This window comes from Gossypium hirsutum, chromosome A02, assembly GCF_007990345.1.
Source record: "Gossypium hirsutum isolate 1008001.06 chromosome A02, Gossypium_hirsutum_v2.1, whole genome shotgun sequence".
Taxonomy (NCBI): Eukaryota; Viridiplantae; Streptophyta; class Magnoliopsida; order Malvales; family Malvaceae; genus Gossypium; species Gossypium hirsutum.
In genome coordinates this window covers 23,404,237-23,476,325 of record NC_053425.1, presented here as the reverse complement: position 1 = coordinate 23,476,325, position 72,089 = coordinate 23,404,237, and the positions used below count along the sequence as shown (strand labels likewise).

The following is a 72,089-nucleotide window of genomic DNA, read 5'->3' as shown; positions in this document are numbered from 1 at the left end:
CCCTCTATTTTGCTTTTTTAGTTTCAATTCTCCTCTTCAGTTTGTTTCACTGCACTGCTGAATTGCACTCTACTTTATCGTCATTTGGTAAGTGATTTCGGTGTTTGTTGTAACGTGTTATAAGTTACTGAACTAAAGGTGGTGTTGAGCGGTAAATGTGGTTTAACTAAGATTGTAGTGTAATTCAAATATAGGTTTAATGAAAACGTGGCGTGACTTTCGTGTTAGCTGGAGGCCAAGGTTGTTTGGTGCGTCTTCAAGGGACTAAGGGTGCGATTTCAATTGATTTTAGTAAAAGGTTAGGATTGTGATTGATTTAGAAGATCGTTAGGTTCCATTTGAATAATGAGTTAGGTAATTGATTAAATGACATGTAACACCCCGAACCCGAAACCGACACCGGAGTCGAACACGAGGTGTTAACTGACTTTAACCCCTTATAAAGTTTATTTTCCAGACACTGCCCAATCTGTGTACTAGTCGTTTTAAAAATCATATCTTGAGTTTCGTAACTCGAAAATCAGTTTCGTAATTTTTCCCAGAAACTAGACTCATGTGCCCATCTATGTATTTTTTTCTAGAATTTTTGGTTGGGCCAATTAGTACAGTTTATTAGTCAAAGTCTCCCATGTTGCAGGGGTCGACTACACTGACCTTTGCCCATTACGACTTGGATATCTCCCTGCACGGGGCTTCAATACTGATGCCGTTTGTTTCTATGAAACCTAGACTCAGAGAGGAATCTGTACATATATGGTACGACCCCTAATTATCTCTGGTTAATTTATAATGAATTTCCAAAGTCGGAGCAGGGAATCCAGAAACCGTTCTGGCCCTGTCCCACAAAAATCTGATTATCTCTTAATATACTCCCATATGATCTTTTCGTTACTTCCTCATGAAAACAGACTCATCGAGCTTCGATTACATAATTTATTCATCAATTAATTCCACTCCTACTATTTTTAGTGATTTTTCAATCTCATGACACTGCTGCTGCCAGCATCTGTTACGAAAGTAACTAGGTCCATTACATGCCTACCCTTGATCCAACTCAATCGAACATTCGTGCCATTTTCGCATGGCTTAAAGTTTACATGCCAAAGTTCAAACACAATGTAATAGCTTATACATGCCAAAATGTTCTTCTAAGCCAACTAAGAAGAAAGTACCAAAACTTGCTATCCGGTGTGATGACTTCGATGACGGCCTGACCCCGCAAAAATAGATGAGTCCAAGCAACCTATAATGGGTGACAAGGAAACATCGAGTGAGTTTATAACTCAGTAAGTCATAAGCAATGCACTACCATCCATCAATAACATTATCACAAGAGGAAACAAAATGGAACGAGACAATTTACTCCATCCATACCGAACCATACCATAGTTCCTCCAACCTATCGATTCAGTTTCATATCAATTCATGCAATCACATTCCATATACTCATCAATAGGACATTGAAGCATTTTCATAAATCAATTTATTTTCGTTACAATCAAACGACTAAACGGCCTTTCATCCATCCTACGATAAATTTTATGTACGTGACTTCAAGTATATTTGTCACATAGGTTCAAACTTACCGAGCTCAACACCAAGTATAAGCATAGCACCTATTAGCCATGTACTCAAGACACTTACCCGATCCGCTGTCCGCGATCGACTCAATAGTGTCGCACACATAGTGTCCATAATGATTCATGAATGTATATTGAGTCCGCACACTCAGTGCTATATAATCAACTCGCACACTTAGTGCTACGTAATCAAATCACACACTTAGTGCTACATAGTCAAACTCGCACACTTAGTGCCGCATGGTCAATTCGCACACTTAGTGCATCATATTCATTTCGCACACTTAGTGCAACATAGTCAAATCGCACACTTAGTGCTGTACAATTTAATCCCGCGCACTTAGCGCCAATCTCATGGTCATAAATGGTTATACCCGCACGTTTAGTGCCGAGATCAACAACTCAGTACATCTTACCTCTTTTCTTTTCATTCAACAATTTCATCATCACATATGTACATGCATATATATATATATGTATATTTATTCATTCCATTCAGCATCAATACATAAACATTATGACCATTTGAAATAATACCAACTACATGCTTAATGACTTACCTTGTGTTGGGTAAGACGGTTCTAACTCGGCTACTCAGTGATCTTTTCTTTGCCTTTGCTTGATTCTCTTCCTTTAGCTCCTTGAGCTTAATCAATAATTCACTAGTTTAACCATCTTGTTAAACATTCATAATTCAATTACACATGCTTATGTATGTTTGTATATTCGGCAACCATCCTCACTAATTACTCATGTTGATGGCCGAATGGATGTATGTGTGTACAATGTCAACTATAACATCATGTAATTCCACATATGACTACATTTCTTAAGTTCCACATCTTAATGCCCATTATACATAATCAAATTTAACATCATATATATATTTACTCATGTGGCCGAATATACATACTCCCATATAATATCAAGTACTCACTTTAAGTATATTGCCGAATATACTTAATCATACACACACCTAACCAAAATAATTTCTAAAATCTTTATATCATTTATAATACATCTAATTATCCTTTTTCACATTATCAACTCAAATCACATACATTATTTACTATAACATCTTTACATTCGGCATTGGTGTCAACCATAGTAGCCGATTCTTCCTACTTTGTACCCATGCATCTATTAATCCTTAGTTGGTTCAAGCACTTCACACACTAGGATTCATCAAATTTTTAACAAGAAATAAAATCTCTAATCCTCAAACTACCATGGCCGAACCTTCATGGAGTTGCTAAGACTCCTCATTTCTACTTCTCACACACTCTCACATCCAAACCCTTTTATTAAACACCCAAAGTCAACCATCTCCTTACCTCATCGCCAAAGACATCAAAATACCAACCAAGAACGTAACATTCATGGCCGAATGTCATCTCCACCATTTAACAAAGTTTGAACCATGGCTAGGTAGATTTTGAACTTACAACTTAAAATATACATGAATCTCAAAGAATAACATTAAACATACCTCAATCTAGTTACATGCATGGCCAAACTTCCTCCTAATCCTCTTCCTTAGGATTTTCGGTCAAAAGAGGTTGAAAAAGGATGAACAAAACCTTTCTTTTCCTTCCTTTAGCTCACGGCAATGGGGTGTATGCATGAGACCATTATTATTTTTTTTCTTTTTTTTTATCACCCTTCCTTTCATTATTTAATTATCATGCTTATTATTTTATTTTCCTTACCATACATCACTAACACAACATGTTGGTGACATGTTTCCACCCATAGCATGGCCGGCCACTACATATTAGGGAGGGGGAATTTGACATGCAAGTCCCCTTTTTCTTCCACATGCACTAATAGGTCCTCATGCATTGACCTATCACATTTTAAAATTTTCTCATATAAGTCCTATTGACTAAATTCACATGCAATCGGCTAAATCGAAGCTTGAAATTTTCACACATTCATGATTACATATTCTAGACAATAAACATCACATTCAAACCTTTCGGTGACTCGGTTTAGCGGTCCCGAAACCACTTCCCGACTAGGGTCAATTTTGGGCTGTCACATGACATTTTGGTTGAATCTCAGTGTAGGAGTACTTGGAGTGCAATTAACTTCAAATCACATCATGTGTGTGTAATACAACTCTGCAAACTAAACTCAGCATAAAGCTGAAATTGTGAATCGTTGATGCCACACGGGCGTGTGGCTGCCCGTGTGGTAGACCGTGTATTCGAACACGGGTGTGTGATCGACGAGGCAGGCCATGTACAATTCATGAGCTGGTCCGAATTGGGCCGAATGGGCCCCACACGAGGAACCATACTGGCGTGTAGGATTATTCAGTTCAGATTCAGGAATTATTGGTTCATGGGTTCATCCGCCCTAGTGTGTGTCCATGGGGAGCACCAGTTTTTGTTTGTGAAAAAGAATAATGGATCCATGTAACACCCTAAATTTAGGCCTAGAAGTTTTGGGCCTTGAGCATGGGAGCGGTTGATGGCAGCTTATAATATTTTGTTGTGCATGTAAATTTCGTTAATGAAGGCTTGTTTTAGTGGTTAAGTGTGCTGAGAAGTGTTGGAGAAGTCCTAGGCTCAAACCTGGACTGTAGCAAAAATTTTGGTTTAAGGTGAATCAAACCCTGGGTGTAGTAGGTAGGCTTTAAGAATATTGTTGGAGAAATTGTGCCACAAAAAGCCTTGTGGTCTAGTGGCAAAGTAGCGCCATATAAGAGGGAGGAAGGTGGCGTCAAAAAGTTGGCAAGGAGGTCCAGGGTTCGAAACTCATGGCAATCAAAGAGCATTTATTTTGCTAACAGGGGGCGGCAAGAGTTGGTATTGAATTTAAACTGATGATGGAGGGATCCCACATCGGGAAGCTAACATAAGAGTGGATTCGAAGCTGGCTTTAAATAGAGAGAACCATGAGGAGAGTAAAGGTACCTTTCTTGGCTGATCCCTTTTGCTTTATGGTGTGCTCATTTGGGTTGGGCGTCGGCTAAGAGTGCTTGGAGCATGGATTCACTCTAGTCTCCTATCAGGTGTGTTTTTCTCACTACTCTAGCTGTAGGATGGCTACTTCGGGTCGCGATGGGCCGAAAGGGGCCATGTGGGCTCAATGGGCCTACGGGCCCAATTGGATAAGTTGTTTGATTGTGTAGTAAATATTGGACTAGGCTAGGTGAATCTCATATCTGTGGCTAGATTTGGGCTAAAAGGGCCACACAAGCGTGTGGGCCCATTTGGGCCAAAAATAAGCTTTAAGCCCATTCGTATTATTATCCCTATTTAGAATATTTTATTTTACCAAATTACTAAAATACCCTCGACTTGTAAAATTACCAAATTACTCTCGATTTACAGAATTACCGTTTTACCCTTGATTTACAAAATTATTGAAATGCCCCTGTAGGGTAGAATTACTAAAATACCCCTGTAGGGTAGAATTACCAAAATACCCTTGTATGGTAGAAATACCAAAATACCTCTGTAGGTTAGAAATACCAAAATACCCCTATAGGGTAGAATTACCGAGATACCCTAGTGGGGTAAAATTACCATTTTGCCCCTAGGGTGTTAAATGACTATTTTGCTCTTGTGGGCAAGTGACTGACTTAAACTGTGTGGTTGACAGATTTGTTTGTGAATATATGTTGGTGATATGAATGACTTGACTGTGATTGTTTGATTCAAATATGGGCATGACATTCTGCATACATGACATGTTGCATAGTTTGGGATTTGTATGGAGGAAGATCTGATCTGTTAGGATCGCATGGTTGTTTGATGACCGTGGATCCACCGAAGGCTTAAGAGCTGTATATGTGACAGCCCAAAACTGACCCTAGTCGGGAAGTGGTTTCGGGACTGCTAAACCGAGTCTTATAAATAATTAAAAGTTATATTCTGTGTTTATGATGTGAGTAAATGCATGTGTGAAAGTTTCATGCATTAATTTGATCATCTTTATGTGAATTTATTAATATGGACTTATATGAAACTTTGTTGGAAAGTGAGAGGTTAATTTTACAATGGTCTAATAGTACATGCATTGAAAGGAGTGGTTTTGCATGTCAATTTACCCATGATAAACATGGTGGCCGGCCAAGGAAGGAATATGCTCCACTAATTCAAAAATTAAAATAATTTTGTATTAACAAATGATTTAATAATTGAAATTAAAGGAAATAAAATATGAGAAGTGGGAGGAGAAACCAAAGTGTTTCATCTTTACTTCTCCATTGCCGAAACTAGAAGAAAGAAAGAAGAAAAACTCTTGTTGAATTTCGGCTAAGGTGTTTTGATACAAAAAGGTATGTTTTATGCCACTCTTGAAAATGTATGCATAATTTGGAGGATTGGTTTAAATTTTACTTGAATCTTGGATTGAAATTAGGTTATTTATGAGGGTTGAATTGCGGCCTAGGAACTTAAAATTTTTAGTAGAAGTTTTGATGACATTAGATGGATAGTTAGGTTGGATGTGTTAAATTGTTAATTGCATTGTATTTAATGTTTAAAGAATAGGTAGTAGCTAATTAAAGTTAAGAAGGCTAGAATTTCTTTTAAGGGAGGTGTGACCTTAATATGAACAAAATAGAATCAGCCTTAAGCTTGACTAAATGGTTCGGTTATTATTAGCTTAGAAGAAACCTATATGAAATTGTTGTATTAAGTCATAATATATAATTACATATGAAGGCTAAGTTTAAGTAGTAAGGCCGAATAGGTTATAAATTAATTATAGACGGTTCATATACATAGGAGTATGTATGTATTTGTGTGTGCGGCATTGTTGATAAATGGTGAATTGGTAATAGTCTACTTGGGACAGCAGTAGTAAGGTGATTTTCGAAAATGGCCATAATTTGTAGGAGTTGAATTAGAAGCTGAGGGAATTATGTCATTAAAGCTTCAAGGGTCTATTTTCTTACAAAAGAAACTATAGAAACAAAAGAGTTACCGATCTAGAGATATTTGAAGTATTGTGGGGCTGAGTCAAAATGACTGCTGGATTCCCTGTTCTGTTTTTAGAAAATCATTATAAATTGTACAAAAATGGTTATAAGATAAAATTTATATGCTTAGACTCCTTAATGAGTCTAGTTTCAAATGAGATTAAATACAACACATTTGGAATTCTGTAAAGTGAGAAATTGGATTCGTAGTGAAGAGTGGTCAGAATAGTCAAACAGTGAAACAGGGGAAACTTTAAGAAAAATCTGGTATTGATTGGCCAACCCTAAAATTCTGAAAATTTTATGGGTGGAAGATATATGAGTCTACATTCAGGGAAAATTAACGGCAAGTGATTTGGAGTCTAGTAGCTCCAGTTATAAGTAATTTAGTAACTACTGCTCAGGAAAACAGCTCGTAGTGAATATGTGATTTTGTTGTAAACATTAATGAAAGTTTGCCGATGAATTATTTATTGATTAATATAAAGCTTACTATAATCTATGTGTGTGAAAGTCGGATCAATATATATATTATTCTGAAAGTAATACTTGAATAGTCGATTAATGACTATTTTAAATTTTGTTGAACTTAAGCTCAAGAGCAAGGGGGAACTAGATCCGATAAAGGGAAGGAAAAAGTAATTGAATAGCCGTTGAAGTCGTTCGACGACATTTGAGGTAAGTCTTCGAGTAATGACCCTACTTGAATTATATTGAAATGAATAGTCATACTATGACGGATAGTCAAATGTGCTTAGAGACTATCTTATAAAGCCAATTGAAATCATGCTCTTTGTGTGTGGCTACTGAGCCGAAATTTGAAAGGTTTAATAAATGTTTCGTGTTTGAGCCTTAGTAACGAAGAAATGATATGGATGTGTTATGATTATTGATATATGTGTGCGTGAACATTGGATTATATCCGGGCTAAGACCCGAAGGCAATTATGCGAGTTGATATATCCGGGCTAAGACCCGAAGGCAATTATGCGAGTTGACATATCCGGGGTAAGACCCGAAGGCAATTATGCGAGTTGATACATCCGGGCTATGACCCGAAGGCAATAAGTGGAGTATGGCATTAGACCATTTGTGTTTATGTATGTATATATGGTTTCACGATGTGACTATGGTTTGAAATGGAAGTGTTGGGCTAATGATCAGCCATTGGAATGGCTAATTATGATCACATGTGGACCTATGTATGGCAAAACCCTAGTTGGTCCATGGTAACCACAAAATAGGTAAAGTTTACCTTGAAAACAGATGCTGACAGCAACAGTGGTGTAGATTTGAAAAATCACAAAAATTCGTAGGAGTGGAATTAAATAGTGAATAAATTATGTAATCGAACCTTGATGAACCTACTTTCATATGGAAGTAACGAAACAATCATATGAACAGTACAGTAAGAGATATTCGGGTTCTTGTGGAACAGGGCCAGAACAGTTTCTGGATTCTCTGTTCCGCCTTTGGAAATTCACTATAAATTGACCAGAGATAATTAGGGGTCATACCATATATGCATGGTTTCCTCTCTGAGTCTAGTTTCCATAGAAACAAACGGCATCAGTATTGAAGCTCTGTGCAGAGAGATATCCAAGTCGTAATGGGAAGAGGTCAGTGTAGTCGACCCCTGTAACATGGGATACTTTGACTAATAAACTGTACTAATTGGCCCGACCAAAAATTCTAGAAAAAAATACATAGGTGGGGACATGAGTCTAGTTTCAGGGAAAAATCACAAAACTGATTTTCGAGTTGTGAAACTCAAGATATGATTTTTGAAGCGACTAGTACTCAGACTGGGCAGTGTCTGGAAAAATTTTTAAAAGTCTGTCAACACCTCGTATTCGACTCCGGTGACGGTCTCGGGTTCGGGGTGTTATAATTGATTGGTATCAGAGCTACGGTTTAGTCGATTCTAGGACTACCGTAATGTGTTGGGGTCTAGCTATACATGCCATTTTATGTGATTAATTGATAGTGTGGTGATTTCTGACATTTGCAAATGTGTTTATTTATAGTAATGGATCCCAATCCCGACCGAGCGGTAGCTGATGATCTTGAGAGTGTAGCGCCTGCTCCCGCACAAGGGACAGCGCCGGTGGACTCTCAACCTAATGCGAGTAACCCGAATGATGAAGCTAGACAAGCTTTCTATAGCGTGATGAATGATTGGTTCAACCAATACATTCGAACTAACACGGCTGTTCCACAACCTCCATTCCCGACAAACACCACCCCCGCACCTACAATACCTCCGGTAACTGACCAAATAAGGTCAAATAAGCCCCCAGTTGATAGAATCCGAAAACATGGGGCTACTGAATTTAAAGCTACGGATAGCGACGATGCCGAGCAAGCTGAATTTTGGTTGGACAACACTATCCGGGTACTCGATGAGCTATCTTGTACACCCGATGAATGCCTAAAGTGTGCTATCTCCTTGCTACGTGATTCAGCCTACTATTGGTGGAGTACTCTGACTTCTGTCGTGCCCCGGGAGCAAGTAACTTGGGAGTTTTTCCAAACTGAGTTTCGGAAAAAGTATATCAGTCAGAGATTTGTTGATCAAAAACGGAAGGAATTTCTTGAGCTTAAGCAAGGTTCTATGTCAGTTACTGATTACGAGCGAAAATTTGTTAGACTTAGTAGATACGCTCGGGAATGTGTTTCGTCCGAGGCTGTCATGTGTAAACGCTTCGAAGATGGGCTGAATGAAGATATAAAAATGTTCGTTGGCATTCTTGAAATACGAGAGTTCGTAGTACTTGTCGAGCGAGCTTGTAAAGCCGAAGAGCTTAGAAAGGAAAAACAAAAAGTTGATGCGGGAACTGGGGAGTTTCGTAAAAGATCCTCGGGAAAGTCTCTTCGACAGGCATCGAAGAAATTTCGAGATGATGTGGGCCGGTCTAGAGGCACTTCGGGCCTTTTTAGACGAGATCGTGATCGACCCCCTGTGGGTACACGAGGCACTTCGGTTGCCAGTGTTGGGAACGAACGTCGAGGCCGAACGGAATGTCGACATTGCGGTAAATGGCATTTGGGGAGTTGTAGATTCCATGACCGCTCCTGTTACAAGTGCGGATCAGTGGACCACTTCATTAAAGATTGCCCGAGGCTGTCTGAACAGAATGTAAATCAGAGTGGGAAACCGGGTGCTACCACTGCTCGAGGTAGACCATCTAGAAATACGGGCAATGCTAGTGGTGGTCAGAGAGGATCTAGAGATGCTACGACCAGATCCGAGGCTCGTGCACCTGCTAGAGCATATGCTATACGTGCCCGCGAGGATGCTTCTTCGCCTGATGTTATTACCGGTACTTTTACTCTCTTTGATACTAATGTAATTGCTTTGATTGACCCCGGTTCTACTCATTCTTACATATGTGAAACCTTAGCATCCAGTAAGACTTTACCTATTGAGTCTACTGAGTTTGTAATTCGGGTGTCAAATCCCTTGGGTCGTTACGTGCTTGTCGACAAAGTGTGTAAGAAATGTCCCCTAGCAATTTGAGGTTCCTGTTTTCCAGCGGACTTGATGCTTTTGCCGTTTGATGAATTTGATGTTATCCTTGGGTTGGATTGGTTGACCGTGCATGATGCGGTTGTGAATTGCAAAAGCAAGACTATTGATTTGAGGTGTGCAAATAACGAAGTAATCCGAGTTGAGTCTACGGACTTGGATGGGTTGCCAGCTGTAATATCCTCAATGTTGGCCCAGAAATATGTAAGAAAAGGGTGCGAAGCATACCTTGCGTATGTACTGGATGACCAAGAACTAGAAAGGAAACCTGAATCTGTGCCGGTGGTTTGTGAATACCCGGATGTTTTTCCTGAAGAATTGCCGGGTTTACCACCTGTTCGGGAGATAGAGTTTGGTATTGAGCTTGTACCTGGGACTACGCCGATTTCGATAGCTCCGTATCGTATGGCACCAACTGAGTTAAAAGAGTTGAAAGCTCAGCTGCAAGAATTGACGGATAGAGGTTTCGCTCGGCCAAGTTTCTCACCTTGGGGTGCACCAGTATTGTTCGTGAAAAAGAAGGACAGAACCATGAGGTTGTGCATTGACTATCGTCAACTGAATAAAGTGACGATAAAGAATAAATATCCATTACCGCGTATCGATGATTTGTTTGATCAACTAAAGGGGGCCTCAGTGTTCTCAAAAATAGATTTGAGATCGGGTTATTATCAGTTGCGGATTCGAGATTCAGACGTACCCAAAACTGCTTTCAGAACGAGGTACGGTCACTACGAATTCTTAGTGATGCCGTTTGGGCTCACTAATGCCCCGGCAGTATTTATGGATTTGATGAATCGGATCTTCAGACCATATTTGGATCGGTTCGTAGTTGTGTTCATTGATGACATCTTGGTCTATTCAAGAGATGAGACCGAACATGCTGAGCACCTGAGACTAGTGTTGCAAATTTTACGGGATAAGCAGTTATATGCTAAGTTCAGTAAGTGTGAGTTCTGGTTAAGAGAGGTTAGCTTCTTGGGTCATGTGGTATCCGCATCGGGTATTCGAGTTGACCCGAACAAAATTTCAGCCATACTTGACTGGAAACCTCCGAGAAATGTTACTGAAGTTCGGAGCTTTTTGGGGCTCGCCGGTTATTACCGACGATTTGTGAAGGGTTTCTCGATGATAGCCACACCAATGACGAAGCTACTTCAAAAGGATGTTAGGTTCGAGTGGACGGAGAAATGTCAGAAAAGTTTCGACCAACTGAAAACTCATTTGACTGAAGCTCCAATTTTGGTGCAACCCGAATCAGGTAAAGAGTTTGTCATTTATAGTGACGCATCCCTACTTGGGTTGGGTTGCGTATTGATGCAAGAAGGTCGAGTCGTGGCCTATGCGTCGAGACAATTGAAGCCACACGAGAGGAATTATCCGACCCATGATCTCGAACTAGCTGCCATCGTATTTGCTTTAAAAATATGGCGACATTATCTGTTTGGTGAGAAGTGCCATGTATTTTCGGACCACAAAAGTCTCAAATATTTGATGACTCAACGAGACTTGAATCTGCGACAAAGACGTTGGCTTGAGTTGTTGAAAGATTACGAGCTTGTCATTGATTACCACCCGGGAAAGGCTAACGTGGTTGCGGACGCCTTAAGCCGGAAGTCATTGTTTGCTTTGCGAGCGATGAACGTGCATTTGTCTGTTCTACCAGACAATGTGTTAGTAGCTGAATTAAAAGCTAAACCATTATTGACTCACCAAATTCGTGAAGCTCAGAAAGTTGATGATGAATTGGTTGCAAAACGGGCTAAGTGCTTTCCGAACGAGGGATCAGAGTTTCAAATTGATGACGATGATTGTTTGAGGTTCAGAAATCGGTTGTATGTTCCAAGGAATTCGGAACTCATTTCGATGATTCTGAACGAAGCCCATTGTAGCCGAATGTCCATTCACCCGGGGAGTACGAAAATGTACAACGATTTGAAACGTCAATTTTGGTGGCATGGTATGAAACGGGACATCTCCGACTTTGTTTCGAGATGTTTAATATGTCAACAAGTGAAAGCGGAACATCAAGTGCCTTCAGGATTACTCCAGCCGATCATGATACCCGAGTGGAAATGGGATCGAGTCACAATGGACTTTGTGTCCGGACTGCCCTTGTCAGCAAGTAAGAAGGATGCGATATGGGTTGTTGTTGATAGACTGACTAAGTCGGCTCATTTCATCCCCGTACGTACGGATTTTTCATTGGATAAACTAGCTGAATTGTACGTTTATCAAATTGTGAGATTACACGGGGTACCTGTTTCTATCGTGTCGGATAGAGATCCGAGATTCACCTCACGATTTTGGAAGAAATTGCAAGAAGCTCTGGGTACCAAGCTGCATTTTAGCACTGCTTTTCACCCCCAAACCGATGGTCAATCCGAGCGGATAATTCAGATACTTGAGGATATGTTGAGATGTTGCATCCTCGAGTTCAGTAGTTCATGGGAACGGTACTTACCTTTGATTGAATTCGCTTACAACAATAGTTTTCAATCAAGTATTAAGATGGCACCCTACGAGGCTTTGTACGGTCGTAAATGCCGTACACCATTGTTTTGGACCGAGCTCGGTGAAAGTAAAATTTTCAGAGTTGATTTGATTAAAGATGCCGAGCAGAAAGTAAAGGTAATCCGTGAAAGTCTGAAGGTAGCCACAGATCGTCAAAAGTCGTATGCGGATTTGAAAAGAAAAGACATTGAATATCAGGTTGGAGATAAAGTGTTTCTTAAGGTTTCGCCTTGGAAAAAGGTACTCAGATTCGGCCGTAAGGGCAAATTGAGTCCGAGGTTCATTGGGCCGTATGAAATATCCGAAAGAATTGGTCCAGTGGCATATAGATTGATTTTACCCCCTGAACTTGAAAGGATTCACAATGTTTTTCATGTTTCGATGCTTCGACGTTATAGATCCGATCCGTCACATGTGATTAATCCCTCAGAAGTTGAAATTCAATCTGACTTGAGTTATGAAGAAGAACCGATTCGTATCCTAGCTCGTGAAGTGAAAGAGTTGCGAAACAGAAGGGTTCCGTTAGTTAAGGTGTTATGGCTCAAACACGGGATCGAGGAAGCTACTTGGGAAACTGAGAGCTCGATGAAAGAACGATACCCAAACCTATTCACCGGTAAGATTTTCGGGGACGAAAATTTCTTAAGTGGGGGAGAGTTGTGACAGCCCAAAACTGACCCTAGTCGGGAAGTGGTTTCGGGACTGCTAAACCGAGTCTTATAAATAATTAAAAGTTATATTCTGTGTTTATGATGTGAGTAAATGCATGTGTGAAAGTTTCATGCATTAATTTGATCATCTTTATGTGAATTTATTAATATGGACTTATATGAAACTTTGTTGGAAAGTGAGAGGTTAATTTTACAATGGTCTAATAGTACATGCATTGAAAGGAGTGGTTTTGCATGTCAATTTACCCATGATAAACATGGTGGCCGGCCAAGGAAGGAATATGCTCCACTAATTCAAAAATTAAAATAATTTTGTATTAACAAATGATTTAATAATTGAAATTAAAGGAAATAAAATATGAGAAGTGGGAGGAGAAACCAAAGTGTTTCATCTTTACTTCTCCATTGCCGAAACTAGAAGAAAGAAAGAAGAAAAACTCTTGTTGAATTTCGGCTAAGGTGTTTTGATACAAAAAGGTATGTTTTATGCCACTCTTGAAAATGTATGCATAATTTGGAGGATTGGTTTAAATTTTACTTGAATCTTGGATTGAAATTAGGTTATTTATGAGGGTTGAATTGCGGCCTAGGAACTTAAAATTTTTAGTAGAAGTTTTGATGACATTAGATGGATAGTTAGGTTGGATGTGTTAAATTGTTAATTGCATTGTATTTAATGTTTAAAGAATAGGTAGTAGCTAATTAAAGTTAAGAAGGCTAGAATTTCTTTTAAGGGAGGTGTGACCTTAATATGAACAAAATAGAATCAGCCTTAAGCTTGACTAAATGGTTCGGTTATTATTAGCTTAGAAGAAACCTATATGAAATTGTTGTATTAAGTCATAATATATAATTACATATGAAGGCTAAGTTTAAGTAGTAAGGCCGAATAGGTTATAAATTAATTATAGACGGTTCATATACATAGGAGTATGTATGTATTTGTGTGTGCGGCATTGTTGATAAATGGTGAATTGGTAATAGTCTACTTGGGACAGCAGTAGTAAGGTGATTTTCGAAAATCGCCATAATTTGTAGGAGTTGAATTAGAAGCTGAGGGAATTATGTCATTAAAGCTTCAAGGGTCTATTTTCTTACAAAAGAAACTATAGAAACAAAAGAGTTACCGATCTAGAGATATTTGAAGTATTGTGGGGCTGAGTCAAAATGACTGCTGGATTCCCTGTTCTGTTTTTAGAAAATCATTATAAATTGTACAAAAATGGTTATAAGATAAAATTTATATGCTTAGACTCCTTAATGAGTCTAGTTTCAAATGAGATTAAATACAACACATTTGGAATTCTGTAAAGTGAGAAATTGGATTCGTAGTGAAGAGTGGTCAGAATAGTCAAACAGTGAAACAGGGGAAACTTTAAGAAAAATCTGGTATTGATTGGCCAACCCTAAAATTCTGAAAATTTTATGGGTGGAAGATATACGAGTCTACATTCAGGGAAAATTAACGGCAAGTGATTTGGAGTCTAGTAGCTCCAGTTATAAGTAATTTAGTAACTACTGCTCAGGAAAACAGCTCGTAGTGAATATGTGATTTTGTTGTAAACATTAATGAAAGTTTGCCGATGAATTATTTATTGATTAATATAAAGCTTACTATAATCTATGTGTGTGAAAGTCGGATCAATATATATATTATTCTGAAAGTAATACTTGAATAGTCGATTAATGACTATTTTAAATTTTGTTGAACTTAAGCTCAAGAGCAAGGGGGAACTAGATCCGATAAAGGGAAGGAAAAAGTAATTGAATAGCCGTTGAAGTCGTTCGACGACATTTGAGGTAAGTCTTCGAGTAATGACCCTACTTGAATTATATTGAAATGAATAGTCATACTATGACGGATAGTCAAATGTGCTTAGAGACTATCTTATAAAGCCAATTGAAATCATGCTCTTTGTGTGTGGCTACTGAGCCGAAATTTGAAAGGTTTAATAAATGTTTCGTGTTTGAGCCTTAGTAACGAAGAAATGATATGGATGTGTTATGATTATTGATATATGTGTGCGTGAACATTGGATTATATCCGGGCTAAGACCCGAAGGCAATTATGCGAGTTGATATATCCGGGCTAAGACCCGAAGGCAATTATGCGAGTTGACATATCCGGGGTAAGACCCGAAGGCAATTATGCGAGTTGATACATCCGGGCTATGACCCGAAGGCAATTATGCGGGATGATATATCCGGGCTAAGACCCGAAGGCAATTATGCGAGTTGATATGTCCGGGTTAAGACCCGAAGGCAAATGTGTTTGCGGCTGTATTCGGTTAGATACCGAAGAAACTTGGGTTTGAATGTGAGCGTTTTGTGCTGTAACTAATTTAATAAATATGCTCGACCAACCCGAACGATACGGTATGTTTGCATGTGCATTGGAAAAGTCGATTCGTTTTAAATAGTATTCGTGTGATCGGCTAACGAATTTTTCGGCTTTTAGAAAGGTTGATACCTTGTGTAAATATGTTGATGAAGTGTGAAGTAAGTATGATTATGAGAATGTGTGTTAATAAAGTGACTTAGTTAGCTATGTGAATGTAATACTGTAGTCAAAGCCGATTTCATTACTTGAGACTTACTAAGCTTAAAATGCTTACCCGGTTGCTTTGGCTCTCTGTTTTATAGATTTTGTTCGTCAGCTATCGGATTCGGGATCAGCGAAGTCGAAGTCATCTACACTATCAAAGCTCTTTTGGTACTCTTTTAGTTGAACTCTGGATATGGCATGTATAGGACTACCCCCTGTTGTTTAAGTTCTTATTGTGATGTATGTGTGTAAAGCCATGCGAAAATGGCTCGTAGAAGTGGAGTATGGCATTAGACCATTTGTGTTTATGTATGTATATATGGTTTCACGATGTGACTATGGTTTGAAATGGAAGTGTTGGGCTAATGATCAGCCATTGGAATGGCTAATTATGATCACATGTGGACCTATGTATGGCAAAACCCTAGTTGGTCCATGGTAACCACAAAATAGGTAAAGTTTACCTTGAAAACAGATGCTGACAGCAACAGTGGTGTAGATTTGAAAAATCACAAAAATTCGTAGGAGTGGAATTAAATAGTGAATAAATTATGTAATCGAACCTTGATGAACCTACTTTCATATGGAAGTAACGAAACAATCATATGAACAGTACAGTAAGAGATATTCGGGTTCTTGTGGAACGGGGCCAGAACAGTTTCTGGATTCTCTGTTCCGCCTTTGGAAATTCACTATAAATTGACCAGAGATAATTAGGGGTCATACCATATATGCATGGTTTCCTCTCTGAGTCTAGTTTCCATAGAAACAAACGGCATCGGTATTGAAGCTCTGTGCAGAGAGATATCCAAGTCGTAATGGGAAGAGGTCAGTGTAGTCGACCCCTGTAACATGGGAGACTTTGACTAATAAACTGTACTAATTGGCCCGACCAAAAATTCTAGAAAAAAATACATAGGTGGGGATATGAGTCTAGTTTCAGGGAAAAATCACAAAACTGATTTTCGAGTTGTGAAACTCAAGATATGATTTTTGAAGCGACTAGTACTCAGACTGGGCAGTGTCTGGAAAAATTTTTAAAAGTCTGTCAACACCTCGTATTCGACTCCGGTGACGGTCTCGGGTTCGGGGTGTTATAGTATATTCATATTGATTTGATAAGGTCGCATGGGTCGCTCGAGACAACTGTGGATCGATCGATGGCTGAGTGTCGATCATGTTACCGAAGGCTGTATGCCGTTATTGTGGGCTTCGTGCCGATTATAGACCCGTTATTGATGGCTTTGTGCCACGTATTCTGTTAAGTGGCTTTGCCACATTATCTGATTCTAGCGGCTCTGCCACAATATTATGTTATTAGCAGCTTTGCTGCATATTGGTGTGTGGGCTGGGTGGGTTGAGTTATTCCCCACATGGTGTGATGGGCTGGTACGGGTGGTGTGATGGCTGGATTGGGTTGGGATTGCATTCACATTCTGATTCTAATTCTGTTACCTGATACTTATTCTGATTCTGTCACCTAATTCTGATTTTGTCACCTGATTCTGATTCTAATTCTCATGTTGATTCTAGTTCTGATAATGTTTCTTATTTTGTAATGGGCTAAGGCCCATCTGGTACTGTCTGTTATAATGGGCTAAGGCCCAATTGATACTGAAACTGTAAGTAGGGTTGGGGCCAGACTTTTAATTCTTTTATATGACTGACTATTCCTTTTATATAGTATGGGATTTCACACTGTGTTTTCATAAAATCACCCTGTTTATTAACCTTTCAGGTAATTTTCAGCCTTAGATGGATAAGAGCTGCGAGGGGCTCGGAGGAAGCCACACACACTGTTTATGTTACAATTTTGATTATTACTTTTAAATGTTTTTATGTGGGTTGTAGTAAAGCTGTTGTAATTTTTTGGATTTCAAATTTGGAATTTTATTTATTGTTCTTATACTTGCTAGTATTAGAACACAGTTTTCCAAAGCAACTACTGTTGTTCAAAATATCAAGTATCCAAAATTGTTTTTAAATTAAGCTTCCGCAACTGCCAAGATTTTTACAAAGTTGTTAAGAATGTTATTCAGCTGAGGTTTTCTAACATGGTTTTAAAAGGGTATAAGTTTTTAATTATTAAGAAGGGTTTTTAATGGAAACATGGTTTTCGAAAAACACTTCAATGTGACACACCAGATTCGAACCAAACTTTCAGGTCGGGTTTGGGGTGTTACAATCCATGTGTATGAGCATCGATTACCGGCAATTGAATAAATTGACCATTAAGAATAAGTACCCTCTACCGAGGATAGATGACATGTTTGACCAATTCTGAGGAGCTTCGATTTTTTCTAAGATTGATCTCCGATATGGGTACCATCAACTGAGGGTCAAAGAGACTTATATATATAAGACGGCGTTTAGGACTCGTTATGGTCATTACGAGTTTCTAGTAATGCCATTTGGACTAACGAATGCACTAGCGGCTTTTATGGATCTGATGAACCGAGTGTTCCAGCCCTATTTGGACCGGTTCATAGTGGTTTTTATTAATGACATTCTGGTGTATTCGAGAACTGAAGATGATCATGATGAACATCTCTGAGTGGTTCTGTAGATTCTGAGGAAGAAACAACTATACACCAAGTTCAGTAAATGTGAGTTCTGGTTACAAGAGGTAACATTTCTGGGCCATGTGGTATCTACTGAAGGGATTAGAGTTGATCCTTAGAAGATTGAGGCTGTTTTGGATTGGAAGCTGCCTAAGACTATATCTGAGATCTGCACTTTTCTGGGACTGGCAAGGTATTATCGATGATTTGTAGAGGGGTTTTTACTGATTGCAGCACCTTTGACTAAGTTGTTACGTAAGGGTGTGCCATTCAACTGGACTGATGCGCAGTAGGAGAGCTTCGAGAAGCTCAAGAAGGTTCTGACTGAGGTCCCTGTCTTGATACAGCCAGAGTTTAGGAAAAATTTCACTGTTTACAGCGATGCATCACATGACAGTTTAGGATGTGTGTTGATGCAAGAGGGTAAAGTGGTAGCGTACGCGTCTCGTCAGCTTAAGACTCATGAGACGAATTATCCAATGCATGACTTTAAGTTGGCGGATTTGGTTTTCGTACTGAAATTTGGAGGCATTACCTGAACGGTGAGAAGTGAATCATCTACATTGATCACAAGAGCCTCAAGTATCTCCTCACTCAGAAGAAGCTAAACCTTAGGCAGCATAGATGGATTGAGCTGCTTAAAGACTATGACTATACGATCGAATACCATTCTGGTAAGGCCAATGTGGTGGCCGACTACTGATCCGTAGGGCTATGATTGATCTGAGGGCGATGTTTTCTCGTCTCCGTTTATTTGATGATGGTAGTCTGTTGGCCTAACTTCAGGTTAAACCGATGTAGATGGACCAGATTAAGGGTAAACATATGGAAGACGAGTCATTGGGTCTTCGTTTCTGATAGGTTGAGAGTGGGGATACTGTGGATCTCAGACTAAATAGAGAAGGGTGCTCTGTTTCAGTGGGATAATCTGTGTGCCAAAGGATACTAGTTTGAGGCAGTCTATACTGCGAGAGGCGCATGGTAGCCCTTATGCTATGCATACTGGCTGGAATAAGATGTACCGAGACCTTCGTGAGTTATATTGGTGGCCAGGACTTAAGCGGGAGGTTACCGATTTGGTGGGTAAATGTTTGACTTGTCAGCAGGTTAAGGCTAAGCATCAGTTACCTTCGGGTTTGTTACAGCCAGTTAAGATTCCACTTTGGAAGTGGGAGAGAGTGACTATGGACTTCGTTAGTGGGTTTCCCCTAATGCCTACTAAGAAGGATTCATATGGGTCATCGTGGATCGATTGACCAAATCCGTCTATTTTATACCAGTTTGTACTGGCTACTTTTTACAGAAGCTGGCTAAACTGTATGTGTCTGAGATAGTGAGACTGCATAGGGTATCAGTTTCAATAATATCTGATAGGGATCCTCATTTGACTTCTCGATTCTGGAAGAAGTTACATGAAGCTCTAGGTACAAGGTTGGACTTCAGTATTGCATTTCATCTTCTAACAGACGGTCAGTCAGAAAGGGTGATACAGATACTGGAGGATATGTTAAGGAGTTGCGTGATTGATTTCTGAGGCAGTTAGGAGTATTACTTGCCGCTAGCAGAGTTTGCTTATAATAATAGTTATCAGTCTAGCATACAACTAGCATATAGATGGCACCTTACGAGGCATTATATGATGGTAGGTGTCGCACTCCTTCATGTTGGACTGAGTTGGGCGAGCGGCGTGTTCTGGGCCCTGAACTAGGTTCTAGTACTGAGGATAAAGTTAGATTGATTCAGGAGCGACTGAAAGCGGCATCAGATAGAAAAAAGTCGTATACAAATCTGAAACGTCGAGAGATAGACTATTTTATGGGAGACTTCATTTTTCTCAAGGTCTCGCCATGGAAGAAGGTACTGAGGTTTGGACGAAAGGGCAAGTTGAGCCCTAGGTTTATTAGGCCTTACTGCATACTGAAGCAAGTGGGACTGGTTGCCTATCAGTTGGAGTTACCTTCAGAGTTAGATCGGATTCACGATGTGTTCCATGTCTCTATGTTGAGGCGCTACTGCTCTGATCCCACGCATATTATTTCGGTTGAGGAGATTGAGGTTAGGCCAAATGTGACTTTTGAGGAAGAGCCGGTTCAGATATTAGATCGTGATGTAAAGGTTTTAAGGAGGAAGTCTACCCCACTGATTAAGGTTCTTTGGCATAATCACAACTCTGAGGAGGCCACGTTGGAGCCTGAGGATGCGATGTGACAATAGTATCCTCATCTGTTCTAATCAGGTAAAATTTCGAGGCCAAAATTTTCTTAGGGTAGAGTTATAACACCCCAAAAATCTTTAATATTTATTTATTTATTTATGTTCTGACACAAGTGTCTATCTGCTTCAGTGGTTAAGTGTTTTGGGAGTGTTTGAGAAGTCTTGGGTTCAACCCTTGACTTGTGCAAAATTTTTGTTTTAAATGAATAAACCCTTGTCTTTAGTCAGTAGGTTTATAAATAAATATGGGTATATCATGAGAGAAATGGCCTAGTGGTTTAGTGGTTAAGTGGAGTGCAAATGAGTAGGAGGTCAGTTCGAGTACTGATGCAAACATAGAATTTTTTTTTCTGCTTGATAAACCGTAAATTATACATATTTTTACCCCATGATTAATGCATTTTATAGATGATTTCTCATTAGAATTGGTGAATTCGATGCTCCTAATGCTTTAATTTCATGTTTTGTACTTAGGAGAGCACCAAGAGTCAAAAGGAGCCAAAAACAAGCCAAAAACAAGCCAAAAAGGGACAAAACGGACCAAATCGAGAAGATGACATGGCTTAAGCCTTGCCGTATGGGCAGCTCACACGCCCGTGTCTTTCGAGGGTGTCGACCAAAGCTTTCATGATTCACATAGCCTGGCCACTGACCCACATGGCCGTGGCAATTTAACGGATCGAGCACGGCCTGGCAATCACGTCACACGGCCATGTCACACGTGCGTGTCCTTGCTGAGCCCAAGTTAAGTCCAATTCGGAAAAGGCCACTTTGAAGGGTTTCTAGGCATTCCAAAAACTATAAATACGCACTAGAGAAGGAGAAAAAGAGAGACGGAGAATAGGGGTAAGAAATTACCCCAAGGAAGCCGATTGATCCATCTCAGAAGCCGGATTCATCATCAAGACTGAAGATCTCTCCTCAATTCCCCTTCAGGAGTTTTGGGTTTTCTTTATGTTTTGTATTATTTATTCTTCTGAGATGTTTTCTTATTTAGTTATGAACTAAATCCCCTAAATACCTAAGGGGAATGAAACGTAAGATGAATGAAACTTAAGATGAATTTTGTTATTATTTTCTAAATTGTATGATAAATATTTAACTTGTTCTTAATTATGTGTTCTTAATTCTTATTTTGATATCCCAGGACACTGATTCAAGACATGCTCTTATTCAAAGGAGGAATAGACTTGTCTAAGAGTACATTTGTCATAATTAAGCGGAGTTGATTGCGCGCCTAGAAATAGGGTGACAAGATTTTTCCGGATTAGGGTGAAACCTAATAAAGGGATCCATAGATCGAGTTAATGCAACCCTAGAGTGTTCATTAGAGAAAACTCTCGGTTATTCAATCTAGGGATTAGACGTTATTAGTTTTGAATAGAGGTAATAACATAACTTAGGGATCTCTACTGAACAGGTTGAATGAATAAATCGTCCGATTCGGAGTCAGAATAACAAGTAAAGTCTAGGTGGATTTTTCCTTAGGTATTGTCTCAAGTCAATCGATTTTCCCAAAAGCAATTCCCCAATTCTTTTCTCTATGCGTTCTTAGTTTAAATAACTAGTTAATTAAAACAAACCCTTTTATTGTTAGGCTAGATAATAAAAAGATAGTTATTACTAGTACTTTTGGTTCCCTTGGGTACGATATCCCGATCTTCCCATTACTATAATATTGTTCGATAGGTGCGCTTGTTTTTTCGTCGTGATAATAGTTAGTCTAGGTTTGATCTTCATTATAAATATTTATTACTTGTTACGAATCACGCGATTAAGTTTTTGGCCCCGTTGCCGGGGAACTGAAATATTAGGAACACTAAATTTTTATTACTTTAGCCATTTATTTTTCTTGCAATTTTATTTTATTTTATTATTTATTAATTTACTTTTTCTCTCTCTTGGCAGGTTTTTATAGTTTATGACTAGAATAAACCCGTCAAGACCATTACTTTTTCAGGAAGAAATCGATCGTACAATTCGCAAAAATAGAAGAGAAATAAGGCATAGTTTACGATACACAGAGAACGAGTGAGAAGACGATACTCAAACACCAACTGACGAGATGGCTGAAAACCAAGGCAATCAGCTACCTTCTGCAATTGCGGCTAATCAAAATCCTACTCCACGTACTACGTATGATTATGCTAAACCTTCTTTAACAAGAACTGAATCTAGCATAGTTAGACCTGCTGTAGCTGCAAATACTTTTGAATTAAAACCTGACACTATTCAAATGATACAACAGTTTGTTCAGTTTGATGGTTTGCAGGATGAAGATCCCAACGCTCACTTAGCAAATTTCCTGGAATTTTGCGATACATTCAAAATCAATAGCGTTTTTGATGATGCCATTCATCTTTGATTATTTCACTTTTCACTGAGAAACAAAGCTAAACGGTGGTTGAACTCATTACCACAAGGGTCTATCACTACTTGGGAACAAATGACCGAGAAATTTTTACTAAAATATTTTCCACTGGCTAAAATAGCTAAATTACGTAATGATATCTCTTCTTTTGTGTAGATGGATTTAGAAACACTTTACGATGCATGGGAGAGATATAAGGATTTACTAAGAAGGTGCCCTCACCATGGGTTTCCACTTTGGCTTCAAGTACAAACATTCCACAATGGTCTGAATCCCTCGACTCGGAAAATGGTTAACGCAGCTGCTGGCGGAACCATCAACAACAAAACACCTGAAGAGGCTTATGAACTCATTGAAAAAATGTCACTGAATAACTATTAGTGGCAAGTCATGAGGACTAAGCCAACAAAAACAGCCGACGTTTATAACGTCGACTCAGTTACTATGCTGTCAAATCAGGTAGAACTTCTCAATAAAAAGTTTGATAGTTTTCTTGGTTCTACGCAGGTACATCTAGTAATGAGGTGTGACTCAAGCGGAGGAGGTGTGCATACAGAATATCAATCCTTCAATCCCACAACCGAAGAGGAACAAGTCAACTATATGGGTAATAATAGCTTTAGATCTCAAAATAACCCATACAGTAATACTTATAATGTAGGTTGGAGGAACCACACAAATTTCTCCTAGGGTGGTCAAGGAAATCAAAAGCCACAAAATCCTCAGGGTTTTCAACAGCCACCTTATCAACAAGAGAAGAAACCAAACCTTGAGGAGATGCTCTCAAAATTTATATCAATGTCAGAAACCATTTCCGAGACAGCACTTAAGAATCAACAAGCATCGATCCAAGGACTAGAAACTCAGATAAGCCAGCTTTCTAAACTAATCTAGGAAAGACCACTAGAAAATTTATTTAGTAATACCAAATCCAGAGAGCATGTCAAAGCAGTTACAATAAGAAGTGGGAAAATGTTGGCAGAATCTAAAAAAAAGTTAGCACAAGAAGCCGTGGAAAGCGAAAGGAGGGAAGAAAAACCCAGAAATAGTGACAAACTAGTATTGGAGGAATATTCACCACCCGTTCCATATCCAGCAAAATTAAAAAAAGATCACATTAATGCACAATTCGGTAAGTTTCTTGAACTTTTTAAGCAATTACATATCAACTTACTTTTTGTTGAAGCTATCTCACAGATGCCTACATACGCAAAATTTTTAAAGGAGCTTTTAACAAATAAAAGAAGTTTGAGGACTTATCTACAGTAGAACTCAATGAGGAGTGCTCCGCCATACTCTAAAATAAGCTCCCAACCAAACTAAAAGATCCAGAAAGTTTTACTATCCCTTGCTTAATTGGTAATCTGAATATTGAAAAAGCACTAGCTGATTTAGGCGCTAGTATTAATTTGATGCCCTATAAAATGTTCAAATAGCTTGGTCTTGGGGAACCTAAACCCACTAGGATGAGTATTCAATTAGCCGATAGATCTGTTAAATATCCCAAGGGTATTATAGAAGACGTACTCGTAAAAGTAGATAAATTTATATTCCCTGTTGATTTTGTTGTGCTTGACATAGATGAAGATGTGAAAATACCCTTAATTTTAGGGCGCCCATTCCTAGCCACTGCTAGAGCCGTGATTGACGTGGGTGACGATAAATTGGTACTTAGAGTAGGTGACGAGGAAATGATCCTTAAAATTTATGATGCTATGAGATTCTTTAGGCAACAAGTTGATTCATGTTATTTCATTGACTCTATTGATCATATTACTCAAGACTCTTTTCAGGAAATTGTACAGGAGGAGACAACAGAGCCGTGTCTAGCTCATGACGAGGAGATAGGTGAGGAACCTAATAACCATCCGTTAAGACAAGTAGAATATGAGGGTATTAAGATCAACGATAAACTTAAGCAAAAGCCCTCGATTGAGAAGCCTCCCAAACTGGAACTTAAAGAATTACCAAACCGTTTAGAATATGCATTCCTTGGAAATAATTCTACATTACCAGTTATTATTACTTCTAATTTACAACCCAAGGAGAAAGAGGAATTAATCCAACTATTAAAAGAACATAAGAAGGCCATAGCATTGAAAATTTCTGACATTAAAGGAATCAGTCCTTCTTTTTGCACCCACAAAATTTTAATGGAAGATGAATACAAACCATGTGTACAAGCTCAAAGACGTCTGAACCCCAACATGAAAGAATTTGTAAAAGCCGAGGTAATTAAACTTCTAGATGCTGGAATTATTTATCCTATTTCTAACAGTTCTTGGGTAAGTCCAGTGTAGGTTGTCCTTAAGAAAGGAGGCATGATGGTTGTGACCAATGAGAAGAATGAGCTAATCCCAACAAGAACGGTTATAGGATGGAGAGTTTGCATAGACTACAGGAAACTAAATGATGCCACAAGAAAAGATAACTTCCCCTTACCATTTATTGACCAAATGTTAGAAAGATTATCAGGACACATATATTACGGCTTCCTAGACGGACTCTCTAGTTACTTGCAAATCCCAATAGCTCTTGAAGATAAAGAAAATACGACATTCACATGCCCATATGGTACGTTCGCTTATTGTAGAATGCCTTTTGGATTATGTAATGCCCTTGCTACTTTTCAGCGCTGTATGATAGCTATATTCGATGAACTCGTAGAAGATATCATGGAAGTCTTCATGGATGATTTTTCGGTATTCGGTAACTCTTTCCATCTCTGCCTTAAAAATTTAAAACGAGTTTTAATAAGATGTGAAGAAACAAACCTTGTGCTTAACTGGGAGAAATGTCACTTCATGGTTCAAGAAGGTATTGTATTGGGGCATAAAATTTCTAGTAAAGGGATTGAGGTGGATAAATCTAAAGTAGAAACAATCGAGAAATTACCACCTCCTAGTCCAGTTAAGGCTATTAGGAGCTTTTTAGGACATGTTGGTTTTTATAGAAGATTCATTAAGAATTTTTCTAAAATAGCTAAGCCTTTAACTAAATTGCTAGAAAAAGATATACCTTTTAACTTCGATCAAGAATGTTTAGAAGCGTTTAATACTTTCAAGGATAAATTAATTAATGCTCCAATTATAAGTGCACCTGATTAGAACTTGCCATTTGAACTAATGTGTGATGCGAGTGATTTTGCAGTAGGTACAGTACTGGGACAACGAAGAGACAAGCATTTTCAACCTATCTATTATGCCAGCAAAACCTTAACGGCTGCACAAGAAAACTATACTACTACGGAAAAAGAGTTGCTAGCTATGGTTTTTGCTTTTGATAAACTTCGATCATATCTCATATAGTCTAAAGTTGTTGTTTACACTGACCATTCTGCCCTTCGCTATCTTTTAACTAAAACCAATGCAAAACCTCGACTCATCCGATGGATTCTCTTTTTGCAGGAATTTGACTTGGAAATTCAGGACAAGAAAGGAGCTAAAAATCTAGCGGCTGATCATCTGTCCGGGCTCGATAAAACCAATACCAGAGAACTAGATGACGTGGAAATAAATGATTCGTTCCTTGAAGAACAATTTTTCACTATATCTAACTCCAAGGTACCTTGGTTTGCAGACATCGCGAATTTATTAGCTGCTAACATTATCCCAAAAGGTTTAACACACCAGCAAAAGAAGCGATTCTTTAATGATGTAAAAAACTACTTTTGGGACGATCCATTTCTATTTCGCAGATGTGCAGATCAAGTCATTAGAAGATGCGATACAGGATCAGAAATATCAAAAATATTGGAACACTGCCACTCAGGGCCAACCGGAGGACACTATAGTGGAACAAAGACCGCACACAAAATACTTGAATCAGGTTTTTATTGGCCTTCGTTATTCAAAGACGCTATCAGGTATGTTACTTTATGTGACAAATGCCAACAGACAGGTAACATATCTAAAAGTGATGAAATGCCTCAAAACTAAATACTTTCTTGTGAAATATTTGATGTGTGGGGTATCGATTTCATGGGCCCATTCCCCAGTTCATTTGGAAATAAATATATCTTAGTAGCAGTTGACTACATGTCCAAATGGGTAGAAGCTTAAGCTCTACCTACTAATGATGCTAGAGTGGTAGTACGTTTCCTTAAAAAACTCTTTTCGAGATTCGAAACACCTAGAGCAATTATCAGCTACAGGGGCAATCATTTTTGTAATACCCAATTTGAAAAAACCCTTAAGAAATACGGAGTTCATCATAGAACGGCCACCCCATACCATCCTCAAACTAATGGACAAGCTGAAGTAGCAAACCGAGAACTCAAACGGATCCTTGAAAAAATGGTATAATTAAACAGAAAAGACTGGACAACAAAAATAGACGATGTCTTTAGGCTTACATGTAACACCCCTAACCCATATCCAATCGCCAGATTAAGGTTAAGAGGTATTACCGAACTAAACATTTAATTATCACATTCATATAGTCATTAAACACAATCCAAAATCAAGCTGAAAACTATACAAACATTCAAGGTCATATGCCATATTCGTATGGCTAAATATTTACATTACAAAATTTCGTTCTCAACAGTCTAACCTATACATGCCACATCAACTCCAAAATATAATAGTACCAAAATGATCGATAGTGTGATGAACTGCTGACAATCCTCGAGTCGGTGGCCAAAATCAACAATCTATAAAACAGAGAAATAAAGAACAGAGTAAGCTTTCAAAGCTTAGTAAGTTTTAAGCAATTCAAACAATTAAAACTTGTCATTTAAAATGAGCATTTAGTATCACAAAACGAATATTCTAATTACAAATCACTTGGCTGAATATACACAAGTACACCAATTAAAAAGCCTATTGGCCGAATATATATGTATATAAATATATAAATACACAAAGAAATTTCAGCACATACTCTACTTTACTTTATAGCTCATACAATTAATTTAAGTCACATACTTTCATGTAATGACAGACATCGACCGAATAGGTCATGCTCTTATTCATAGATATAATAATCATTCACACACATATGTCATTCTTTGGTACTAATAATTCACTTTAAAAAAATCATTTCACATACGAGTACCTAATACGTACATGAATATCATAATGTACCATACATAATCAATAGTAGTCTACCTCGAGCTGTAGAATCCATAATCTTACTCGAATCACTGGCGTTAAGCCTGCTAGGTTTAAAACCCGAATCTAGTCACCAGCACAAAACCTGCGGGACTTTAAGCTTAGATATAATACCAGCACTAGGCCTACGGGATTTAACCCAGATATAATACCAGCACGAAGCCTGCGGGATTTAACCCGGATATATTACCAGCACGAAGCCTGCGGGATTTAACCAAGATATAATAACAACATATAGCCTGCGGGTCTTTAAGCCTGGATACACATCAAATATCATGCATATTTAACCATATATTAACACATCTCTTTCAACATATCACATTAGTAGTCATTTGCTACAATCGGATATAAGCTCCATATGAACACCATCATTTACATTTCGGTTCAAAAGTCATACATAAATATTACATATCCATTTCATCATTCAAGCATAACCAATAGTGACCATTCGACTATAAATCATATACATAAATTATTTATCACACAACTTAATTCAAGTAGAACCAAAAGGTCACAATTCATCTAATATATATACATATCAAAGCATCATCAATTATATACTAAAGGTGACTACTCAAAACTTACCTCGGATATACTTGAATGGTTGCGGAAAGGCTACTCAATTACTTTCTCTTTTCCCCTATCCAACTTTGATCCTCTTTGCTCTTGAGCTTAAATTCAAAAATTTTAAACTAGTCATTATTCGACTATTCAAGCATTACTTCAGGAATATAATATATATATTTGACTTTCACACATATAGATCATAGTAAGTTTATAAGAAAACATTAAGCAACTCATTAACATTTTTTTTTATCAATGTTTACCACAAATTCACAAATTCACAATAAGCTATCTTCCTGAACTACAGTCACTAAATTATTTATAACTGGAGCTAAAAAACTCCAAATCAATTGCAGTAAAATTTCCATGAAAATAGACTCATATATCTTTTATCCATAAAATTTTCAGAATTTTTTGTTTGGCCAATCAATACCAGAATTTTCTTAAAATTTCCCTTGTTTCACTGTTTGACTAATTTGACCACCTTTTACTACGAATCAAATTTCTAATTGTACAGAAGTCAAAATATGTTCTCGTTGATTTTGATTTGAAACTAGACTCATTAAGCTTTAATTACATAATTTATTCAGCTTCTAACTCCACTCCCACAATTTATGGTGATTTTTCCAAATTCACGTTACAGCTGCTGTCCTGAGCAGATTTACTACAATTTACTCTTTCACAACTCTTTGCATTCATATTATTTAAACATGTATATCACCAATCAATTTCATCACATATATCTATAATTTCACTTAAGCATAATCTCAATACAACACATCATGCTCAAATCATTATTCAAGTTCACATTCAGCATTTTCACAAATACACATGCCGATTTCATGCACTCATCTCTAATGTTAATTAAGAAATGCCGAAAGCACATACTTAACTAAAACTCAAAATTTAACTTTTTCACTTCAATAAACCACTACTTATTCATCAAGACATCAAATATAAAATGCATAATACTTAAACATTTATACCGAATTTGCTAGCACATAAGACCTTTGGCCGAATGTCCTTAAACTCTAGCCACATAATTTTATTCCTCAAGACACATCCAAAACCACATTCAGCACCTCCCAAAAACAATTTAGAAATTCTCAAATTCACTCACAAGTACAATTATATAACATATAAAGCATTAAACATTTTTCATCATGAATCTATAGCATGACCGAATACTTAATTTCTTTTCTCCTTAAATTTAAATTCGGCAATCCTATAAACAAATACTAACCTTAACTTTCAAGCTAAAACAACTAACAACTCAACATATCCAACATAATTATCCATACTAATGACATCAAAGCATCAACTAAGAATTTCAAGTTCCTTGGCCGAATTTCAACCCTCCAAAATAACCTAAATTCAAACCAAGAAATAGGTAGAATTCAAACTAATCATCCAAATTATGCATACATTTCCAAGAGTGGCATTATACATACCTTCTTCTAGCAATCACCTTAGCCGAAATTTAAAGAAGAATTTTCTTCTTTCTCCCTTCTAGTTTCGGCAATGGAGGAGCAAAGATGAACCACTTTGGTTTCTCCTCCCACTACCCATTATTTTATTTCCCTTAATTCTTTAATTCATTTAGTTGAAAATAATATTAATATAAAATACATATAATATGTATAAAACAACACCATGGCCGGCCACTATAAAAAAATGGACAATTTGGCGTGCAAGTCCACTTTTTTTATAACATGCATTAATAGACCATTTTAAATTAACCTATCACATTTCAAAAATGTCTCACATAAGTCCTATTTAATAATTCTCACATACAAATGACAAAATCAAAGCATGAAACTTTCACACATGCATTTACACATATTATAAGCATAGAATATAATGGTTAATTATTTTTGTGACTCGATTTTGTGGTCCCGAAACCACTTTCCGACTAGGGTCAAATTAAGGCTGTCACAACTCTCCCCTCCATAGAAATTTGCGTCCCTGAAAATTCTTACCGGTGAATAAGTTAGGATATCGTTCTTTCATAGAGCCCTCAAGCTCCCAAGTAGCTTCTTCTACTCCTTGTTTGAGCCACAATACTTTCACTAAAGAAATTTTCTTATTTCGTAGTTCTTTTATTTCTCGAGCGAAAATACGAACTGGTTCTTCTTCGTAACTCAAATCAGATTGAATCTCAACCTCTGATGGATTAATTATATGCGATGGATCGGATCTATAACGTCGAAGCATCGAAACATGAAAAATGTTATGAATCTTTTCAAGTTCAGGGGGTAAAATCAATCTGTATTCGACTGGCCCAACTCGTTCAGATATTACATACGGCCAGATGAACCTCGAACTCAATTTGCCCTTACAGCCATATCTGAGCACCTTTTTCCAAGGTGAAACTTTAAGAAACACTTTGTCTCCGACCTGATACTCAATGTCTTGTCGTTTTAAATCCGCATATGACTTCTGACTATCTGAAGTTTCTTTCAGACTTTCACGGATCACTTTTACTTTCTGTTCAACATCTTTAATCAAATCAACCCCGAAGATTTTACTTTCACTAAGCTCGGTCCAAAACAACAGTGTACGGCATTTACGACCGTACAAAGCCTCGTAAGGTGTCATCTTAATGCTTGATTGAAAACTATTGTTGTAAGCGTATTCAATCAAAGGAAAATATCATTCCCATGAACTACTAAACTCAAGGATGCAACATCTCAACATATCCTCGAGTATCTGAATTACTCGTTCTGATTGACCGTCCGTCTGAGGATGAAACACGGTGCTAAAATGTAGTTTGGTACCAAGAGAATCTTGTAATTTCTTCCAAAACCTTGATGTAAATCTTGGGTCTCTATTTGACACAATTGAAATAGGTACCCCGTGTAATCTGACAATCTGAGAGACATACAACTCGGCTAAGTTATCAAGTGAGAAATCCGTACGTACGGGAATGAAATAAGCTGATTTAGTCAATCTATCCACAACAACCCATGTCGCATCTTTCTTGCTCGGTGACAAAGGTAACCCAGACACAAAATCCATCGTGACTCGATCCCACTTCCACTCGGGTATCATGATCGGCTGAAGTAAACCCGAAGGCACTTGATGTTCCGCTTTCACTTGTTGACATATCAAACATTTCGAGACAAAGTCAGAAATGTCTCGTTTCATACCATGCCACCAATACTGACGTTTCAGATCGTTGTACATTTTCGTACTACCCGGGTGAACTGACATTCGGCTACTATGAGCCTTGCTCAAAATCATCAAAATAAGTTCCAAATTTCTTGGAACACACAATCGACTTCTGAACCTTAAACAATCATTATTGTCAATTTGAAACTCTGAATCCACATTCAAAACACATTCAGCTCGTTTAGCAACCAATTCATCATCGACTTTCTGAGTTTCACATATTTGATGAATCAATAACGGTTTGGATTTTAATTCTAATACTAACACATTATCGAATGAAACGGACAAGTGTACATTCATCACTCGCAAAGCAAACAGTGACTTGCGACTTAAAGCATCGGCAACCACATTAGCCTTTCCCGGGTGATAGTCAATGACAAACTCGTAATCTTTCAACAATTCAAGCCAATGTCTTTGTCTCAGATTCAAATCTCTTTGAGTGATCAAATATTTGAGGCTTTTGTGATCCGAATATATATGACACCTCTCTCCAAATAAGTAGTGTCGCCATATTTTCAAAGCAAATATGATGGCAGCTAATTCGAGATCATGGGTCAGATAGTTTTTCTCATGTGGCTTCAATTGCCTCGAAGCATAAGCTACAACTCGACCTTCTTACATCAATACACAACCCAGCCCATGTAAGGACGCATCACTGTAAATGACAAACTCTTTACCGGATTCAGGTTGCACTAACACTGGAGCTTCAGTCAAATAGGTTTTCAGTTGGTTGAAACTTTTCTGGCACTTTTCTTACCATTCGAATTTAACATCTTTCTGAAGTAGCTTCGTCATTGGTGTGGCTATCATTGAGAAACCCTTTACAAACTGTCTGTAGTAACCAGCAAGTCCCAAAAAGCTCCGAACTTCAATAACATTTCTAGGAGGCTTCCAATCAAGTATGGCTGATATTTTACTCAGATCAACACGAATACCCGATGCAGATACCACATGCCCCAAAAAGCTAACTTCTCTCAACCAGAACTCACATTTACTGAACTTAGCATATAACTGCTTGCCACGTAAAATCTGCAACACTAATCTCAGGTGCTCGGCATGTTCGGTTTCATCTTGCGAATAGATCGAAATGTTGTCTATAAACACAACTACAAACTGGTCCAAATACTGTCTGAAGATCCGATTCATCAAGTCCATAAATACCGTAGGGGCATTAGTGAGCCCAAACGGCATCACTAAGAACTCGTAGTGACCGTATCTCGTTCTGAAAGCAGTTTTAGGCACATCTGAGTCTCGAACTCGCAACTGATAATAACCCGATCTCAAATCTATCTTCGAAAGCACTGAGGCTCCTTTTAGCTGATCAAACAAATCATCAATACACGGTAACGGATATTTGTTTTTTATTGTCATTTTATTTAATTGACGATAGTCGATGCACATTCTCATAGTTCCTTCTTTCTTTTTCACAAACAATACTGGTGCACCCCAAGGTGAGAAACTCGGTCGAGCGAAACCTCTATTCGTCAACTCTTGCAACTGAGCTTTCAATTTCTTTAATTCGGTTGGTGCCATACGATATGAAGCTATTGAAATTGGTGTAGTCCCAGGTACAAGTTCAATGCCAAACTCTACCTCTCGAACAGGTGGTAATCCCGGTAACTCCTCAGGAAAAACATCCGAATATTCACAAACCACTGGCACTGATTCAAGTTTCTTTTCTGACTCTTTACTATTAAGTATGTACGCAAGATATGCTTCACACCCTTTTTTTTTACATATTTCTGAGCCAACATCGAGGATATTACTGCTGGTAACCCGTTCAAATCAGTAGACTCAACTCGGATTATCTCATCATTTGCACATCTCAAATCAATAGTTTTTCTTTTGCACTTCACAACTGCGTCATGTACGATCAACCAATCCATACCGACAATAACATCAAATTCATCAAACGGTAAAAGCATCAAGTCGGCTGGAAAACAGGAACCTCGGATTATCAAGGGGCATTTCCTGCACACTTTGTCGACTAGTACATATCGACCCAAGGGATTCGACACTCGAATCACGAACTCAGTAGACTCAACAGGTAGAGTCTTACTGGATGCTAAAGTCTCACATACATATGAATGAGTAGAACCAGGGTCAATCAATGCAATCACATCAGTATCAAAGAGAGTGAAAGTACCGGTAATAACATCAGGCGAAGAAGCATCCTCGCGTGCACGTATAACGTAAGCTCTAGCAGGGGTACGAGCCTCGGATCTGGTCGTAGCATCTCTAGATCCTCTTTGACCGCCGCTAGCATTTATTGTATTTCTAGGTGGTCTACCTCGTGCTGTAGTAGTACTCGGTTTCGCACTCTGATTCATATTCTGCTCAGACAATCTCGGGCAGTCCTTGATAAAGTGGTCAGTTGATCCACACTTATAACAGGAGCGGTCATGAAATCTACAACTCCCCGAATGCCATTTTCCACAAAACTTGCACTCGGTCCTATCCCGACGATCGTCTCCAACACTGGCAATTGAAGTGGCTCGCATACTCACAAGGGGTCTATCACAGTCTCGTCTAGAGAAGCCCGAAGTGTTTTTAGATCGGCCTGAATCATCTCAGAATTTCTTCAGTGACTGCTGAAAGGGCTTTCCAGAAGATCTTTTACGGAACTCTCTAGCTCCATCTTTAGCTTTTCGTTTCTCTTTACTGAGCTCTTCGGCTTTGCAAGCTCGCTCGACAAGTACTAAAAACTCTCTGATTTCAAGAATGCCAACAAATAGTTTTATATCTTCATTCAATCCATCTTCAAAATGTTTACACATAATAGCTTCTAAAGAAACACATTCTCGGGCATACCGGCTAAGTCTCACAAATTTTCATTCATAATCAGTAACTGACATAGAACCCTGTTTAGGTTCAAGAAATTCTTTTCATTTCTAATCGATGAATCTCTGGCTGATATACTTTTTCTGGAACTCGGTTTGGAAGAACTCCAAAGTCACTCGCTCACTGGGCACAACAGAAACCAATGTATTCCACCAATAGTAGGTAGAATCACGTAGCAAAGATATAGCACATTTTAGGCATTCATCGGGTGTGTAAGACAGTTCATCGAACACTCGGATAGTATTGTCCAACCAAAATTTAGCTTGCTCAGCATCATCACTATCTGTAGCTTTAAATTCAGTAGCCTCATGCTTTCGAATTTTGTCAACCGAGGGCTTATTCAACCTCATCTGATCAATTACCGGAGGTATCGTAGGTGCAGGGAGTGTATTATTCGGGCGTGGGGGTTGTGGAGTAGCTGTATTAGTTCGAATGTATTGGTTGAACCAATCATTCATCATATTATAAAAGGCTTGTCTAGCCTCGTCATTTTGATTGCTCGCAATAGGTTGAGAGTCCACCGGCGCTGTCCCGTGGGCGGGAGCAGGCGCTACACTCTCGATATCATCAGCTATCGCTCGATCGGGATCGAGATCCATTACTATACGAAAACACATTTTTAACTGTCAGAAATCCTCACACCATCGTATTATCACATAATGGCATGTATGGCTAGACTCATATACGCTACGTTAGTCCTAGAATCGACTAAATCATAGCTCTGATACCAATAAAATGTAACACCCCTAACTCATATCCAATCACCGGATTAAGGTTAAGAGGTATTATCGAACTAAACATTTAATTATCACATTCATATAGTCATTGAACACAATCCAAAATCAAACTGAAAACTATACAAACATTCAAGATCATATGCCATATTCATATGGCTAAATATTTACATTTACAAAATATCGTTCTCAACAGTCTAACTTATACATGCCACATCAACTCCAAAATATAATATTACCAAAATGATCAATAGTGTGATGAACTGCTGACGATCCCCGAGTCGGTGGCCAAAATCAACAATCAATAAAACAAAGAAATAAAGAACAGAGTAAGCTTTCAAAGCTTAGTAAGTTTTAAGCAATTCAAACAATTAAAACTTGTCATTTAAAACGAGCATTTAGTATCACAAAACGAATATTCTAATTACAAATCACTTGGCCGAATATACACAAGTACACCAATTAAAAAGCCTATTGGCCGAATATATATGTATATAAATATATAAATACACAAAGAAATTTCTGCACATACTTTACTTTACTTTATCGCTCATACAATTAATTTAAGTCACATACTTTCATGTAATGGCAGACATCGACCGAATAGGTCATGCTCTTATTTGTAGATATAATAATCATTCACACACATATGTCATTCTTTGATACTAATAATTCACTTTAAAAAAATCAATTCACATACGAGTACCTAATACGTACCTGAATATCATAATGTATCTTACATAATCAATAGTAGTCTACCTCGAGCTGTCGAATCCATAATCTTACTCGAATCACTGGCGTTAAGCCTGCTAGGTTTAAAACCCGAATCTAGTCACCAGCACAAAACCTGCGGGACTTTAATCTCAGATATAATACCAGTACTAGGCCTGCGGGATTTAACCCGGATATAATACCAGCACGAAGCCTGTGGGATTTAACCCAGATATATTACTAGCACGAAGCTTGCGAGATTTAACCCTGATATAATTCCAGCATATAGCCTGCGGGTCTTTAAGCCCAGATACACATCAAATATCATGCATATTTAATCATATATTAACACATCTCATTCAACATATCACATTAGTAGTCATTTGCTACATTCGGATATAAGCTCCATATGAACACCATCATTTACATTTCGGTTCAAAATTCATACATAAATATTACATATCCATTTCATCATTCAAGCTTAACCCATAGTGACTATTCGACTATAAGTCATATACATAAATTATTTATCATACAACTTAATTCAAGTAGAACCAAAAGGTCACAATTCATCTAATATATATACATATCAAAGCATCATCAATTATATACTAAAGGTTACTACTCAAAAATTACCTCGGATATACTTGAATGGTTGCGGAAAGGCTACTCAATTACTTTCTCTTTTCCCCTATCCAACTTTGATCCCCTTTGCTCTTGAGCTTAAATTCAAAAATTTTAAACTAGTCATTATTCGACTATTCAAGCATTACTTCAGGAATATAATATATATATTCGACTTTCACATGTATAGATCATAGTAAGTTTATAAGAAAACATTAAGCAACTCATTAACAAATTTTTTTTATCAATGTTTACCACAAAATCACAAATTCACAATAAGTTGTCTTCCTGAGCAACAGTCACTAAATAATTTATAACTGGAGCTACGAAACTCCAAATCAATTGCTGTAAAATTTAAATGAAAATAGACTCATATATCTTTTATCCATAAAAGTTTCAGAATTTTTAGTTAGGCCAATAAATACCAGATTTTTCTTAAAGTTTCCCCAGTTTCACTGTTTGACTAATTTGACCACCTTTTACTACGAATCAAATTTCTAATTGTACAGAAGTTAAAATATGTTCTCATTGATTTCATTTGAAACTAGACTCATTAAGCTTTAATTAAATAGTTTATTCAGCTTCTAACTCCACTCCCACAATTTATGGTGATTTTTCCAAATTCACGTTACAGCTGCTGTCCCGAGCAGATTTACTACAATTTACTTTTTCACAACTCTTTGCATTCATATTATTTAAACATGTATATCACCAATCAATTTCATCACATATATCTATAATTTCACTTAAGCATAATCTCAATATAACACATCGTGCTCAAATCATTACTCAAGTTCACATTCAGCATTTTTACAAATACACATGCCGATTTCATGCACTCATCTCTAATGTTAATTAAGAAATGCCGAATGCACATACTTAACTAAAACTCAAAATTTAACTTTTTCACTTCAATAAACCACTACTTATTCATCAAGACATCAAATATAAAATGCATAATACTTAAACATTTATACCGAATTTGCTATCACATAAGAACTTTGGCCGAATGTCCTTAAACTCTAGCCACATAATTTTATTCCTTAAGACACATCCAAAACCACATTCGGCACCTCCAAACAACAGTTTAGAAATTCTCAAATTCACTCACAAGTACAATTATATAACATATAAAGCATTAAACATTTTTCATCATGAATCTATAGCATGACCGAATACTTAATTTCTTTTCACCTTAAATTTAAATTCGGCAATCCTATAAACAAATACTAACCTTAACTTTCAAGCTAAAACAACTAACAACTCAACATATCCAACATAATTATCCATACTAATGACATCAAAGCATCAACTAAGAATTTCAAGTTCCTTGGCCGAATTTCAACCCTCCAAAATAACCTAAATTCAAACCAAGAAATTGGAAGAATTCAAACTAATCATCCAAATTATGCATACATTTCCAAGAGTGGCATTATACATACCTTCTTCTAGCAATCACCTTAGCCGAAATTTAATGGAGAATTTTCTTCTTTCTCCCTTCTAGTTTCGGCAATGGAGGAGCAAAGATGAACCACTTTGGTTTCTCCTCCCACTGCCCATTATTTTATTTCCCTTAATTCTTTAATTCATTTAGTTGAAAATAATATTAATATAAAATACATATAATATGGATAAAACAACATCATGACCGGCCACTATAAAAAAAAGGACAATTTGACATTCAAGTTCACTTTTTTTTATAACATGCATTAATAGACCATTTTAAATTAACCTATCACATTTAAAAAATGTCTCATATAAGTCCTATTTAATAAATTTGACATACAAATGAAAAAATCAAAGCATGAAACTTTCACACATGCATTTACACATATTATAAGCATAGAATATAATGGTTAATTATTTTTGTGACTTGGTTTTGTGGTCCCAAAACCACTTTTCGACTAGGGTCAAATTAGGGCTGTGACATTATAGAACCGCTTTTAAGACTCCTATAGGGACATCACCTTACAGACTTGTTTATGGAAAAAGTTGTCATCTCCCATCCGAACTAGAGCATAAAACTTTTTGGGCTATTAAATTTCTAAACCTTGATCCTGAACTTGTAGGAAAAAACTGGTTGATGCAGCTGAACGAGCTCGATGAATGGTGAGCCAATGCATATGAAAATTCATGCCTATACAAGGAAGTAACAAAGCGGCGCCATGATATTCGTTTAAAGCAACGGAAACAATTTGAAGTTGGAGATCTTGTCTTACTATACAACTCAAGACTCAAATTGTTTCCCGGGAAACTAAAATCATGATGGTCATGACCCTTCGTAATTCAATCTGTTCATCCATATGGTACGATAGAGGTAAGTCACCCATTATATCGTACTTTCAAAGTAAACGGACAACGTTTCAAACTTTATAATGGTGAGGATTTTAAAGTCGATGGAGTGGAGCTACGACTCCACAAACTGCCCTGAGTATACTAACAAGGTAACAGTCAAGCTTAGACTATAAACAAGTGCTTCTCGAGAGGCAACCCGAGTACTAACCATTTTAAATTATTTTAAATTCAAGCTTTAAACATTTAAGTCACTAACAGAGTATTTGAAGCACAAGTTCCCAGCACCACACGGCCGTGCTTAAAGCCGTGTCCTCAACACGAAGGGAAACACAGCTGTGCGATACGGCCGTGCGAAAATAGGGTAAATGATTTCCTCAAAACACGGGATGCGATAAATCCCCACGGCCGTGCGACATGGCCGTGGGTGAACTTGATACGTACACGAGCGTGGGAATGGAAACCCACGGGCGTGCCAGGGACAAGGCTCAATTCTATTTCTTCAACACGGGCGTGAGACATGCCCGTGCCGTTAAGCCGTGGATAACAATACACGGGCGTGGTACCTTAACATGGGCGGGAGAGAAGCAAACAACGCTAGGTACGACCATGTGATATAGCCGTGTAACACACACGCCCAAGACACATGGGTGTGGGAGAATAGCCAATCACGACCTAAAATTGCAAAATTCGAAACACACGGGCTCACCATCATAAGTACACGAGCGTGGCCCTAGGCCGTGTGGGCCTCCCCTATATAAGCAAATCACTGTTCATTTTCTTCTTCCTTTCAAAAGCCCTAGCTGGAATCTCCCCTTCCCCACTCCCTGATCCCTATTCTTAGCTACCACTACCCTCTCATCCAGTTCATGTGGCAGCTTCATATGCTAACATCTCTGAGCACCTCACCCGATTCAAGCTTCAGTGTTTTCAACAATTTGACAACATTGATGCTACTCTACAGCAGAGTTGTCAGCACCTTCCCATCTCATCGCCAGTCCCGCCTCGCGAACCATCCAGCGATGAAGATGTTAAGAAATATTTATTTATTATTTTCTGTTTTTACTTATTATTGAAACTATTTCTATTATTTTTATTAGATTTTAGAATTTTATTTCTATTCTTTATTTCGGTTATTTCTTTTCGAATCCTTATACTTCCTAATATCTCTTAAAACGTTCCTGATTTTATCACAGTTATATAAGACTCCTAAACTCATCACCACATAGGAACTACAACTCCACCGGGGAAGGTTCTCCACGACTGCCATGTCCTGCTCGACCACGACCATAGCTACAACTAGATATAATATTATTTTGGTACAGGACTTATGGCCTAATGAACCTCTACGACTGCCGAAGTATCCTCCTCCACTCTCAAACCGATCACTCTCCAAAACTCTAAGTTCTAGGAATTCATCATACAGGAAGTTTCACTTCTCTCCCTATCTTATTTTTATTCTCTAACATCTATCATTGTACATTTAACATCTTAAGTGTGGGGGGTATTTACTTCACTATCCGAAAAAGATCCCTGAATAACTTGTTCTCATGAAAAACTCGCATATCATATTTAGGATAAATTTTAATTGATTTATGATTTTGATTGATATATTTTGGATTAAAACATAGGGATTTATGCATTGATTATTTAAACTTTAAGACATTAGAGAATCAAGCATGATAAGTTGATTTTTAAGAAATTAAATTATAGGTTGTTTCCCCAAGTCTAGGTATTACTTTGGATTAGAATTCACAGTCTAAACATCAAAAAGCCATAATTTTTTTGTTAGATTTTTGAGCCTTTTGAGCATATATTCATCCTTTCATGCTCACTTTTATTATTTCTTTGAGTGCGTTAGTATTGAACTGTTATTCTAGAACTTGCTCGATTATGCATGTCGAGACCACACCATTTGATTTGATATATCAAAATGATTAAGGCACTTAGGATTAACCCACTCATGCCATGAAAAGCCTACCTCCACGATTAACCCCTAGTAAACCCCCTTGAGCCCAACAAACCAATTCTTGTATTACCCTTAATGTTAACCTTTAACCCATTATTGTTGAAATCCCCTAAATTAATCCCTATTTTTTTGAGATTTGAGTTGAATGGATTGCCTAGCTATGTTTTTTTCTTAATATTTAGTCTATATTATTTAACTTGTTCTTAAAAAAAAACACAATTATGTATGCATATTTGTAATTTCATATTCTGAGAGAAGCTCTGTTGTACGCAAGTGATATTAACTCTTTTTCTAGTTAGGCAACTTTTCAATTCAATCTCGATTCTAACCCTTTCTTTCAGCTTGTGACCACACCCCTTAACCAAGCCTCATTACAACCCTCTAAAGACCTTTTGATTGATGTATCATCTTAAAACACTTATGGTAATGACTTTCCATTGTTAACTATTGAGTGCTTCCTTTATTGTCCATAAAACACCTCAAGTGATTTGGGTGAATCTTTAGTGAGGATGTAAAACTCTGTGATATTCTGAATTAAAGGTAATTACTTAGATGAGGGAAGACACTTATATTTTCGGGATAAAATGCTCAACTTGGAATGATTGAAACTTTTATGTTCTTTTAGTTAAATTCTCAATGTATGATTACATATGGATTAATTTGAGATATTATTTATAGAAATTATAAGTTGAGAAGGATTTATTCTAATTATGAGATGAGAATTTTGCTTGAGGACAAGCAAATGCTTAAGTGTGGGGGTATTTGATAAACCGTAAATTATACATATTTTTACCTCATGATTAATGCATTTTATGGATGATTTCTCATTAGAATTGGTGAATTCGATGCTCCTAATGCTTTAATTTCATGTTTTGTACTCAGGAGAGCACCAAGAGTCAAAATAAGCCAAAAACGAGCCAAAAAGGGGACAAAACGGACCAAATCGAGAAGATAACACACTTTAGCCTTGCTACACGGGCAACTCACACGCCCGTGTCTTTCAAGGGTGTCGACCAAGGCTTTCATGATTCACACGGCCTGGCCATTGACCCACACGACCTTTTTCAATTTAACAGACTGAACACGGCCTGGCAATCACGTCACACGACCGTGTCACACGGGCATGTCCCTACTGAGCCCAAGTTAAGTCCAATTTGGAAAAGGCCAGTTTGGAGGGTTTCTAGGCATTCCAAAGCCTATAAATACACACTAGAGGATGAGAAAAGGGGAGACGGAGAAGAGGGGTAAGGAATTACCCCAAGGGAGCCGATTGATCCATCTCAGAAGCTAGATTCATCATCAATATTGAAGATCTCTCCACAATTCCCCTTCAGGAGTTTTGGGTTTTCTTTATGTTTTGTATTCTTTATTCTTCTGAGATGTTTCCTTATTTAGTTATGAACTAAATCCCCTAAATACCTAAGGGAATGAAACCTAAGACGAATCTTGTTATTATTTTCTTAATCGTATGACAAATATTTAACTTGTTCTTAATTATGTGTTCTTAATTCTTGTTTTGATATCCCCGGATATTGATTCAAGACATGCTCTTATTCAGAGTAGGAATAGACCCTGTCTAAGAGTACATTTTCCATAATTAAGCGAAGCTGATTGTGCGCCTAGAAATAGGGTGACAAGATTTTGTAGGATTAGGGTGAAACCCAATAAGGGGATCCATAGATCGAGTTAATACAACCCTAGAGTGTTAATTAGAGAAAAGTCTCGGTTATTCAATCTAGGGATTAGACGTTATTAGTCTTGAATAGGGATAATAACATAACTTAGGGATCTCTATGGAACAAGTTAAATGAATAAATCGTCCGATTCAGAGTTAGAATAACAAGTAAAGTCTAGGTGGATTTTTCCTTAGGTATTGTCTTAAGTCAGTCGATTTTCCCAAAAGCAATTCCCCAATTCTTTTCTCTGTGCGTTCTTAGTTTAAATAATTAGTTAATTAAAACAAACCCTTTTATTATTAGGCTAGATAATAAAAAGATAGTTATTACTAGTACTTTTGGTTCCCTTGGGTACGATATCCCGGTCTTGCCATTACTATACTATTTTTCAATAGGTGTGCTTGCCTTTTCATCGTGATAATAGTTAGTCTAGGTTTGATCTTCATTATAAATATTTATTACTTGTTACGAATCAGGCGATCACTGCTGGTGTTGTGGGAGTATTGTGGTTTGACCAAAATTCTGTAGAGTTTGGGTGGGATTTGAATTCGCTAGTTGAGGGGATAGTGTTGGAGTGATATGGGAAGAAAAATGTGGAGGGAGGAGTTGTGATAGAACAGAATTAGGTAGAGGAAAATTCGGCCACTCTTCCTCTTTTTCCAAATTTTCTCTCCTGTTGAATTTTTCCTCTTCTCTATTTCTTTGCTGAATTGGTTTTTGCTGCCTAAACTCTTTCAGTGGCTGCCGAGTTATTTTTTTTGGCTGTTCTCTTCTTTTCTTTTATCTTTCTTCCATTTTTTTCCAGAGATTTCGGTTCCCCTTTCTTCCCTCAAATTGTTTTGACTCTAAGTTCTCTTTTCCTCTAGCAGGATGTGCATCATCGTGCATGTTTCTTTGGCCGAACGTTGCTAGGTAATTCTTTGCTTTATTTTCTGTCCCCTTTTGATTTTTCTTTTTCCTTGGCATCTTTTTCATTTCCTTTTCCTCTTCTTATCGTTTCCCCCTCTATTTTGCTTTTTTAGCTTCAATTCTCCTCTTCGGTTTGTTTCACTGCATTACTAAATTACACTTTGCTCTGTCGTCATTTGGCAAGTGATTTAGGTGTTTGTTGTAATGTGTTATAAGTTATTGAATAAAAGGTGGTCTTGAGTGGTAAGTGTGGTTTAATTGAGATTGTAGTGTAATTCAAATATAAGTTTAATGAAAACATTGGGTGACTTTCATGTTAGGTGGAGGCCATTGTTGTTTGGTGTGTTTTCAAGGGACTAAGGGTGCGATTTCAATTGATTTCGGTAAGGATGTTGCGATTGTGATTGATTTTTAACTTCATTAGGTTCCATTTGAATAATGAGTTAGGTAATTGATTAAATGACATTTTGGTTAAATCTAGGTGTAGGAGTACTTGAAGTGCGATTAAGTTCAAATCACATCAAATGTGTGTAATACAACTTTGCAAACTGAGCCCAGCATAAAGCCAAAAATTTGAATCGTCGACGCCACATAGGTGTGCAGTTGCCCGTGTGGTAGACCATGTGTTTGAACACGGGCGTGTGATCAACAAGGAAGGCCATATTCGATTCATGAGCCGAGCCGAATTGAGCTGAGTGGGCCCCACACTAGTGAACCACACGGGCATGTAGGATTATTGGGCCAAGCCGTGCGATCCACACGACTAAGGCCATTTTTGGGCCTTATGGGCCATACGGGCTTGTGGGCCCACCTGGGCAAACGACATGGGCTTATGGGCTCATTTTCATTGTTAAATTGCTAAGGTTGTATAGGTCGCCCGAGACGACTGTGAACCTACTGTTGGGTCGTTAAGTGTATTTAGACCTCTGTTTGACTGAAATGACAATTATACCCTTGTATGATATAAATATCTGTATGGCTGTATATGAGGCATGATGCTAGAACTTTACAGAATGCATCTATAATACTATGATTTGGCATGACATGTTGTATATTGTATTGCATTGTGTTAGGGATTATATTATTTGGAGGAAGTGCACTAAAAGGCCTTGAGCCTAATTCCCTGGCAGCTCAGCTGCATATTACTATTTAGTGCCGCATTCGGTACTACTTGAAGCGTAGGGTTGGGTGGGTTGATTATAACCCCACATGGAGTGTAGGGTTGGACGGAGATTGTGTGTAGAGGCTGGTTGGGTAGGAATCTTGTGATTACATACATGTGACTGTTACTGTACTGAGATGGGTTAAGGCCTAAACTGGACTGACACTGTTACTGAAAAAGGGCCTATGCCCAGATTGTGTTTATCTGTACGCTATCTGTTTTTTGTGCATGGGGATTACAAACTGATTTTTCCTAAACTCACCCCTTTTGTTTCAATGCGCATGTAATCCTTAGTCATTGTTGGATCGGTGCAGCGAGGGACTCAAAGGTGGCCACACAACCGCTTATATTTTCGTATCTGATTATGATTATAAGTCTTATTATTTGGGGTTATTTTTACTATGATAAGACCTTTATGGATTTTTACCTTAATTTTGGGATTTGTTTCCATTGCTTATGATTTATAATTGCTAGTGGTTGGAAAACATGGGTTTTCAAAAGTTACAAATGTTTTCTTTCAAAACACTCACCGCTACATAAATCATTTTAAGAACTCCCGCTATTTATAACGACTTGTAAATCAATGGATAAGGTTTTGAAAACAAATAACTTGATTTAGAGATAATAAAAGATAACAAAAATGGCTTATCAACGACTTAGATTTCGAAAGCACTTTCATGTGACATCGTCAGATTCGGCCATAATGTCTGGGCCGAGTTTGGGGTGTTACACTTTGCTTACGTAGTTGGTTTTCCTTACTTTTCAAATTATCAGAAGCTCGATCGGGTTGGAAACTAGTCAGAGATCCATCACACTATCCAATGATCATATCAATAGATTTTGATGTCTTGGTTAAGGTTATAATGGCATGTCTAGGTGAACTTATGGATGATGATTAGTTGAATGTTAGATGATATGTTTGGCATGTATATGTCATTTTGGGTGATGTAGCCTTGGTACATTTGGTGCCCTATTGATATGTGTTAATTTAATAATGTTTTAAACATGTTTGAATGGCCAAAGTGATATATGATGAATTGACCTCAAATGGTCAAGATATTGTATGCTTTGGAAATGTTTTGAACTAAATATGGCAGGAATCTAATATGGTGTGGTGATTATGTAGCAATTATGTTATGTTTTGGCATGGAAACAAGTTAATTGATAATTGGATAAATATGCACTTATATAGGTGTTTTTGATTGATGTTATAGCCATTATGTTTTGGCTTGTGAATTTGGTATTTTGAATGATTTAAATGGTTGATATGTGGATATATGTATGTGGCCTTTTGATGGATGACTTTATAGTCTTTATGATGCTTAGATAATGGAAGTTGAACATGGTTATTTTGGTATTAAAAATGTAGTTGGTATTTGTGGCTTATGATGCTAAATGTTAAATGGTAACTTAGGTACATATGAGTGTGGATTTGATATGTGTACAAAATGGTAAGTTTTGGCTAAACTAAGCATTTAGTTATACATGTTTATTTGTTGTGATTGAGGTGCCTTTTAGGCATATTGGTTGTACGAATTTGTACCTACTTGGATAGCTTGTTATTGTATGGTTTGGTGTACTTTGGGATGCTTGATTACATGTGGTAAACTGGTTATAGGTGTGTGCATGAATTGGTGAGAAAAATGGCTTGGAAATAGCCTATTTTTCGTCCACACGGTTAGAAACACGAGCGTATGTCTCATCCGTGTGTGACACACGGGGCTAGGTGACACGGTCGTGTGTCCCCTCTAGGTTTTTAAAGGTTGCATTTCGAAAGTTACACAGCCTGGCACATCGGCATGTGGCTTGGTTGTTTGACTCCTACAGTTACGTGAGGTTGGTTTTCTAGGGCATATTTGATCAGCATCTGGTATTCGAGTCGATCCGATTAAGATTTCTGCAATAAAGCATTGGAAGCCTCCAAGAAATATTTCTGAAGTCTGTAGTTTTTAGGACTCGTTGGCTATTACCGACAGTTTGTAAAAGGTTTTTCGATGATTGTGACTCTGTTGACGAGATTGCTTTAGAAAAATGTAAAGTCTGAATGGCCCGAGAAATATCAAAAAAGTTTTGATCAGCTAAAAGCTCTTTTGGCTGAAGCTCCAATATTAGTACAACCAGGATTGGGTAAAGAATTTGTGATCTATAGTTATGCATCATTGAATGGCCTGGGTTGTGTTTTGATGCAGGAAGGTAAAGTTATAACTTATGCCTCGAGACAGTTGAAGCCACATGAAAAGAATTACCCAACGCATTGTTTAGAATTAGAAGTTATTGTGTTCGTATTGAAAATTTGGCGTCATTATCTGTTTGGTGAGAAATGCCATGTTTATTTAGATCACAAGAGTTTGAAATATTTAATAATTCAGAAAGATTTGAATTTATGACAACGGAGATGGCTAGAATTGTTAAAAGATTACGAGCTAGTGATTGACTATCATCTGGGAAAAGCCAAATGTTGTTGCCGATGCATTAAGCCAAAAATCTTTGTTTTCTCTAGTGCAATGAATACTCAGTTGGATCTACGTGCAATGAAACCGTTGTTTGTTCAGCAGATTTATGAAGCTCAAAAAGTTGATAATGAAATGTTATTTAAACGAGCTCAATGTGATTCAAACACTGATTCAGAGTTTAAAGTTGATTCAGAGGCTGAATATGTGTTCCAAGAAATTTTGAGTTGATTCAGATGATTTTGAATGAAGCTCATAGTAGTCATTTACCTGTTTATCCAGAAAGCATGAAAATGTATAACGATTTGAATCAGCTCTATTGGTGGCATGGTATGAAATGTGACATTTTAGAGTTCATGTCTAAATGTTTAATTTGTCAGCAAGTTAAAGATGAGCATCAGGTATCGTTTAGTTTATTACAGCCGATTATGATTCCCAAGTGGAAATGGGATAGAGTGACTATGGATTTTGTTTCGGGTTTACTCCTATCTCTGAGTAAGAAAGATACAATCTGGGTTGTTGTTGACAAATTGAAAAAGACATCTCAGTTCATTCTTGTACGTACAGGTTTCTACCTTGATAAGTTAGTTGAGTTATATATCTTCGAGGTTGTGAGATTACACGGGGTATCTATTTCAATTATATCAGATCGAGATCCAAAATTCACTTCACCATTTTGGAAGAAACTACAAGATGCATTGGGTACAAAATTACAATTTAGTACCGCATTTCAGCCGTAGACGGATGGTCAATCTGAACGAATTATTTAGATACTTGAAGATATGCTGAGATGTTGCATTCTTGAGTTCGAAGGTACGTGGGAAAAGTATTTTTTGTTGATTGAATTTGCGTATGACAATAGTTTTCAATCGAGTATTAAAATGACATTGTACGAAGCTTTATACGGTCAGAAATGTTGAACACCTTTGTACTGGACTGAACTTAGCGAGCATAAGATTCATGGTATTGATCTAATTAGAGAGATTGAAGAAAAAGTGAAAGTGATCCATGATAGTTTAAAAGCAGCATCGGATCGACAGAAATCTTATGTAAACTTGAAACAGAAAGATACTGAGTTTCAGATCGAGGATAGAATATTTTTGAAAGTTTCACCGTGGAAGAAAATACTTCGATTCCGAGATTCATCGGATCGTATCAGATTATCGAACGAGTCAGGCCAGTGGCTTATTGGCTACCATTGTCGTCTGTGTTAGAAAAGATTCATGACATGTTTCATGTATCAATGCTACAAAGGTATAGATCCGATCCTTCACATGTTATTTCCCTGACCGAAGTGGAGATTCAGTCAGATTTATCGTATAGTGAAGAACAGATCCGAATTCTAGCTCGTGAGATCAAATAGCTCAGAAATAGAAGAATAGCGTTAGTAAAACTGTTATGGCATTGACATGGGGTAGAAAAATCTACATGGGAACCCGAGGATGCTATGAGAAAGCAATATCCAATCCTATTCGCTGGTAAGATTTTCGGGGACGAAAATCCCTAAAGGGGGAGAGTTGTAATAGCCCGGATTTAGCTAAATCGAAACAGTGGTTTTTGAACCAAAAATTTGAGGTCGTAAAATTATTTTAATATTTTTTTGGTGTTTACAGTATGTGATTATATATGTGTGAAAATTTCATGAGCTAATTTTATCGTTTAATACCTCAATTTGAGAAAAAGGACGTAATCGCGTAAAATGCAAAAGTGGCATGCTATAAGTTAAAAGTGTTTATTAGCTATGGTTTGTTAAATATGAGGCCCTTATGATGTTATTATGCCGTTGATAAGGTTAATGGACACTAATAGCCTGAAATTAGGTGATTTATTAATGTTTTAACAAAGGTTATTTTTGTAATTTATGTATTAAAGCTTAAATAATTAAAACAAAAACATTATCATCTTTATTTTCATCATCCATAACCGAAAATAAAGAAAATAAAGAAAGCTTGAAGCTCATTTAGGGTTCGACACTTGTGTGGCTTAATTGAGATCAAGAACGAAAGAAAACAGAATTAGATCGGGGAAAATCGAAAGTTGACGAATAGTCGATTCCGTCCGTTTATTCCAAATGAAGGTAAGTTCATTTTCAAATAAATGTTTTTGAATTGAATTATATATGTTTTATTATCATTGAATTGCTACGAATGTCAAACGAGCCAGTACAAACATGAATCGACAAAGTTACGACATTTGGAAGCTCGTATGAACCCTAGGAATAGTATAGAATACAAATGTCATGACATTAGGTTATCGAGATGTGATTACATGTATGACCATGTCTAGAACATTGGCATTGTATTGAGATTACGTGTAAGACCATGTCTGGGACATTGTCATCATTAATCAATGTTGTGTAAAACCCTGTCTGGGACAGTGGAATCGATATGTGATAACATGTAAGACCATATCTGGGATATGGCATTGTATGAGCTTATTTGATTTCTTTGTATCCTTAATGATTCTGAACAGTTCAACAGGCAAAGTCAAGTTGAGAAAGAATATGTGAATGAACTAAGCGATTCAGATACGTACGAAATTCATACGAGTATTGAAAAGGGGAAATATTTGATGAACTTGATTAAGACATTGAATATATGTGTTCAATGGGAAAGGTTTGTGAATTTGAATGAAATTAGCTATGTTAAACATATTTGAATTGAAATGCAAATGTTCATGTGATAGCTTTATTTGTATATGGCTTACTAAGCTTTTAAAGCTTACTCAGTGTGCTATTTCCATATTTTATATATTATCGAAGCTAGCTCGGACTCAGAGATCGTCGAGAAATATCATCGCACTATTGATCATCGCGTTGGTACTTTTGAGGCTTTGTATATATGGTATATGGCATGTATTGTAACAGCCCATTTTCAGGGTTAATCAGAACAGTGGTTTCGGGGCCACCAAATCCGACGAGTAGGTTTGTAAATATTATATTTAATATTTACGAGTTAAGTGTGATTTTAAAACTATTTTTGATATTGTGATTTTTATTTTATAAGCAATTTATTAAGTTTAAGTGGTATGACCCTAAGGTCAAGTGGATTTAGAAAATGAGGTATCGGGACCTTGTTTTAATAAACCTAGTCGTAAATATTTTTATAAATATTTACGGAGTGGAAATAAGATGGTATTAAAGTTTTGTTGAAAAATTTTATCGTTTCAATAGTTAATTAAGCAAAAAGGACTAAATCGCATAAAGTGCAAAAGTTGTGTTCTATAAGCTAAAGGTATTAAATAGCTATAGAACTCTAAAGTGGAAGTCCTTATTTGGTAATTAGCCCATTAAAGAGATAGTGGGAGATGATGGCTTGGCATTTGGTGTAATAAATAAAGTGTATAAAGGTTAATATTGTAAATTGGTTAAAAATAATAATAAAATGAATAAAATAAAAGAATCAAGGTGTCATCTTTTTCATTCTCTTTTTTACCAGCCGAATATGAAGGCTTGAGAAGCCATGGGATAAGCTTCCAACTTTCGACTAATGCATGATCAAGATCGGGTGGAAAATCGAGGAAAATGGGAAAATTACCAAAATGCCCCTGAACTTTGGTATATCTACAATTTAGCCAGGTAAGTTTGTATGCAAGAAGCATTGTTAAATTTATGCTTCTAATGCTTTAATATCATATAAATTGTATATATGTGAATATTTTAATGTCTGACGATATATCGACTAAATGTGGCACTTAGTGTGCGGGGCAATCAAATATGGCACTCAGTGTACGAAATACTGAAAATGGAACTTAGTGTACGAGATATTGAGAACGACACTTACTGTGTGAAATATCGAATGATTCAAAAGGCAATTATAAATTGTGATTGAATGATTAAATCCTGCAAAGTGAACAGGTATACATGCTGTATTACATGAATTATTTATGAGACGATAATAGTGATATTCAGGCTTTGAGGCTAGCAAGCCTTGTGCTGGTGAATTAAATCGGGCTTATGCCTAGCAACCTTATTGCCGGTGTATAAAATTAGACTTTGAGTCTAGTAGGCCTTGTGCCGGTGTGAGATACAAGCTTTATGCCGGTGAATTATTATAAGTTTATGCCTAAAAGATTTATTGCTGATATGGTAGTTGAATACGTTAAACGAGCTAAAACGATCAGGTACGTGATAATGGATTACCTATTAGAAAATAAGGTATGTATATGTGCAAAGAATGTATTGTGATGTATGTGGAAATGAAATATGATTATGTGCCAATAAAACATAAATGAATGAATAATATGTGATTTGTAAAGTTGCATATGTGAAATTTGTCAGATGCTATGTGAATGAAAAGTGAATTTGATTATAAATGATCATACGAGATTCATATGAGAAAGATATATGATTAAATGTGTCATTTCCCATAATGTGTTCATTTGGCTATATGAAAGTGTGAAAGGGTTCATGTATGAAAATTTAATTGAATAAGCTTGTGAAAGTTAAAGTTGGTTAAGTGAGTAAGTATAATATTGAATGATGATAATTTGATAAGAGAACATGTTATGAAAGTTAGAAAGGTTGTGCGAGATAGCATATTATGTTTACGACATTGTAATGAAAGTATTTGTTATGTTAAGTTTATTAAGATACGAGCTTACTAAGCTTAAAAGCTTACTCTGTGTTTTATTTTTCTTATGTTTATAGATTTTTGGAGATTTGCTCGGGTTGGAAGTCAATAGAGACGACATCACACTATCCGGTTATCATTTCAGTAAATAATTTTTTGAGACTCGGTTTTTTAGCATGTATAGGCTAGTCTTGGAGTTAATTATTTTGAATTAGTATGTATTTAAAGCCATGCGAAAATGACTTGCTTATTATGCTTAAGTTTGGTTTTACATGTTCTTAATTAAAAATGTTTAATGAGTTTGCTTTTGGTAGTCGTTTGAATAGTTAGCTCATTTTGGAAATATGAAATGTGGTATAATTAGAGTGATGGATGATAGTATATTAACTTAACAGGTTCGGTTACTAAGTGGTAAGTAATGAATATGTTTTATGATTGTTTTGGTTGATTGTATTGGTATGGGTTCAAATGGTTAATGATGGTAATGATTAAGTATGTTTTGGGTTAGTTAATGGGATAAAAATATGAAGTTTAGGTATATTAATGAAGATATGAATTTGATGCACGCTGGAGTGTTATTTGTGTTCAAGTGTTAAGTACGGCTTTTATTTTTAGGATGAATTGTGCACTTGTATATTAATGCATCATTAGTATGTTTGGCCATGTTATAATGTATTTAAGTTTCATATGTGATTGAATAATAATTCATGTAATATGATTCAATTGGTTTTATTATGAACTTGTACAGAAGTTATCAAATGATATGTTTGATATACAATTAATGAGAAAGAAATTGGCATATATTCAAAGTATGAAGTGTAATGATATACAATGGAATATGATTTTAATTATGAATATGGCATTAATACGATGAATATAAGGAACTGAATATTGGAAGTATTAAATATGTGAACATGTCTTTGATATATACAAGTTTTGTTCGAATTTAGTAATTATGGAACATAATCAGTTGGGTTTTGATATATGTTCGTACTGAATTAGTTGGAATTTTTGAAATGTGCTTGTTTGCGATATATGTTCAGTAAGGTATGATTATTTCTGAATTGGAATTATGACCCGTGTATTCGAATTTATAATAAGTGAATTGTGGATATTTGAAATTGATAAGTTTTAAATGGTTATTAATTCTTGGTGTATGAAAGGTGAGTAATGAGTGTGCTGAACTGTGTTTCATATAGTAATGCCTCATAACCCTAATCTGGTAGCAGATACGGGTTAGGGGTGTTACATGTATAGGCTAGTGTCATTTTGGTATGTTTTGAGTTGTGATTATAGCCATGAGATTTGGCTTGTAAATGTTGGAATATGGCCATTTATATTAGCTTTGTTATATGTTGATAGGTGATATGTATGTTATGTACATAATGCCTTATATGTTGGCTTATTTTGGTATGTTTGCCATAGTTGTTGATATAGCCAAATAGTTGTTATTTGGTTTTTTAGTAAATGATGTATTAATGCTTGGAAGATTAGCATATTGTAGTTTGATTTTGAGATAGGGATATGGTGCAATTTGTGTCATGAAATAGAGGATAAGTTGATGAGTAAATGCATTTGGAAATTAGATAAGTTCTGATGATTTTGGCATAATAATTTGGTATGTTTGAATATGGAATTGAGTTGTTGAAATGGTTGATGAATGATGGAATGTTATGTGATTGAATTAGCATATTTTGGTTGCCTATATATGTGTTGAAATGATACCATTTTAATGGCTAGGTGTGCATGAGAAAAGGGTGGCAAATTGTCTTTGCAAATGGCCTATTTCTGTCCGCAGGGGCAGAGGCACGGGCGTGTGCCTCAGCCGTGTGCGACACACGATTATGTTGTACGGCCGTGTGTCCCCTGGGGTAACCTTCAAGTTAAAGTCAGTATACCCTACAGTTTTGACTCGGCTTAGACACACGGGCATGTCTACTGGTCATGGGTGGGACACAGGCTGGCACATGGGCGTATGGTCGGCTGTGTAACCCAAGGCAGTAACCCCCTTAGATTTCATACGGCCCAGCACATGGGCGTGTCCTTTGCCGTGTGGTGCAAGTCAGTATGTATGCCTATTTTCACATGGTCTATGACACGGGTGTGTCTGGTAGTCGTGTGAGGCACACGGGCTATTCACATGGGCGTATGACCCTTAAATGTTGGAAAATTTTCTATGTTTCCTAAAGTTTGCAAATGTTACCAGTTTAGTTTCGAACCACTTCTAAACATGATTTAAGGTGTCCTAAGACTTTATAAGGGATAATGTGATTCATTTGAATGGATTTTGATTATAATTGCATAAATGTTTGTGAATGAGGTGTGTTATCCAGTAATGCCTTGTAACCCTATTTTAGCATCAAGTACGGGTTAGGGGTGTTACATGTATAATTATTCGCCAAGAATAAAAAACGTATTCTCCAAAGTCTGAAAGGAGGTCTTAAATTTTTAAGTCGAGGAATCCAACATCATCATTTAAAGGTAAAACTAGTTGAGGTTCACTAAGTTCCATTGAACTTATGGATGTTGTTTTGAAATGCATGTTTTTAAGTTTGCACCAGTTCGCTAGAGGGGACCAAGCCAATGTGGATGATCATAGAGGGATATTATGTATACAGGGGTTCACTTCGAAAATAATTTTTTGAAATGGAAAATAGATCTATGCGCCACAATTGAGTCTCTTTTTTTTTTAAAGTTTTAAGTGATATTTTCTTACACTATTATTGAGAATCAGTTGTAATCGAACAAATAGTTATCTTCAAAATATTTTACTAAGAATAAAAATTAAATAGTAAAGTACCACGTTCAATAAAGCCTTTGCCCATCTTAAATTTTTGTTAAGTGTTTGAGTCTGGTTACATCCTAAATTCAAATCAAGTAAATCGAGTCAGGTATAGGTCAAAACTGCTAAAAAACATAAACTCATCCTTCCTATAATTTTTAAGTAATTCATACAGAATTTCAAATGAATCATCTCTATTTCCATTTCCATTTTGGAAAGCTACATTCATTTCCAAATGATTCCATTTTTCCTTTCCAGAAAATACCATAACAATTCTTGAATGTTTCCTATTTCTCTTTTCCTATTAATTCCGTTCACTTCTATTCAAACACGTAATTCAATTTTAGTTTCAACGAGCTAGTAGAGGGACCAATTGGACATATGTAATTAGTGCTCAAATGATTTACAATTAAGTTCTAGCTTTTCATCTATTAATTATAAACTCATTTAGTCACGAAGTCATTTCACTACAGTATCATGACTGAATTCTCCCTAATGACATACAATTAAAAAAGCAACTACCCAGTACTCATCCAATGACATTGTCATAAGTGTGTTACCCTCATAGGATATTCTTGATCTCTTCGGGATAATATATGTTCTCCTGATATGATTCTATTTTATCTCATGGTAGCTATTACATCTTTCTTCATGAAAAGTTAATTACTATCGATAGTAATTAAGTCATTCATCATAAAGACGAAAGACCCATGGCCATGTTTACTTTTCATCAACCAGGTAATGCTAATGAAAGGATATCATTTACCCATGTCTTGGGCCATGAATTCTACTATTTTGAATGACACTACGTACTACAGAAGTCGTACACCCAACGCACCAGCTTTCAGTTTCTTATATAATCAAACTCAGACTTTTACTTACATCAAAGTGTACGAGTCTCGCATACATAGTCCGCCATGCACTCAGGATTTAAGTATGCCAAACTATGAATGTCAGAGGCAAATTTAGGATCTATTCTATTTGGTTCAAATCCAATGTATTGTCAGTCTAGATAGTCATGTAACACCCCTAACCCATATCCGTCGCCATATTAGTGTTACATAGCATTATTGTACCATTTCAACATTAAATCATGCATTTCATACATTGATATAACATGATATAAAACACTCATTCACACATATATTGTCCCTTAATCGAGCCCATGAGGCTCTAAAAATACTTTAGAAACAATCTAGGACTAAATTGGAAACATCTAGAAAGTTTAGGAAAAAGTTAGAAAATTTTAACTGTAGGGGTCACACGGCTGAGACACACGCCCGTGTAACTTTCAAAATAGGGATACGCAGCTGTGTCCTAGCCTATAACCTCACTCGTGTAACTCTCTAAGTTGGGCCACAAGGCCAAGCCACATGCCCGTGTACCAGGCCGTGTAACTCTCGAAATGGCTCCACACACCCGTGTCTCATGCCGTGTAACAACCTGACTTGCATGCATTAAAACCTAAAAGGGACACACGGCTGTGTCGCCTGGCTGTATGTCACACATGGCTGAGCCACATGCTCATGTCTCAGGCTGGTGGAAATGAAATTGTCCAAAATCAAGCCATTTCCATCACCAAATCAAGCATGTACCTAAAAGCATTTTGAGCACATAATCAAAGCATTAAGACCATACCAAAACATACATATAATGACCAATTCAATAGTCCTAAACCAATCAACCAATATGCCATTCAAGGAACCTCAATTGTAAACATTCAAACTTACCTAAACATGTATACTTTACCATACTTCAACCATACACATCTAGTTCTATACCATCTCAAAACATACCATATCTTGACCATATTGAAACCAGTTCATCACATATCATTTTAGTCATTCAAACATGCATCAAAACTTAATCATATGAACACATACGAATAAGGCATCAAAAGTACCAAGCCAAGTAACTTATACAAACCAAAGTATCAAACAAACATTCAACTCGAAATCATTATAAGTCCACCTATATATGCCATTATAGCCGTTAGCCAAAAATGCTTAAAAACTACCGAATTAACTGCTAGATAGTGTGATAGGTAACTGACGAGCTTCCAACCAAAATCGAACCTTCCGATGATCTATAGGAAAAGAAAACAACTAATGCAAGCAATAATGCTTAGTAAGTTCATAAAAAGGAAACTTAACTGTTGACATATTAGAATAAACAACTAAGAATAATTTTTATCATAATTTAAGCTAACTTTCGTTCTCTATTCACTACACCTCTCAAGGGTAATTGGTGTAACATTGCATATACATGTATATATATATTTCCTTAAAGCATTTCATATATCCATTTTACTTAAATGTTTCTTAGTACCAAAACACTTACAAGTTTAATATATAATCATTCTGTAAATCATCATCTATTTCAAACTTTCCTATAAACATATCATACCGGAGTCACTTACTTTCACTAAACAAGGCGAAAGCTAAATAAATAAATTAATCATACCTATTATTCATTTAAGAAGCACTTATAGGATTAGTATTGAAAATGATCCATCGTATGCTTCCTGTATTATAATAATTCAATCCAAACTCATGCATATATGTGTATAAACATATATCTTTAACTGAATAATCATCAATATAACTTTGTAAATTACATTGAACATTTAACATTTACTAATATCTTGACTATAAATTAGCCTTTAACATTAATATAATTTTGTAAATTACATTCACATTTAGCCCGATGAACTAGTAATTTGACTCGGATACTCGGTAACTACATTACACCAGAGACATCATAGATGCATAACAGGGGCACCGAATTGCAGATAGGGCACAAATGTGCGAACAGGGGCACCGTAGAGCAAATAGAATCACCGAAGTGTATACAGGGGCACTGAAGTGAAAATAAGGGCACCAAAGTGCACATCCTATACAAGCGCGCATTCTAACCCTATTGCCATGCCAATAGATCCTAATCTTTTACTATGTCTAAACGAGTATTTTAACAAAATTATAACTATCATAAATTAGATGCACCTCCATATTTCTCAATACACATGTTGTAACAATTCATAATCAATCCGAAATTACATATATTGTATTCCATAAATATTCAATTGTTCTTTAATAAATCCTTTCTCACCTTATATTCAGTTATAATATTTTGATTTCCAAGTCACAATTTAAACATCATATATATATTCATAAGTCAGCTGTAACATTATATATATAGGTATGCACAATTCTATACCTATGAACTTACCTGGCTAAATTGCAGAAATGACTAAGTATAAGGGCTATTTGGTAATTCATTAATTCAGACAGTAAAGCCAATTCATTTTATGCAATTTAGTCCTTTTTGATATTTTTAAAACATTACTCTGAACTTTTCATTTTTATTCAATTTAGCCTCTATATCCTAATCATGCAAATAAACCAATTTTATTGAAAACCCATACCACCCGAATGTTATTAGCTTCCAATACAACCCACATTGGTAACAATTTCACATCAAGTCCTTGAATTATTCTTACTTTAGTAATTTAATCATTAAAAATTACTCAACAAAATACTTATAAATAACAACTAATACTTCAAATTAATCATTTAACATCTAAAATCACAAAGATTCATCAATGACAACATTCAAAATCTTTAACAATTTAAAAAACGAAGGTACAAGCTTATTACACCTAGTTGCAACGATATCAAAAACATAAAATTTACGAGAAACAAGTTCATAACGAACTTACATTCATGAACTATAGGATGACCAAAGCTTCAAGCTCCCAACCAAGGCTTTCGGTTGAAGAAAAAGAAACTAATTTAGGAAGAAAACTTTTGTTTCTTTTTTTTTAACTTTTTCTTTGTTTTAATAATAAAATTAACATATAAAACTTATAAAGTTTAAAGAAATTAAAGATCAAACCATCCCACCGTCTTAAAAGGGGTAATTTATCCATTAAGGTCATCCAATTATGTTTCTTTAATAAATTAACACCTTTAAACTAATAGCGATTGACTTTGTCAACTATTATGATTTAGTCCTTTTTGCTTAATTAACCATTTAAACATTAAAATTTCTTAAGGAAACTTTAATACAACCTTAATAACACTCCATAAATATTTAATAACATATTTATTACTCGATTTATAGAAATGAGGTCCCAATACCTCATTTTTTAAAACCACTTGACTTTAACGTCTTACCATTTGAATGATATTTGACTCGTCTATTAAATAATAATATTTATGAACTCGCTCATCAAATTTATGACCCTGAAATCACTGTTTCCGATACCATTAAAAAATAGGTTGTTACAAGTCACATCTATGTTTCTATCTTCTAGGAGTCATCTGCTCCGATGCTCAAGACAAAGCATCTCTACAATTGGACTTGATAAACGGCATATTAGTCTTTAAATTGGTTTGCTCATTTCTGATTAGACTAAGGACATTTTTAGGTTTGTCTACTAATACAAGCTTTCTTTCTGTTTTACGATCCGACCACATAATTCCGTTTAATATTAGTTAAACATTAGACAACCAGTGAATAATATTTGCTTCCATTTTTCTTTTTCTTTGAGTGCGAAAACCATGTGAAGACAATATACAAAGTATTAATGTAATTCATGAATAGTTTTATTAACTAATGTGGTCGAAAAAATTACAAGTGTACTTACACGAATATACTACAGTTAGGGCACCAGATCCAACAATGAATGAATCAAGGTGAGATTCCACCCTTGAGGAAAAGATAATTGAAAAACCTCTAGTAGTGATCCTCAGTTTGTATATTAGTGTGCACAATTATCTCTAAAGAGTCAAACCAAAGATGATAAAAAGTGGGATTTTATATGAAATAGAACAGAGTAAAGTACCAAATGAAATCATTATTTGGTAGAGCACATTTACAACTAAACTAGAGGGTAGGTTCACAAATGGTGGGAATTAGAAAAGGCAAGGTGTTGACCTCGTTAGAGGATCTATGGGATTCCAAGTGATACACAGTGGGTTTAAATTTTGTGGCTTTATTCTTATTTCATGAAAATATAGAATATTTGTGATACATTGTTGCGTAGAATCTCACTAAGTTCATTTTGAACTTATAAATTTGATGCTCATATATAGGATTAAGGGTTGTTAGAATTTTGTGGGAAGAGACCAAGCCAAACATCGCCAGATTTACGTATCAAGCATTGATGTTGTTTCATGTGTATAGAGTGACACCCCTATAGGCCACGCCTTAGGGATTACTTTAGCATATCTGTAGAAAGCCTTCAGCATTAATAATTATTATAATATTCTACGTGTTTAAATGGTGGAATGGTTGTAAGAACTTAGTACTGTATAGCATTGAATATAGTTGAAACTTAAGTTTCAAAATCTGCTATTATCCATGAATTTATGTAAGGTTTGTTCAGTAGCAAAGGATAAATAATCAATATAGGTTAAGTTTGTAACTAACCAGATAGATATATTGTTGAATAATTCGGGTTAATTATGTCTAAGATAAAATCAAGAGCCTAAAAATCAATCACAATACCACCTCCTTTTCTTGTAAGATTGGCGAAAGATATAAAAGAAAGAGGAGAAGAAGATCCTCAAAACATTCAAGAAAGTTGAGGTAAATATACTACAATAGCCCGTTTTTAGTCAAATCAGAATAGTGGTTTCAGGACCACGAATCTGAGATGAAAATATTTATTTTATTATTATTTTGATATTTATAGCATGATATTATGTTTATGTAAAAATTTCGTTAAGAAATTTTATCATTTGGTTGGTCAATTTGATAAAAAAAGGACTAAATCGCGTAAAGTAAAAAATTGGAGTTCTATTAGATAAAAGTATCTAATGGCTATGAAATTAAATAGTTAAAGTCCTTAAGTGATAATTATACCATTATTAAAATAATTGGACAATTATGGACAACCATTAAGTGATTTTTATGTTTTAATAATAAGGTTAATTTAGTAATTTATGTGTTAATGTTAATAAAACAAAAGAAATAAACCAATTTGATGCTATCATCTTCTTCCCTAGCCGAATATTGAAGAATAGTAAATCTAAAATTTATGTTTTCATTTGGCCATGCTTGGATAGCTAATTAAGGTACGATTTTTGTCTCATTTTTAATGATTTCTATGTTTTTGTGATCGATACATCTAGTACTAGCTACCCCAGGGGCTATTTTGCAAAATGTTAAAGATTTTGAATGACGCCATTGATGAATACATGTGTATTTTGAAGTTTCTTAATAGATTGTGAATGCTTGTTGATAGATATACAAGTTTTGTTAAGTGATTTTTAGTGAAAATGTAAAATATGGACTGAATTGAGAAATATTGAAAATTTGTCTTTGAAATGTGAAATAAATGAAAAATATGGGCTGCTAGGGGTATAATGGTAATTCGACTAAGCATAGGTGTTTTGAAATTTGCATGAATTTGTGATTTTGTGAAATAAGGACTAAATTGTGAAATATGTGGTGCAAAAGTGTAAATGTGTTTTAAAGTGTGTTTTGGACTAAATTGAATAAATAGAGGAATAAATAAGCTGATTTTGATTACTTATAGATCAACCAAAGAGGAATTCGGACTTAGATCGAGGAAAAAGCAAAGTAATTGAATAGTCGGTTCATCTATCATTCCGTACACGAGATAAGTTCGTATAATTCAATTTAAATATGTATTTATTTAATTGATGGATGAAATTGAGATTGCATTTATCCTATTAGTTAATTTGGAGATCTTAAATTAAATTACGGTTAAATAAGATGAGTTGTTGAATAAGACCATAACTGGGCTATGGCAATCAAAAAATAAGACCATAACCGAGTTATTGCATGTGAGTGCAAGACCATGGCAGGGCCATGGAAATGTATGTGTAAGACCATAGTTGGATCATAAGCATTTATAAGCCCGAAGTGATTTGGTAGGAGAAATTGGTGAGAAATAGATACATATAGATACAGGTATGTAAGGAAAACTTTTTAAGTAACGAGATAAAAGAATTTGAGAACTTATAAGTTATTATATGTTTAAACTTTTAGTTAAAACATTAAATGATATTTGAAATGCAAATTATGTTATCTATTTTGAAATGCTAATGAATGACGGGATTATTTCAGAATTAAATACGACCTTACTAAGCTCTATAGCTTACTTTGTTTATTTTTCTATGTTTTATAGTATTTTGAAGCTAGCTTGGATTCGAGGATCGTCAAAGGCTTCATCGTACTATCAGACATCTATTTTGGTACTTTTAGGTTGTGTACATATGGTATACAGCATTTATAGGCTTTCGTCATTTTGGTTTGTTTGATGGCAATGTATTTTGGCAATTAAAGGTAGCTTATGAAATTATGTAGTTTGTTATAAATATTGTCATGTGATGTGGTTGATGTTGAATTATGATACTCAAATGTTATTATGATATGAGGTATTTATTTGGTTGAGTTATGTTTAGTAAAACAAGTTGAGTTGATAGGTATTTGAATAGGTAAATGGCATTAAATTGAGTATTAAAATGGTTGAAATAGATATAGTATGATTTGTATATTGGTTGATGACTTTTGGTAGCATATTTGTGTTTTGAAATGGTGCCATTTGAGTTATGTAGGTACATGCAAATTTGGGTGACAAATTGGCTTACTAAATAGCCTATTTTTGTATACACGGGCATGTGTATCAGCCGTTTGTGACACACAGTCATGTTACAAGGCCATGTGTCTGCTGGTGTTGAATTTGAAATCAAGTCACTAAGCTCCACATGACCTCACACACGGGCATGTGACTTGGCCATGTGGCATAAGTCAATATACCCTACAAGTTTGGCATGGCCTAGCACACAGCCTGACACACGGGCGTGCCAAAATAGGGCATACATGCTGACTTGTCCACAGGGCCACAAGACACACCCGTGTGCCAAGCCATGTGAAAATTAGGGAGGCTACTGACTTGGGTCACACAGCCAGTCACACGCCCGTGTGTCTAGCCCGTGGTCAAAACTGACTTGGCCACACGGCCTAGCACACGCCCGTGTGTGAAACCGTGTGGTCTGCCCAGGCTCATTTCGAAATGGCCCTCGAGCAACATGGCTGAGGCACACACTCGTCTGGGAAAAAATAGGCCATTTACAGGACCAATTTGCCACCCATTAAGGTTCCGCCTTACAAGCAACAAATAAGCTTCAAATGCATACCAATTGTTCAACCATTTCACAACCAATACATACACCAATTAAGCCATAACATTACCAACCAATTTGATGCCAAAACTTATGACAAAATCATAGGTAAACATTTGTTTCATAACCTCATTTTACTTTATTCAATCACATGCTATAAACTTACCAATTTCTTAAATATACACATACCAAAACTTACCAAAATTGACCATTTCATTTGATCATTCATAAACACATCACATATGCATATTTTGCATCACATGTCATATACCAAAATCAAACCATATGTTCAACCATAATTAAGCCATATCACCTAGCTAAATATATACTACACAAAACATATTCAACTGCCCTAGCCTATACATGCCGTACTTTAATATTCACATTTTCAAAAGGTACCAAAAAGAAGTTTGATAGTCTGGTGACGATCCTCGACGATCCCCGAGCTTCTGGTACCTTTGATATCTATAACACAGTTGAAAAACACATAAGCTTTCAAAACCTTAGTAAGCCATAGACAAATAAACTTAATAAATAACATCAATTCATTCATATAACTTAAGGCAAAATACATTCACATAGCCATATATCTTTTATATTTCATTTGAACATAATTCACATATACATTTCACAACTCATTCTCATAGCAACTCATACTTATATTATATATTCACCAAGGTACATATACTTACGTTTCATTCTCAAACATGGTATGCAATTCAAACGTACTTGAGTCGGATACAAATTCACATAGTCATCTATTTTCTCGAAATGCCCGTTGAACGGTTCGAAATCATAGGGATACACGAATATCTTGAAAAAGCTCGTACAATGCCAACGTCCTAGACTTACATGTAATCAAATATCGATGCGACTATCCCAAACAGGGTCTTACACAAAATCAAATATGATGCCAATGTCCCAGACGTGGTCTTACATGATAACACATATCGGATCCTATGTCATGACATATGTATCCTAACTATTCCTAGGATTTGTATGGGGCTTTTTGGATGTCGAAACTTTCTCGATACTTTCTCTGTAACACCACTTAACCGTGGCCATCACCAGGGTCGAATACGAGGTGTTATCGGGCTTAATTCATCATTTATACAGCTCAAACAATTTATTTTAAAACTCCCAGACAAGCTGTCAATCTGCGTTATAGTCACTTAAAAATTCGTATCTTGAGTTCCGAAACTCAAAATCAAATTTCGTAATTTTTTCATGAAACTAGGCTCATATATATATCTATTAAAATTTTTTTAGAATTTTTGGTTGGGCCAATTAGTACAGTTTATTTGTTAAAGTATCCCCTGTTTTAGGGTTTGACTACTCTGACCTTTGAGCATTATGACTTATATATCTCCCTACACAGGGCTTCAATGCCTATGCCTCTTCTCTCTAATGAAACTAGACTCAATAATGAATCTGTAAATATAAAGAATGACTTCTAATTATCTTTACCAAATTTATGGTGAATTTCCAAAGTCAGAACAGGGGATCCAGAAATCACTCTGGCCCTATTTCACAAAAATTTAAACATCTCATAAAATATAGCTTATATGGTCGTTTCGTTTCTTCCATATGAAAGTAGACTCATCCAGATTCGATTAAATAATTTATTCATTATTTAATTCCATTTCTACTATTTTTAGTGATTTTTCAATTTCACATCACTACTGCTGTCTGCATCTATTATTAGAGTAAATTTTACCTATTAGAGTAATTTAACATACATATCACCAAGAATGATCATGACTAGCCATACCAAAGGCTAATCATTACCAAGCATTTCCTTACTACTCAATAACCATATCATGAGTGTAACACCAGAAATGATTAGCCATGACAAACGGCATAATAATCAAATAGACTTTAACTATTACTTATAACTAAGTATCATAAGACCAAATCCAACTTAACATTTATGCCATTCTCGCATGGCTAAAAGTATACATACCAAAGTTCAAACAAAACATAATAGTCTATACATGCCGAAATGTTCTCTTAGACCAACTAGGAAGAAGATGCCGAAAAGTTGCAAGCTGGTGTGATGACTTCGACGATGGTCCCGAGCACACAAAAATGGATCAAAGGAACCTAAATAAGTGACAAATAAACACACCAAATGAGTATATAACTCAGTAAGTCATAAGCATTACACTGCCGTCCATTTATAAAGTATCATAAAAGAAAACAAACAATGCAAGATTAGGTACTCCATCCATACCGACTATGCTATAATTTCACGCACATTTATCATTACATGCTCTCAACTAGCCAAGCCTCCATTGACATCTCGTATGATATTCGATATGATATTTGATGCATTTCCACACATCATTTTATTTTCGTTTAGATTATACTAATAATAGCATTTCATCTATTCCACAATAATCTTATGTTCCTAACTTCAAATATAATCACCACATAGGTTCAAGACTTACCAAGCTCAGTTCCAAATATAAACATAACGTCTATTCCTCATGAACTCAAAGTATCTACTCATTCCGCTGTCCATGAACTACTCGATAAAGTCGCACACTTAACGTTAATAATTATTCGAAAATATATAGTAAGTCCGCACACTTAGTGCTTGATAATCAAACTCGCACACTTAGTTCTATACAATTAAACTCGCACACGTAGTGCCAATCTCATTATCGTAAATGTTTATACCCGCACACTTAGTGCCGAAATCAACAACTCAATACATCTCACTTCTTTTTACACTCGATAATTTTGTCACTACATGCATTTATATATCATTCCATTCGGCATAAGTACATAGGTATTATGATTATTTAAATCAATACAAAATATATGCTTAATAACTTACCTTGTGTTGGGTAAAACGGTTCCAACTCGGCTACTCGATGTTCTTTCCTTTGCCTTTGCTTGATTCTCCTCCTTTAACTTCTTGAGCTTAATCAATAAATTAACTAGTTTAACCGTCTTGCTAAATATTTATATCAAAATATTAATGATTTCATATCATAGGAGATACATGACTAATTCTTATCTTCCTACCATATGTTTTTGAGCTATTCGGCTAATAACCATATGCTATCACCCTACTATCAATAATCCAATCACACATGCATATATATATATAATTGGACATTCGGCAACCACCCTTGCTAATTACTCATTTTTAGTCGATTATATATATAATCCAAAAGTAATATCACGAATGGGCATACATTTATATATATATATAGCCGAATCTGCAAAACTTAGACTCAACATCACCTATGCTCTTAATTTGATGGCCGAATATGCATATATATATGATATCATCTATACTATCATCTTTAATTCATCTAAACACAAAATTCCATCTCATGAACACTTGACCGAATTTTTCCTAATCTAGCATGGCTTCGCATCTATTTGTAACATCCTATAAATCCACATATACCACATTTCTACATAAATTTTCTTTCACTTTTCCACTACTTCCATTCACAACATCAAAAGCACCATACTCTTAGCATTTACCTCTTCCTAACCATATGCCATCTAAGTACCCCTTTAGGTAGAAAATTAACATATGGGTTGTAATAAGACATTGGCTACTAACTAGATTTTCACAAGAATTTAGTAAAAGTAACATAAATCCTACCTTAATCAACCCCTTTTGAGTTGGCCGAATGTCTAGAGCATTTCTTCCTTCCTTCTCCTAACTCACGGCAATTGCAAAAAAAAGAAAGAAGATGAATACTCCCTCTTCCTTCCTTATTTTATTCATCTTTTCTTTTTAATTCCTTTCTTTAATTTATTTTAATTGTTAACTAATAAAAGAATTGCATTGAAATTCAACCTAGTGGATGGGGCATCATGGCTTGGCCGGCCACTACTTGGATTTTTGGGCAATTTGACATGCAAACCCAAGTTTCCTCACTTTGTTATTATTTGATCCTTACATATTCCCCTATCATATTTTCTTAAGTTCTCAACTAAGTCAATCACATGAAATTCACATTCATAAGTCTAAATTAAAACATCAAATTTTCACACATGCACTAATACACATAGAGGATATGCAACCAAATTTTAAATAAATTTTGGGACTCGGTCTTGTGGCCCCGAAACCACATTTCGACTAGGGTCGAATTAGGACTGTCACAACTCTCCCTCACTCAAAAATTTTCGTCCCCGAAAATCTTACCAGCGAATAAATTTGGATAACGTTCTTTCACTGAATCCTCGAGCTCCCAAGTAGCTTCTTCGACCCCATGTTTATGCCACAGTACCTTCACTAATGGGATTTTCTTATTTCGCAATTCTTTTACTTCACATGTTAGAATGCGAACCGGTTCTTCCTCGTAACTCAAATTAGATTGAATCTCGATCCCAGATAGAGTAATTATGTGTGATGGATCGAACCTATATCGTCGAAGCACCGAGACATGAAAAACGTTATGAATCTTTTCAAGTTCGGGGGGTAAAATCAATCTATATGCAACTGTACCAACTCGTTCGGATATTTCATACGGCCCAATGAACCTCGGACTCAATTTGCCCTTACGGCCAAATCTGAGTATCTTCATCCAAGGCGAAACTTTTAGAAACACTTTATCTCCCACCTGATTCTAAATGTCTTTTCGTTTCAAATCCGCGTACGACTTCTGACGATCTGAAGCTGCCTTCAGACTTTCACGAATTATTTTTACTTTCTGCTCAGCATCTTTAATCAAATCAACTCCGAAAATTTTACTCTCACCGAGCTCAGTCCAAAACAACGGTGTATGGCATTTACGACCATACAAAGCCTCGAAGGTGCCATCTTAATGCTTGATTGAAAACTATTGTTGTAAGCGAATTCAATCAAAGGTAAATACCGTTCCCATGAGCCACTAAACTCAAGGATGCAACATCTCCACATATCCTCGAGTATCTGAATTACTCGTTCGGATTGACCATCGGTTTGGGGATGAAATACGGTGCTAAAATGCATCTTGGTACCCAATGCTCCTTGTAATTTCTTCCAAAATCGCGATGTAAATATTGGGTCTCTATTCAACACGATAGAAATAGGTACCCCATGCAATCAGACAACTTGGGAGACATATAATTCTGCCAATTTATCGAGCGAAAAATCTGTACGGATAGGGATAAAATGAGCAGTCTTTGTCAATCTATCAACAATAACCCAGACCAAGTCTTTCTTATTCTGTGTCAATGGTAAACCAGATACAAAATCCATTGTTACCCGATCCCATTTCCATTCGGGTATCATGATTGGCTGAAGTAATCCCGAAGGCACTTGATGTTCTGCTTTCACTTGTTGACATATCAAACACTTCGACACAAAGTCAGAAATGTCTCGTTTCATACCAGGCCACCAAAACTGACGTTTCAAATCATTGTACATTTTCGTGCTACCCGGGTGGATAGACATTCGGCTATTATGAGCCTCATTCAAAATTATCGAAATAAGTTCCGAATTTCTTGGAACACATAATCGACTCTTGAACGTCAAGAAATCATTGTCGTCAATCCGAAACTCCGATTCCTCATTCGAAGCACACTCAGCTCGTTTAGCAACCAATTCATCGTCGACTTTCTGAGATTCAAATATTTGCCGAATCCATAATGGTTTGGCCTTTAATTCAGCTACTAGCACATTATCGGGTGAGACGGACAGGTGAACATTCATCGCTCTCAAAGCAAATAGCGCTTTACGACTTAAAGCATCGGCAACCACATTAGCCTTGCCCGGGTGATAATCAATGATAAGTTCATAATCTTTCAAGAATTCAAGCCAGCGTCTTTGTCGCAGATTCAGATCTCTTTGAGTCATCAAATATTTAAGACTTTTGTGGTCCGAGTAAATATGACACCTTTCTCCAAACAAGTAATGTCGCCATATTTTCAAGGCGAACGCTATGGCCGCTAATTCAAGATCATGGGTCGGATAGTTTCTCTCATGCGGCTTTAATTGTCTCGACGCGTAAGCCACAACTCGACCTTCTTGCATCAACACACACCCTAGCCCAAGCAAGGATGCATCACTATAAATGACAAACTCTTTACCGGACTCCGGCTGTACTAGCACTGGAGCTTCAGTTAAACAGGTTTTTAGTCGATCGAAACTTTCCTGACAGCTTTCTGACCAATCAAACTCAACATCTTTTTGAAGTAGTTTTGTCAACGGTGCAGCTATCATCGAAAAACCTTTTACAAACCGTCGGTAGTATCTGGCAAGTCCCAAAAAGCTCCTAACTTCAGTAGCATTCCTCGGAGGTTTCCAATCGAGTATGGCTAAAATTTTGTTCGGATCAACTCCAATTCCCGATGCGGATACGACGTGCCCCAAAAAGCTAACCTCTCTCAACCAAAATTCGCATTTACTAAATTTCACGTATAACTGCTTGTCTCGTAAAATCTGTAATACTAATCTCAAATGATCGGCATGTTCAGCTTCATCTTGGGAATAAATTAAAATATCATCAATAAACACAACCACAAACCGATCCAAGTATTGTCTGAAAATTTGATTCATTAAATCCATGAATATCGCAAGGGCATTAGTAAGCCCAAACGGCATTACTAAGAATTCGTAGTGACCATATCTCGTTCTAAAAGCAGTTTTGGGTATGTCTGAGTCTCTAACTCTCAACTGATAATAACCTGACCTCAAATCTATCTTTGAAAACACTGAGGTTCCCTTCAATTGATCAAACAAATCATCAATACGCGGTAACAGATATTTATTCTTTATTGTTACTTTATTCAACTGACGATAGTCGATGCACAACCTCATGGTTCCATCCTTCTTTTTCACAAACAATACTGGTGCACCCCATGGTGAAAAACTCGGTCGAGCAAAACCTCTATCCGTCAATTCTTGCAATTGAATTTTCAATTCCTTTAATTTCGTTAATGCCATACGATACGGGGTTATCGAGATTGGCGTGGTACCAGGTACAAGTTCGATGCCAAATTCTACCTCTCGAACAGGTGGCAACCCCGGTAACTCCTCAGGAAAAACATCTGAATACTCACAAACCACTGGTACCGATTCGAGTTTACTTTCCGTCTCTTTGCAATCAAATACATACGCAAGATATGTTTCACACCCCTTCCTCACATATCTCTGAGCGATCATCGAGGATATTATTGCTGGCACTCCCCTTAAATCAGTAGACTCAACTCGGACTATCTCATTATTTGCACCCCTTAAATCAATGGTTTTTCTTTTGCAACTCACCACTGCGTCATATACGGTCAACCAGTCCATACCAAGAATAACATCAAATTCATCAAATGGTAAAAGCATCAAATCGGTTGGAAAACAGGATTCTCGGATTATTAGAGGGCATCTCTTACACACTTTGTCAACAAGCGCATATTGACCCAAAGGATTTGAAACTCGAATTACGAACTTAGTAGACTCAATAGGCAGAGTCTTACTGGATGCTAAAGTCTCACATACATAAGAATGAGTAGAGCCAGGGTCGATTAATACAATTACGTTAGTATCAAAAAGAGTAAAAGTACCATTGATAACATCAGGGGAGGATGCTTCCTCTCGTGCACGGATGGCATATGCTCTAGCAAGAGTACGGGTCTTAGATCGAACAGCCGTATCAAAAGTCCCTCTCTGACTACCACCCCTACCTCCTGAAATCCTCGGTGGTCTACCCCTAGCCGTTGTTCCACTAGGTCTTGCACATTGCATCTTATTTTTCTCATCAAATTCCGTGCAATCTCTAATGAAGTGATCCTTCGAACTGCATCTGTAACAGGCCCTGTTAGTGGACTTACCCCAACATTCACCTATGTGTCGTCTTCCACATTGTGGACATTCAGGTTTTTCTTGGCGATGGTTACCCGCACTAGCAACCGAAGTAGCTCGGGAGTCCGTTAATGGTTGTGTCCTAATAGAAATTCCCGCAGTCGTATTTGGTTTGTGAGTGTCCTCCCTGAACTTCTTTATAGCCGAGAACGGAGTTTTACTCGTTGATCTTTTAGAAAGTCTCTAGCTTCAGATTCTGCCTTCTTTTTCTCCTTTCCAAGTTCTTCCGCCTTGCAAGCTCGTTCAACTAGTGTTACAAATTCTTTTATCTTTAAAATACCCACTAGTAGCTTTAAATCTTCATTCAATCTTTCCTCAAATCTTTTGCACATAGCGATTTCATCGGCTACACACTCCCGAGCATATCGATTGAGTCTTATGAACTCACGTTCGTATTCAGATACTGTCATGCGGCCTTGCTTAAGTTCCAAGAATTCCTTACGCTTTTGATCGATGAACCGTTGGCTAATATATTTTTTTAAAACTCCGTTTGAAAGAAATCCCAAGTAACTCGTTCCTTCAGGACAATGGTAATCAAGGTCCTCCACCAATAGTAGGCTGAGTCTCGCAACAAAGATATAGCACACTTTAAACACTCATCAGGTGTGCAGGACCGTTCATCAAAAACTCGGATGGTGTTATCAAGCCAGAACTCGGCCCTTTCAGCATCATCAGTAACTATGGCTCTGAATTCCTTGGCCCCGCGCTTCCTAATCAAGTCTACAGGTGGTTTACTCGGCCTTACAGGATCAGTAGTTGATGGCATTATAGGCTCCTGGGGCGGATTATTTAAATTCGGGAATGGTTGGGCAGCCGGATTAGTGCGGGCATATTGTGCGGCCCACTCGTTCATCATAGTAAAGAAGGCTTGTTTTGCCGCCTCATCTTGATTATTCGCAGATGACTGAGGTTCAACAGGCGGTGTCCCTTGCGCAGGAGCAGTCGCTACACTTTCAACGTCATCCGCTAAGGTTCTCTCTAAACCGGGATCCATTTACTAATCAAAACAAAAATTTTAGCCGTCAAAAGTCATCACAGTATTAAACACTAACATTAAGGCATGTATAGCTAGACTCATACGCGCTATGGTAGTCCTAGAACCGACTAAACCATAGGTCTGATACCAATAAAAATGTAACACCCCTTAACCGTGGCCATCACCGAGGTCGAATACGAGGTGTTATCGGGCTTAATTCATCATTTATACAGCTCAAACAATTTATTTTAAAACTCCCAGACAAGCTGTCAATCTGCGCTATAGTCACTTAAAAATTCGTATCTTGAGTTCCGAAACTCAAAATCAAATTTCGTATTTTTTTCCTGAAACTAGACTCATATATATATCTAATACAATTTTTGTAGAATTTTTGGTTGGGCCAATTAGTACAGTTTATTTGTTAAAGTCTTCCCTGTTTCAGGGTTCGACTACTCTGACCTCTAAGCATTACGACTTAGATATCTCCCTACACAGGGCCTCAATGCCTATGCTGCTTGTCTCTAATGAAACTAGACTTAATAATGAATCTGCACATATAAAGGATGACTTCTAATTATCTCTAAAAAATTTATGGTGAATTTCCAAATTCAGAAAAGGGGATCCAGAAATCACTCTGACCCTATTTCACAAAAAGTTAAA

At 36.6% G+C, this 72,089-nt stretch overlaps 1 non-coding gene across 1 annotated transcript; it reads right to left on the bottom strand.

Moving 5' to 3' along the window:
* Positions 1–23,043: 23,043 nt before the first annotated feature.
* LOC121217301 (small nucleolar RNA R71) lies at positions 23,044–23,150 on the bottom strand. The gene has a single exon (XR_005913385.1). It is a non-coding gene; the product is annotated as a small nucleolar RNA R71 (small nucleolar RNA).
* Positions 23,151–72,089: the final 48,939 nt, after the last annotated feature.